This window comes from Impatiens glandulifera, chromosome 1 (genome assembly GCF_907164915.1).
Source record: "Impatiens glandulifera chromosome 1, dImpGla2.1, whole genome shotgun sequence".
Classification (NCBI taxonomy): domain Eukaryota; kingdom Viridiplantae; phylum Streptophyta; class Magnoliopsida; order Ericales; family Balsaminaceae; genus Impatiens; species Impatiens glandulifera.
The window spans coordinates 17334388-17406476 of record NC_061862.1 but is presented as its reverse complement, the minus strand read 5'-3'; the positions used below and the strand labels follow the sequence as shown (position 1 = coordinate 17406476).

The 72089-nt window shown below is 30.6% G+C and overlaps 4 protein-coding genes and 1 long non-coding RNA gene across 6 annotated transcripts; 3 read left to right on the top strand and 2 right to left on the bottom strand.

The window, feature by feature from the left end:
- Nucleotides 1-4275: 4275 nt before the first annotated feature.
- On the bottom strand, nucleotides 4276-5057 carry LOC124921128 (E3 ubiquitin-protein ligase RHA2B-like). The gene has a single exon (XM_047461744.1). The coding sequence runs from the start codon at nucleotides 4946-4948 to the stop codon at nucleotides 4457-4459; it is 492 nt and encodes a 163-aa protein (XP_047317700.1). The 5' UTR covers nucleotides 4949-5057; the 3' UTR covers nucleotides 4276-4456.
- Nucleotides 5058-6730: 1673 nt separating this feature from the next.
- On the bottom strand, nucleotides 6731-7205 carry LOC124914856. The gene is made up of 2 exons (XR_007096833.1): nucleotides 7119-7205; nucleotides 6731-7045 (listed from the first exon to the last, which is right to left on the bottom strand). It is a non-coding gene; the product is annotated as an uncharacterized LOC124914856 (long non-coding RNA).
- Nucleotides 7206-27029: 19824 nt separating this feature from the next.
- LOC124920958 (aspartic proteinase-like protein 1) lies at nucleotides 27030-29547 on the top strand. Its single transcript, XM_047461549.1, has 9 exons — nucleotides 27030-27417; nucleotides 27500-27641; nucleotides 27759-28000; nucleotides 28080-28307; nucleotides 28377-28515; nucleotides 28594-28664; nucleotides 28751-28850; nucleotides 28937-28997; nucleotides 29079-29547. The coding sequence occupies exons 1-9, from the start codon at nucleotides 27119-27121 to the stop codon at nucleotides 29411-29413; spliced, it is 1617 nt and encodes a 538-aa protein (XP_047317505.1). The 5' UTR covers nucleotides 27030-27118; the 3' UTR covers nucleotides 29414-29547.
- Nucleotides 29548-31610: 2063 nt separating this feature from the next.
- On the top strand, nucleotides 31611-32433 carry LOC124922754 (protein DOWNSTREAM OF FLC-like). The gene is made up of 2 exons (XM_047463462.1): nucleotides 31611-31795; nucleotides 31872-32433. The coding sequence occupies exons 1-2, from the start codon at nucleotides 31633-31635 to the stop codon at nucleotides 32186-32188; spliced, it is 480 nt and encodes a 159-aa protein (XP_047319418.1). The 5' UTR covers nucleotides 31611-31632; the 3' UTR covers nucleotides 32189-32433.
- Nucleotides 32434-53894: 21461 nt separating this feature from the next.
- Nucleotides 53895-55619, top strand: LOC124921758. 2 transcript variants are annotated; one of them, XM_047462457.1, is made up of 5 exons: nucleotides 53895-54063; nucleotides 54281-54798; nucleotides 54887-54940; nucleotides 55011-55204; nucleotides 55346-55619. In XM_047462457.1, the coding sequence occupies exons 2-5, from the start codon at nucleotides 54285-54287 to the stop codon at nucleotides 55436-55438; spliced, it is 855 nt and encodes a 284-aa protein (XP_047318413.1). In that variant the 5' UTR covers nucleotides 53895-54063; nucleotides 54281-54284; the 3' UTR covers nucleotides 55439-55619. The 2 variants fall into 2 exon arrangements, with proteins under 2 accessions (XP_047318413.1, XP_047318415.1); XM_047462459.1 differs by lacking the exon at nucleotides 53895-54063 and having other exon boundaries at nucleotides 54099-54798.
- Nucleotides 55620-72089: the final 16470 nt, after the last annotated feature.

The window sequence follows — 72089 nt, the reverse complement described above, 5'->3', positions numbered from 1 at the left end:
TATATAAATACAATACAATGATAATAAAACATATACAATATTATTTAATGAAATGAAGAAAAATATTCTCGTTTGCTCTAAAGCTTGTTAAATCACAGTTTCCTTAAAACAGTTTCATTGTCTCCCATTTGTGCTAGAGAGTTTCATTGGTGGCTGTTTCTCAGGGTACAACGGAACTTGTAATGATTTATCATAGAAAAACCACTACAACAACGAACTAGACAAAAATACATGAATCACAATCACCGAGTTTCGCACAGAAATGGTTGAATCAAGAAACTCGAAGAACGCTCACAAAGAAATAAAAGACTTTTAGAATTGTAGAGTCATAAATTGTAAGATGATGTGTAGAGAGGAATACAAATTGAAAGGATATTTATAGTTAAAAATTAAACTCTAAAACTATTAATCAATTTTTAATCCAACGACCACTAATCCTCCATTCATCCAAATTTTACTTGACATAACATTTTCCGGTATTACTTATCAACCCATGAGCAAAAACAAATTTTGTCGTCGTCCAAAATATTTGGTAGAACTTCCAACACTGCATGATTAGTTTGTTCGGCTTACTTTATTTCTCAACTAAATTTAAAAATCACTGTGAATAAATTTCAAACTATTGGATCTTTCTAATCTGATCAATAATTTTCTCACAATACAATCCATATAAAAAGATATATGGTCAGTTCAGAAAATGGTTTAATAAGCAGTTCAGAAAATGGTTTAATAAGTTTTTGTAAAAATAAAATATCTAGTTTTTATCAAAGAGATATAATACTATGACTATAAATTAGTGATAATTTTAATTATTATTACTAAAATGATATAATTTTATAAATAAATTAAAAAATTGTTAAGTAACCAATTACAAAAGTTAAAACAAAACAAACCCCATTAATGATATATAAGCCCTAGTCTTTTATATGTAGTATAGTAAAATATCAAAGATAAGAAAAAAATAAAAATGAATTAGAGATGAAACTCGTGAGTAAGAAAGAAGTGAAGTGAAGGGTGCTAAGAATTAGCCTTATCCATTATATCTAAAATCTATCTATCTATGATCTATCTATCTCCACCCATTGAGTGAGGTAGCTTATAATAGTCCATGTTATAAATAATAATTTGGATGATGATTCAAATTGCTATACTAGTATAGAAACATAGAAAAATGGCAGAAATCGCGATGCTGGTGGCGGAAGAGTACGAAAGGAGAGTAGTCATGTCCACGCGATGGCGAACTACTACTAGTAAGATTATGGGTTGTGAAGAAGAAGAAACAAGGGATCTTTCCTCATCACCACGTCCGGTGGACAATAATATTAGTGTCACGATTAAGCCAATGCAACACACCGCCACCACCCATCACAAGATAGCTGTCGAGGTCTTCAACTGCCTCTTTTCCGCCTAACCATTCCTCTCGACTTCTCTCATATCTACCATCTTTAGTTAACCCTACAAATGTCATCCAATTTTATTTTAATTACTTCACCTATCTTTGGCGGCACTACACTCTCATTTTATGCTTTAATTGATGGGAGATTTTTCCTTATATTATTGGAGTTTAATTATATATATCATGTTAATTAGTTTCTTTCATAAAATAAATCATGATTTAAAAAAATCACATAATGTCTATTCATTCATATATACATGTTTAACTCAACAAGCAAAGTCTAAACTGTCACAACTAATTAAAAGTACAATGATAGACTTGGATTTTGATAAAATCTTCATTAAGATTGTAATGCATCTCCATAACTACAATTCAAATCCTTACTAATTATTCTCTACATAAATATTTAACTATAAAATATATTCATCAAAACGATCCTCTATCAACTCATCCGAATTTTTTTGCAAGATGATGTCAATTTTGAAAACAAATAGGTTTTTTAAGAAATTTCAATTTTAAAAGTGGTCCAACATTTTCTTGTGTCTTCTTTTTCGATAATATTTATAATTTTGTCAAAATTAATCTTAATCCTATAAATTATTTCGCAAATATCTTCAAAACTTTATCTTCAATGTCAACATTATAAGGAGAAAACAAAACCTTAAAAGTATTTATCTTATAGCCTAGATAGATAAGTAGATTGATACAACTTCTATCCTAATAGTTTTATATTTTTAAATATGAATTTTAATATTATTTACTATAAGATTGTTTTTTATTATAACATTATCTAAATTGGAATTGGCTTTTCTTTATTTGACATATGTATATAGTTTTTTTAATCACAAGTAAGTTATTTTAATTTTGACAAATATAACACCTTATTTTTCTTCAAATCATAATTGAAAAACAAAATGTTACCAATTTTGTTAGATAATTTTTTTATTCTTTCTAAAATGAGACTTTTTATTTAAAACTTAACCATGAAAACTTAGTGATTTTCTAATATTGGTACGTTGTAATTTCGAGTCCATTTATTAGTTAATAATTGCTACCCGAATTGATATCTGGTAGGTTAAATTAAAATTAAATATGTAGGACATATTTATAATAAGTTAAATTAGACCGTGAGAAATTTATTTGTCTATTTAATATTATCCGATATTTCTCATCACTATTTAATTTTATAATTGAGTGGATGGAGCCAGTCCATGTGATCCAATTGCACAACATCCATAGATGCTTTTTTATACATATTTTAGTTTTATTTATGCATAAAAAAGGCCATTTTCAATATTTATTAGACTACCCTTTGGAAAATAAATCATATTTATTACTCATCAACATTTTTGCTCTTCCAGATTAATGTCATTTGCGAAAGATGACAATTTTAGTATGTTATCTTTAAAATTGATTACATTCAAATGACGATTATTAATGAAAAGTCTCTCCAAAACACACAAATATTAACTGGAAATATATCATTGACGAATGACAATCACATTTATATGCCCAAATATGTCATTCTAGTTTTAATTCAATTTATTGTGTCTCATCCTCGGTTTAGGTACACAAGAAGTGAACGTGTTGAAAAGATTCCTCCAAAACCAAAGATTAACGTGGTTAATTAAGCTTTATTTGCTCGTTTTCCCTAATGCATGAACCAAATGTAGTCGGTTTGGGATTTATACAAACTGAAATTATAAGATTATTAAAAACCTATGTATAAACATATAATATATTGGAGGAGGAGTTGCGAACTTTATTTAGTAACCGCCATAATGACATTGCGAACACTTCCTAACTACTATACTAGTAAGTGGAATTCAACAACCCTACACACAACAAAGTTCATTTTGATGTTGGCTTACCCACTAATCTAACCTAATAATGACTTTGTTTTCAAATGGTTCGATAAGTTGTGATAGGGATGTTAATGGCATGTACATGTTGATCTGTGTTTCCATTATGGCCTTTTGCTACTATACCCCATATTAGTCTTGGTAAAAAACTATTGATTTCGTTCAACCCAGATGGAGTACTAGATGTTAGATGCAAACCAAACAATTTGAAGGATTCAAGTTTAGTTTAAAACGCGTACGTAGTTAATTTGTATTAACCTCGTTTGAGCTTTTGTTGATGTTATCTCTTATTGATTTTTAAAACTTTTCTGAAAATGGTCCACATTTTTCTTAAAATGGTCCATGTGTTGATTTTTATAACTTATAATAACTATTGTTAGTACCACAAAAAATGGAAATTAATAAAATGGCTGCATCTTAGAATATTAAATGTGTTACACCCATTGAACTTAATGAAAAGAAAAACTCACTAATAAAATAATTGTAACCTCATCCAAAATGTTCTTAGAATGAAACACCCAAATCTCAACCCTTATTATATTAAAGGGGGCTAGCTATTTAAACAGTTTTTACAAGTTCAAATTACTATTTTATAATTTGGTAGTATCATGAGCCAATTAATTTGAGTGTTGATATATAGCTAATTTAGCTATATTAACAAATTTAGTCAGCTATTTAATATTTATTCCTAAAGTAAATGCATTAGGTAATCTTAAGGATGTTGAATTATGGTATTATTTGGCTCAAGAAAGTAAATTTGGAAATATATTTTTCTCCACCTACCATTATCAATGTATTTGTGTAACCTTACCTAATTTTGGTAGGTCACCTTAAATAATTATATCATATCATGGCCACTCTCTTTTTTTTTCTTTTTTTTTTAAAAATAGGATTGGGACCTCCTCCAACTCAATCTTATCAATACATTATTAAAAAAGGGTATACCAAATAAGACAGATAGATATTAACATATTGTTCACCCCAAAATATACATAAAAATTTTCCTAACCACGACAATTTCGCTAAAGTTTCCGTCGCATTTCATTTGAGTTTCGAATTACAAACGCGACAAAGTTAGTTTACCCATCAATAATTTTTCATTTTTGTACTATATATAATGTACACATCAAAAAAGTGGGGACCGAAGCAAATTGAAAATTAATCAAAGTTAAGTAATCAATTAATCAACAGTATTATACTACATAAGTCTATAGAGATTACTGCCGTGAAAAGCCGACAACAAAAAGATGAGTTCATCGTCACTTTCCTCGTACTCCGATCTTTCACTGTGTCGTCTCCGGTATCTAACGACGATCTCTTCCGGCACCACCATCGTCCGGCAGAGTGGACATGTGGCACAATCCCCTTGAAGCCACGTATCAAGACACAACCTATGAAACGTGTGTCCGCACTTATTCAACCGTCGCACCTCCTCCCCTTCCTCGAGTGCCGACAAGCAAACCGCGCATTCGGCCGGGTCATGAATTGAAGACTTCCTCTTATAACGGCTAGCTGGGTTCTTCTCTTCGATGAGTTCGAGGTAGCGGGTGGGGGTAATGGGTTTGTTGCAGGAGTGGAGGATTGTTCCTGCGACTGTTCGAATTAGGATGATCAATTGTAGGAGGAGGACCGTGAAGAAGACTATGGTCATGGTGTAGAGATGGGATAGGAATTCGTAGACAGCTCCCATTTTTTTTAATTTTTTGGTTATTTTTTGAAGAGAGATTTGAGAGAGGATGAGAAATTAAAAAGGTTAGAGTGATAGTTAGAATGAGATGTTATATAATAGGAAGATGTTGATGTAATGATATTATATTTTTATAATTGAGAGGAGAAGATTATTGATGGGTTCATGATAAAAATTCCATGTCATAAAACATTTAATAAGGGTAGACTAGTACATTTATCTTATGGGAGACATTGACAATTAGCCAAAAACCTTGTGTCCGACTACACATGACGTCAGATGGGAGAAATTTTTTTTTGCTTAACTATATATATAACAAATTTTCATATAAATTGTCATAGCCGTGTAAATCGAAATACTGTAAAACGATTTTCATCTTTATATAAAAACGTTCTGCATATTCATTTGAAGTGCTTTATTCTACTGTGAATGATTTGTTTTTAGGTCAAAAGTTATAATAATTTAAAATGCTTGTCTACACAACTTTTAAACTTTTAATGTTTAAAAATTAGAATTTATATAGCAAATTTTTATTTAATCAAAGGGTAATGTAAAACGACGAATAGTTTCACACTTACTCTTATTTGGCGTAGTATGCCACGTCAGATTCACTGTCTTTCATTACCTTGTTATATCACCTCTTATATATGGATTCTAAAAAAATGATTTAACTGGGATGTTAATGTTATGACATACTTGACAGCCTAATTTAAATAATAATAAAAATTAAAAGATGTGTGAAGAATATTTTATGATAATTTTAGTGTGTATATTCTAATTAATTATGTAAAATATTAGTAAAGTAAATTATTTCGTATTTATTGAGTTAGGTGGGTTAGTATTAAATATATGTTTTAATAAAGAGAATACACCAAGTCCAAATAGTCGGGAAATTTGATTAAATAACCTCAAAGATGAGGTTATTTGATCTGGTGGTGAATTAATAATTTAATTGCGCTCGTGGTCTTTTTATTTTTTTTTGACAAAATTACCCTTGTCGCGAAACGTTAAGTGACTTAGCGTTTCGCGAAGTGAAATTGTGTGAAATGTCCAAATTACCCTTACTATTTAATATAACTTCTCTCATTTTTTTTTTCATTTCTTTTCTTCTCATTCTCTCTCTTCCCGTTCTTCTCCTCCTTCTCTCTAAACTGGGCGGCGGCGATCGGCGGCGATCGGCGGCGATCGGCGGCGATCGGCGGCGACGGCGAAATCCACAACAATGAGTTTCACGACGAGCACGAGCACTGTTTATTGATGTTTGGTACGTTTATCTTATGATATTTCAAGTTTATTGATGTTTGGTTTATGCATCTTCGAATCACTGTTGTTTAGGGTTACTTCCCGTTTCGCTAAGGATTTCCCATTTCGCTATGGACTTCCCGTTTCGCTAAGGACTTATCGTTTCGCTAAATATTTTAATATGACTCGTCTTAGCTTAGCTGGTAGAGTGCGTGGCTTTTAACCATGTGGTTGTGGGTTCGATTCTCACAGATGGTGTTTTTATAGTTTTTTTTTTACTTTTGCATAAATCAAATGCTCATTTGTAGAGAAATGGTTATGTTTTAATTTGATGCATAAATGAAATGGTATAGAAAATGTTTGTTTTTTTTTTTACTTTTGCATAAATGAAATGTTCATTTGTAGAGAAATGGTTATGTTTTAATTTGATGCATAAATGAAATGGTATAGAAAGAAATGAAACAAAAGCAGCTTAAACATTCATTAACAAATACCAAAAGCAGCTTAAACATTCATTAACAAACACCAAAGAAAGTAGTTCACTTTTTACATATTATTATTTTCTTAATTAGAATTAATTTATTTATTTACTGAAGTAATCTTCAGTCCTGCCCTTGAATCCAATTTGTCCAAAAGTCAATGCCAAAAACAATCTCAAGTGCCAAGTAACCATCCCTAACCTGTTTGTTTACTTGTTTATGTATATTAATATTAGAAAGAAACGGAAATATATTTTAATTGCTCAGTCCCAATGCTGGAAAGAGTTCGTTGATCGCCGAAATACTGGAAGGTGCTAACCATCCGATCAACCCAAACCCAATCACGTTCAGATCTTTCCGTAGCCAATCCCTCTCGAAACTACAATCAATCAAACAAACAAATTTCAATTATACTCTTATTTTCTTACATTACATACATACATGATACATACCATGTAAGCTTTCCACCTAAGGCTTTTGCAACCATCAAAGGGTTCATGGCTCTAACTGGAGCCTTTAGGAATCCTGAGCTCAGTCTCACTAGTGATGAAGACAGACAAGATCCGTTTCGCTAAGTGCTTAACATTTTGCGAAAAGCTAAGCACTTAGCGAAACGCTAAGCACTTAGCGAAACGGTAAGTCCTTAGCGAATCTTCCCTGAAACGAAACTCATATGATCCAAGATTATATGCAAAATCCATTAATGAACCACACTTAACGAAATGCTCAAATATGAACCAAATAACAAATATGAACCCACAAATATGAACAAATATGAACAAATATGAACCAAATATGAACAAAATATGAAAAGGTTTTTGAAATGAAGAAAATGTAAACATGAACATAACTGTTTATCAGATCTGAAATGAACATCTACCTCGACGACCTTCAAATCCTTAGAATCGGAGACATGCATACCTTAAACCCTAGAATCGGAAACCTGCATGCAAAATAGATTTAGGGTTATAGATCTTGTAAATCTGTATAGATAAAAACATAAATGGATTAGGTTAGTTGTAAATCTGTATAGATCTGTATAGATAACCGCCGCCGTCCGTCGTCGTCCGTCGTCGCCGCCGGCCGCCGTGAAGGAGAGAACGGGAGAAGTGAGAGAAAGAAAACTAAGGAAATGAAAATATTTGAGTATTTATATTAACCCTAATCCACTTCACGAAACGCTAAGTCACTTAGCGTTTCGCGACAAGGGCAAAATCGTATAAAAAAATATAGAACCACGAGCGCAAAAAAATTATAATATTACCATCAGATCATATAACCTCATCTTTGAGGTTATTTGATCAAATTTCCCAAATAGCCTAGGGTCCAATATTATTAGCTATCAGCCTCTCCAATATTCAAACCAAACAATGCAATGTCTTTATCTTTGATAGGAGTCATGGGATAACTCATAATTAGGATGAAAGCTGTGGTATATCCGTATTTATATTCAACCCAAATGAAATTATGAATTGAGTATAGGTTGAATAACTCAAATTAATTTTTGGTTTTTTAGTAATTATTTGATTCGTTTTGTCCTAACCTGTTTAATCCGCTTAACACGTTTTTATCCTTATTTAACACGTTTTAGTTTTATAAGTATTTGACCCGTTTAACATATTTTTAGCTCATTTAACACGTTTTTGGTCCGTTTAACATATATTTTACATATTTAACAGGTTTTGGTCCATTAATTAATATGTTTTTGTTTCGTTTAACACGTTTTTGACATGTTTAATATCTATTTTTTATCCACTTAACATATTTTTATAATTTTAATATTTAATTAATAAATAAATGAAACAATGCAAAATGAATTTTTCAAATAATCTATATTAAACGAGACTTGAATATGATAAACTCTGTTTACTTTTAGAAGAATTTAACCTTTTCAATTTTGTCCCCACTTCACTATGTATGTAGTCCCCACCCAAATGAGAATATATTGGAGTTGGAATGGTGTGAATTCATATTAGTAGAGATTTGAGAATGTTGAGAAAGAATAGAAGAAAACTTTTTTTTTTTTTTTTTTTTGGGTAATTTAATAACTCTAATCCAACCTCAATTAAATTCAAATTCAAACTAAATTAATTATCAAAACTAATATTTTGAGTTTAGGTTATAGTTGAGGTATGGTTAAACCCAAAATATGTTCACCGTTAATAATAATTTCTATAATTTTATCAAGGAAATGTGTGAGATTTGAATCTAAAAGAATTTCATGGTAAAAAATCTTTGACACATATAGTAAGTATCTATTAAGATTCGGTTGAATAAAAAAATGTATGATATTGAGAATTTGGGATCAAGTTCATGTAGTTTATGTTTTTAAGCAGTTCTAGAGGGTTTTGTTAAAAAACAATTGATACAAATGATGGTGAGCCTTATCAGTATTGTAGAAATAATTAATTATTGGATCTTTTATTTATAAGTTATCAAATAAATTAGTTATTCCATAAATTAAAAAGATCACGAGATGTGAAAATTTTCAAAATTTTCAATAAAAATGTCTAGCATTTAAAAATAAAATATTACTTCTTTCACTTATAAGTAGTGAGCATTAATGACTCTTTTCGCCTATGTGTTCTCCCATGCATCTCTTCATATGAGAGCCGACATCTACAATGTTTATTAATGTGAGGCAAAAAATATATATGCAGCTGTCTTTCTTTTTTATTGCAAATAATACTTACAATTATAATTGAGACTGTTTAATCGCAAGACAACTACAATATGACAGGAAAAATAAAATAATAAATACTTTAAAAGAAATTACGTATCTGCATCTCTAAATCTTTCATGATATATTGCAAAATTTTAGTTTTTTATTTAAAAATTAAAGAAATTCTAATTTTCTTTTGTAACGTGGGTTGAGTGACTATTTTGAACTGTGAGTCATATAAATTATATATCATATACAAAATATAAATATTATTCAATAATATTAAATTGATTAATTGTTAAAATTTTCATTTAATGTTGGACTCTGACCGTATGCAAATTTGAAAAAAAAAAATAGTAGTTAGGATTGAAGATTTTTATGAATTTTTTTAAATGCATTAATAAAAGGTCGAACATATGTCAAATATATATATATATATATATATATATATATATATATATATATATATATATATATATATATATATATATATATATATATAATGATTTATCCCTTAAAATCATGACATTTGTTCTCTTAACAACTTTTACCACTTATTATATTTATTTTTATTGAAGAAGTGCCCGAAAATAATTGAAGAAGAAAGGAAAAAGAAGATCGAGAAATAGACAGAAACAGAGACAGAGACAGAAAAGAAACAGAAAGAAGATCAAAAAGGTTGGAAAAGGAAAAGTTTAAGAATAAAAGGCAGAAAGAGGTTGCTAAAGAATTAGTATTGAGTAAACAGAAGGATCAAGATAAGGAATGAAATTCAGAACAAGGTTTTGAAGAACAGGGGAAGGAAGATAGAGTGGTAAGAGATTTAGAATCAAAGGCTGAGAATGAAGAGGTAACAAAGAAACTTGAACTAAAAACAAGAATCAATACCGAAGAGTTTGTGGAAAGAGAAAGCGCGGGAGAAAGCAAGAAAGGGGAAGTGGGTAAAGGAAATGGGAAAGATAAAGAAGAGACAACTGAATCGGTTGAAAGTGTACAATCTCCAATTCAAAAGAAAGTTGACCAGGGAAACACAAAAATCCCAAAATAGCAAGGTAAGCAAATTAAGAAAAATACAATTCCTTATAGCCCTGCTATATGGGAAAAACAGAAAGGAAGAAAAAGTAAAGGAAGGGAAAGTAAAACTGGAACATCTTTTTTTCATTAATGAATTTAATGACATGGAATATTATAGGGTTAAATGACCCTATAAAAAGAAAAGAGGTTAGAAAAATAGCAGAAAGGAATGAAATCACAGTATTTGAAATTATTGAAACAAAAGTCAGACAAAGTCAAATAGAGAATGTTGCCCAGGGTTGTTTCAAAGAAGAATGAGAATTTATTCATAACTCTGATGGGGTTAAAAGTAGAATCTAGGTAGGATGGGATAAAAGAAGGGTTGAAATCAAGAAATTTTGTGAAACCAAGCAAGTTATTTTGATAGAGGTTATCAATCTGGTGACAAGGGTAAAAATATTCTTTGCGGTAGTCTATGCAAGCAACTATGGGACAGAGAGGAAGACACTTTGTAATGATTTGAGAAGAAACATTATGGACGATGAACCGTGGGTTATTATGGGAGATTTTAACGTTACAAGATTCAGAAATGAAAGAGAGCCTGAGACAGACATAACACAAGACATGCAGGTTTCAACGAATGCATTCGAGACATAAGCTGCATTGAACCGTCTTCCTCAGGTAATCTATTTTCATGGTCAACTACAAGAGGGGCGGACAACATGAGAAATAACAGAATTGATAGAGGCCTAGTGAATGAAAAATGGGTGGAGTTTTACCCAAGAAGCCAAATCCAGGTTTTGCAACTAGGTATCTCTGATCACTGCCCTTTGAAATTCTTTTGGGAGAAGGAGAAAAAACAGAAAAGACCCTTTAAGTTCTTCAACTTCTGGATGAAAGATGAAGAATTTAATGAAATCCTTAATGAAACTTGGAACATCAGAATTAATGGAACAAAGATGTTCAGAGTTTGTGAGAAACTAAGATTACTGGAAGGGAAGCTAAATAAGTTAGACCGGAAAAAATATAGTGGAATTTCTAAAAGAGTAGAGAAAGCCAGAACAAAACTGGAGGAAATACAAAGCAAGACACTAAGAGCCTCAAATCTACCTTATAACAGATAAGAGGAAAAAGAGGCTCTTACGCGATTCAGAGACTTCTGTTCTAAAGAGAAAAGTTTTGCTAAGCAAAAATCTAGAGAAAATTGGCTTTCATTATGAGACAAGAATACTTCTTTCTTTTATAAAAAATGTTCATCAAGAAATTTCAGAAATCAGGTCCTAAGGCTCACAAACTCAAATGGAGATGTTTTACAAGGACAAAAGGCAGTTCACGAGGAAGCAATAAGTTTCTACAAATAGCTGATTGGAACAGAAACGAGCACAATAATAGAGGACAGTCAAAGATTGCTTCAACAGATTGTGCAAAGAAAAATCAGTGAAGAAAGTGGTAACCAATTGATTACAAGAGTTAGTATGGAAGAAGTCAAAAAAGGTGTATTTTCGATGAAAGGGGATAAAAGTCCAGGGCCAGATGGTTTCAACGCAAACTTCTTCAAAGAAAACTGGGAAATAGTAGGTAAAGATGTAAGCGAATGGGTTTTAGAGTTCTTCCAAAACAGGAAAATGTTGAAGTAATGGAACGTCACAGTGTTGAATTTGATTCCTAAGAATTCAATTCCAGAAAAAATTCAGGACTTTTGTCCTATTTCATGCTGCAATGTTATTTACAAAATTATTTCAAAAATTGTTTCGCAACGTTTGAAAACAGTTATTGATAAGTTTGTAGGATTAGGGCAATCAACATTTATTTCTAAACGCTATATTTCCCATAACATCCTACTCATGCAGAGTTTATTGAATGGATATGGCAAGAAAAACATATCGTCACGTGTGACTTTCAAAATTGACATTAAAAAAGCTTTTGACTCGATCAGATGAGGATCAATCCACAAATTTCTCCTTGCAACAGGTTTTCCAATTATTTTCATTGATTGGATTATGCAATGTGTTTCCACTCCTCACTTTGTTGTGAGCGTGAATGGTATTCATGGAGGCTTTTTCAAGGGTGAAAGGGGAGTAAGGCAAGGAGACCCTATATCTCCTTACCTATTCGTCTTAATAATGGAAATTCTTGACTGCAATTTAAAAATGCTTTTGAGAAGTCATCATTTCAAATTTCACCCGTACTGCAAAGAAGAAGCAATAACCCATATATGTTTTGCAGATGATCTATTTTTTTGTAGCTTATGGGGATGTTGAATCTGTTAGTATAATCAAAGAAGCTCTAACAATCTTTTCGAGTATTACAGGTCTATACATCAATGAGGACAAAAGTCAGGCTTTCTATGGAGGGGTTAATGAAGAAAGGAAAGAAAACATATTCAATATTATGAGAATCAATAAAGGTGAACTACCAGTGAAATACCTTGGAGTACCCTTGTCATCAAAACAACTCCGATACAATCACTTCAGACAACTGATAGAAAAGATTAGAAATTCTATCTTGGGTTGGGCTACGAAAAAACTGTCCTATGCAGGTAGAATCGAGCTCATTAAAAGAGTCATTTTTGGAATTATTGGCTACTGGGCACAATAGATAGTCATCCCAAAGAAAGTAATGGTTGAACTTGATAGAATCATGAGAGACTACATCTGGGGAACACAAGGCAGAGGAGGAAAAAAAGTCAAATGGGAGGATGTTTGCACTCCCATAGAAGAAGGCGGACTAGGAATAAAAAGTTGTGTTGAATGGAACAAAGCCCTCACCATCAAGAGCTTATGGGAGTTGGAGCAAAACGCGGACTCCTTATGGGTCAAATGGGTGCATACAAGATTTATGAAAGAAGAGCAGAGTATCTGGACACGAATCATCAATGAAAAAATGGCATGGTCATTGAAGAAAATCCTAAAAACAAGAAAAGATGTCTTTCAAATGGTGAAAACCACAATTGGAAATGGAAGAGGGGTACTATTCTGGCATGATCCTTGGCTGGATAATATTCCCATTATATTCAAAGAAGAAATGCAAGGAAATAGAGTTAGAAGAGAATACATCAAGTACTCATTTAGAGACGTCTATGAAGGTAAATGTGATTCACTTTTGAGGCGTATTCCATAAGGTGATAGAATCCTAAACCTAATGAGACAGAGGCAACTCAATGAAAGTAATGATGAAATATGCTGGAAAATAGAAAGCGATGAGAAGTTTATTACAGGAAAGGCATGGGAAATAGTTAGAACAAGAGGACAGGAGGTAGATTGGCATAATGTGGTATGGTCTCCAAAGATTATTCCTCGTCACCAATTTATTCTCTGGCTGGTATACAGGAAAAGGTTGACAACAAAAGACAGAATTCGAAAATACATAAACATTCCTGATATCAACTGTGTTCTATGTTCGGGAGTTGAGGAAAGCATAAACCATTTATTTGGGGAATGCTCTTTTGTAATACAAATCTGGAAGATGTATGCTGCAAACATGAACATCATCAACTTTCCAGGAATATGGGAAGAAATCCAAGAGTGGATGAAAAATAAATCAAAAGGAAGATCTTTCTATGTAAGTATGTTGAAATGCTATTTTGGAGCAGTAATCTACAATATCTGGAAAGAAAGAAATTCAAGAACTCACAGTGGAAGAAGTAGAACTGCTGAAGATATTTGGAGATATATAACTTCAGATGGAAATGCACTCATTCAATCCTGGAGAGGAATCGAAAGGAATGAAGAGAATAGAAAGTTCTGCCAGATATGAAATATTTCGTTTGAGAATGTCACAAGTAGAATAAAAGTAAAAACGTTGTAGGCTCTAATTGATTATTGTTATTGTCTGTAATTCAATTATTGTTTCATTGTCAAATCTAGAAATTGTCTAGATCTGATCTTAAACTTTTGTATTTTTTTCCCTTTTTTAGGTTTTTAATGAAATGGCAATAAGCTGTTTTCCCAAAAAAAATATTTATTTTTATTTTTTTAAATATTTTATTTTTATTTTTTTAAATATTTTATTTTAAAATATTATTTTGCAGATTTTTACACTTTAAATTATTTTCTAATATTTAGTTTTGATAAAGTTAAGCTCCAATTGAGATTTTATACCTCTTTGTACAAACCTCACAATTTAGAGTTTTTCACTGTTAAAATTATAAAAACAATATTTTTTCCTCGATGGACTAAATGAATTTTTTACTATAAAATTTCAGAAATACTTTATCGGGATCTTCACATGTGTCATGATTTTTATGACAATCGGTGCAAATCAATGCCGGACCTGAAATTTCGAGGCCTGAGGCGAGCACAAAACTTGGTGCCCTCAAAGCTTAATATTCATACATATATTTTTTTATCGATTTAAATATAATAGTATTTGTAACATAAATTCTAGAAATAAAATATCATCAAAACAATATGTCATAAGTAAATACTGAAAAAAATAAAGAAGATCCAAACAAAATATAAAATTCATGTTCCAAAATATCATCAAAACAATATGGCATACTTACATCGTTCTCATTTTCAGACTGTTTTGGGTCTTCATTACGAAGTTCATTCAATTCACCATGTTCCCGATAATTCAACTTATCATCGATGTCATTCTGGTTCACTTGCACTACTATTTGATCGTTTGTGAAATACTTATTAAGGCTTCCTACTTGGCTTTGAATTAAAGCATCTTCCTTTTGTTTTTTCTTTCTTTTTTCTGCCCCAGACAATTGTTTTCTTATAGAAGGCATGCTTGATAAAACTCTAAATGTTAATCTGTATTAAAAATTTATAGATTAACCAGCATTCTATAAATCTATGATTAACCACAATGTTGCACTTCCGCTGTGCAATAATGCAAGATACAGATTGTGAATCCACCATTAATTCACCAGACAAGTCCTCAACAACCAAAAATAATCAAGTAAATCGAACCAAAATCTCACCGAAATCGGAGGAAGAACTCTAGTGGGCAGTGGCGCAGTGCCAAGAAACAAGGCTATAACGAGAGAAAAGGCCCAAGAGCTCATGGAAGGAGACGACCGAGTTTTCTGCTCCGATTCCGGCAATCTGAAGGATCGACGACGGGCTTGGGGTTTGGGGAAGTGTTTCCTTTTCTTTTTCCAGAATGCTTGTTCTTATTTTTTTTCCTTGATTTTGTTGATAAATGGGAATCGTGCGATTCTTTTCTCCAAGTAAGGTAGTATTTTTTTTTTTTTGGATAAAAATTAAGTTAGGGCTTATCATTGATAGGTTATCAATTATTATTTATAGATTTTTTAAAAATAAGTCCATGAACATATATTATAAATTTTTTTTTTTTGAAGATTTTGGTGCTCAAAAATATTTGGGTCTGAGGCAATTATCTCACTTATTACACAGCAGGTCCGGAATATGGGTGCAACTCAATAATTTTGTCCATTTATGTTAAAAAAACGTCAAAAAGTCAAAAACCACCTTCAAATCAACCTTAATTAATGGGACACAATAATTCAGAATTGGTGATTAGGAGTGGGAAATTATATTAAGAAGAGACAAACTATTATATTGTCTTTTATTTTCCATAATCGAAGTCGACAAAAATACTACACATGCACCATTATCATGGTGTCTTTCTGGACCTACAACTTATCCCTTCCTCATGCTTTATTTAATTAATTCTATCCTCAATGTGGCTGAGCCAATTATCATACTAAATCTTTAATGTTACAGTATTTATTACAGGCCGGCCTAGGGTCAATAATAGTAACAGTACTGATTACATATATAGATTTTTTTAAGCTAGCCAAATGTCCATATATATCATTACATATTCTTGATTACAAGTAAATTTGTAGTATCAAATTGATATATATATTTAGTAATAATGGATACGGAAAATTCGATACACATGGGTATTCTCCAGTTTAGATCAGGTACGGATAATTATAATTGGGGATGGGGAATGAAATCGTTCAGGTTAGAGTCGGGATGAGTAACTGTTGATACCTGTCACCAAAAAATAAATAAATAATATCTTAAATTTATTTTTCTCTCTCAAATCTCTTTTTCAAATTCCAAAATTTTAAAATTCAATTCTACTCTATAAATTCCATATGGATTATGTTTCACACTAATCACATTTCTTTGTTGATCATTGTCTTTTTGGGTAATAGACATCGTTTTTATTAAAATTTAAAAAAAATTATGTTAAGGTTTAAAATTTTTAATTAGTTACAATCGAGTTTCAGGTATCTAACCTGTCTCATTGGGTTCGGAATGAGATTGGAATCGAGACAGGTAGTCAGTGTATCGCCTCCTATATTTCGGAGGTGGAGGTCATATTTTTTAAATGAGTGTTTAATTTTATTTTAAAGAGAAAAATTAGTATATATCCTTACCGTTACAAATAAAAACATTTTTTAAAATTCAAATTTATTTGTATAAATCCAGTAACAGATATATAATAATAAAAAGTGATTATTAATTATTCCACTTGTAAAACAGGTGGCTGCTAACTTTATATAAAATATAAAAAACTAATGGCGAGTGAAGACCATTAACAGATGTATATTGTGGGTGAGACTGTCCTTCTTTTCTTTTTTCAATTTGGTCTATTAATTAATTAATTAATTATTCACGAGCTGACACGTAAGATAATTTATAATAACGTGTTGTTGGTCCGTTTACTTTTTACCCGACCCAACTCATATATACCCGAATCGAAACAAGTGATAACCCTAAATCATAGAAATTGTGTATATATATAGACATATAATATAGTTTGAAGATAATTAAACCAGTGGAGAGAGAAAGAAATATATAATTAATTATTCAAAAAGAAAGGATGTATTCAATTGGGGCGAGTTATGCTAGTATTCAATTACAGCAGAAGCGGCAAAAGGAGAAATTGATGAAGAAGAACAAGTTGCAGAAGATGGAAGAACCAATTAATGGTCGGAAGCAAACCAACGGTAACAAAGTTCATCCGACAACTATCCCGCCGCCGATTCATGAATGAAATGTCGGTCTATTATTAACTCATGAAAATCAACCGGTGTTTTCGATGATTTCGATCATTTAAGATTAATAGTCATGTTTTCCATTTGTTTTTACATCTTCTTAGTTTTTTAGCTATCCAAACAGGGGACTATTAGATATCATGTAATTTGTAAATTAATATAATTCTCTTGTTATATATATATTAAGTGTTTTATTTCATTCTTATAAAAAAAAAACACAACACAGTTTATTAAATAATTTATAGATTTATTATATATTTAGAATGAAATATGAAATTTAAATTAAAAAAAAAACAAAATATTATTTAATTTAATATTAAAATTAAAATTAATTATTTTAAATAATACATGAACGATATAGACATGTATATATGTAATATTGTGTTGCCGTTATCCATCTACATCTATATTGCCATGTTTGGTTCAGTCTAAGATATTTTAGCTAGGTCAAACTACAATTACTTTTTAATATTACTTTTTACATTTTTCAATATAGTTTTTTTTTCTTTTTAATATTATTAGTTTTATCGTCATATTTTAGTCAAACACTTGGAGGCTCGTTTGATGACGTTGTTTTTTTTTTCTTAAAATTTTATGTTTGATTAAATTTTAAAAAAAATAGTTTTTTATGGATAAAAAAATTTTAAAAACTATTTTTTAAGATAAATTAATTTTATATAATTAAATAAAGGATAATTTTAGTATTTAAATATATAAAAATAATATTTAGATTGTTGAAAACTTAAAATAATGGATGAAAGGATAATTATATTTTAAGATAAAATCCTGAAAAAACCTATAAAACTTACATCAAACTATTCCTAGTACTCATTTCTTTTCAAACGCATATAACAAAATTGATATTAAAAAGTTAATGATAGTTTTGATATGGAATAAAATCCTATTTAATATATTTATTTTTATAGAAATGAGTCATACTTTTTAATAAAAATAAAAATTTATTTTCTGAATTATTGACCCTAAACTTTGTTTTCAAGATTGAACGCGTTTTTAAGAAAAGTGACATGCATTATTATTATCCAACGAAAAAGGCCTTACTACTCTGATGGGCCATAATGGATCTGGCCCACGGGCACCAAATGATAAAAAAAGATATTTGAGTGCTTTTGTATTGTGTTGTTGGTTCCCATCATAATCACCATATCTTTCTTTGTAAGCTACAAAGACAACGGATCATTTCCATATTCGATAGCTTACTTTATCTACTTTTCTCTTTAATTTGGTGGGTCTCTCTTTTGGATAAGATCAACATATATTACTTTTCATTTCTTATATATATTTTTTAAAATTAATAAATGAAGATATCGAATCCCACCAAGGTAGCCTATAAGAGTCGGCTTAAAAGATCAAAAGGTCACGGTTCGATTCCATCTGGAATTGTTTTGAGGAGACCAAAAGGTCACGGGTTCAATTTCATCTAGAAGTGTTTTGAGTTTAAACGGAGTATCATACCTGTAAAGTGTCATTATAGCTCTCCTTTATTCCAAAATTTAAATGAAGATATTGAAATTGCTCAAAAAGTTATATTATAGATTTTGTAACTCCACCACCAACAGTTAAGGTATCGATTCCATCTTCTTAAGTCTAATGAAGACCTTTTGTTGTTAAATTTTAATAAATTTATTATTTATATTCATTCATGGGTCAGAATGAGCCCAGTCTTTCTATTAATAGCATGGGCCCAAGTTTATAGTGAGAAATGAGATGGATCAGGGTTTGTAGAGTCCATATATCACTAGTTTATTTTGGGAATTTCTTTTATAATTATATCATTCTTGTAATTGTTGGATTAAAAAAACAAATTAAAATCAGTTTAAACTATAAGAGCTTCTTAGATGAAAAAATAGTTTATTTTAAAAAGTGTTTTGGAATTCTATGGTTAGATGAAAAATAGTTTATTTGAGATTTAGTTGGTGAATTACTTTAATGAGCTTATTTGAAAACTAGTACTTATTGTGAAAATAATTTTATTTGATTTTTTAAGATGTGATTGAATTATATGAATTTTTCTAGGTAAAAGATGAATGAAAATAATAATATTTTGATAATTTTTTATAACAAATATTTTTTTTTTTATCGAACATGATTCATTTTTTATTTTTGACAAAATATTTTCTTAAATAGTTTTAATATTCTTGTATTTAAAAATTTAAATTTTATAAAAATAGAGGGAAGGTAGTTTAGTTAATGCATGAATTAATTATTAGAAGAGTAAACAAATAAAATATGAAATAGTGGATTTTTTTTATAAGAAACAAAAAACAAACACTAAAAGAGCTTTAAGGGTTAAAATTTTATACTAAAATTATTGAAGTATCCTGAATGAATTATTGGCTCATAAAACACTTGACTTTGATGTCAATTGATTCATTTTTTCAACTACATTACCTACACATGAGAATTTCATGTTATTTTAAGTTATCTATAAATGATAACTGATATAAACTTATATTTAAGAGTCAAGACTTCTTTTGACAACAATTGTTTTCATATAATAGTGGTCTTTGTTTTGTAGTGTTATTTTCTTACTAGTACATTTAATGAATACTTTTAAATTTTAATATTTTTTTTTATATTAATATTTATGTTTTACTTTTTTTTTAGTCCCAATTATGAATAAATATAGTCCTCATATTTAAGCTTGACACAATTTACTTAATAAAAATTTAGTCAAGTTTTAAGAAGGAGGACTATATTTGAATACACATAATAATTAAGTACCCATTTTGTCTATATTCTCAATCTAGGGTCTCTCTTTGTAATCATAAGCAAAAAGGATGAGGTGGAATGGGGTCCACGTGTCAGAATCTTTGGCTCGGCGACAAAACAAAGGCGCCTGAAAGTTATTCCACACTTACACGTTGCGCCAAACTTCCAAACTAAATAATTTAAAATAATCTTAAACAAATATTTTTAAAATCTAAAGTTGATTGTAGGGTAATAGATAGGAATATAGGATTATTCCTATATATTTAATTAAATTTGAAATATATTCTTATATATTTTCTTAAATAGGTTTTTCTAATTTATTTATTTTTATATTTTTCTAAATATTTAAAATAATTTAGAATGTTATAGAATCGTTATTTGTGTCGATAATATGCACAAATTTCTTTTATACATATTATAGAATCGTTAATTTGTGTATAAATATAATTATATCTATCTTCCTTAAAATCAAACAATTTTAATAATAAAATGTTATCGGTAACAAATTAATTAGACTAATTGATTTGTTAATCCGAGAATGGAAGGTTATCAGTATCAAATCAATTAAACTAATTAATTTGTTAATTGATTAAAGATCTGCTATTGATTGACAAATCAATTATAATTCATATGATTTTAATTGATTCATTGTTTAAATCATTTATTTTCTTGTAAATGTATTTTTTATTATTTAAACAAGACTTCTTATATATTGAAGAACACAAGCAATACACAAACAATACAATTCTCTCATATATTTTCTCTCTAAAAAATTCTAAATATTTATTTTTTTTTTTAAAAATTTAAATTATACTGCGGACAAAACTTTAACATTCGTCTTGAAATGACTTTTTCAACTTCATTTTTAAACGACGACGCATGTGCTTTGTTTAATTTACAGACAACGATATTACAAAATAAGACGACATCGAGATTTTTAATCATTCGTCTCCTCCACATTTATATATTGTGTGTTTGTGTTGTGCATTTCAAAATCATCTTTAAAACTAGGGTTGTGCAAAAACACCAGAAAACCGATAACCAAACTGAACTAATAACTTACCAGATTCATTTTACTGGTTTATTGGTTAACCGGTTCTAACGATTTTGGTTAAACAATTTTTTATCGGTTAAACTGTTCGGTTTTCAATTGAACTATTTTTCTAGTGGTTTAACCGGTAAACCGATAATAATTTAATTATATTTATATTTTATAATTTATATTAGTTATTTTTTAAATATTATATATATTATAATTAATATTTAATAATCTGTATATATATTAACTATTTTAAAATTTAAAATATAATTTTATAAAATTATTTTTAAATATATTTATAAAAAAAAATTGGTAATATTACGGTCAAAAAAGAATTTTGAAAAATAAAATTATTTAATAAATTTATTATTTAATAAAAAAAAATTGAATTATCGATTCACGGCCGACTAGAACCAGTAGAATTAGAACCAATAAAACTGATACCAATACTGGCCGGTTAACCGATTTGTAAAATAAGAGGTAAAATCGGACTTAATCAAAACCGTTTAACTAGTTAACAGATTAACCGACCAGTTAAACACCCCTATTTAAAACATAAAGAATACTGATATTGAAGGAGAGGAAGATGTCCGATATTCATATAATTAAAATGTAAATAATATGATATTGATTATGAAATATAAAATATAGGGCAAATTATCTGGGCGGCCCTCGAACTATCTCGATCGTTCACTTTTGGCCCTCAAATTAATTTTTGAAACAAATCGCCCTTTCAACTTTTATAAAGGTCACCAGTGGTCATTCCGTCAACTTTTTAGTTAAACCTAACTGTTTAAGTTTAAAATATTATTTTTTTATATATTATCTTTAATCTTATATTTTATATTTTTATATATAATTATTAAATCGCTTATATATAATATTATATATATATATATATATTATTTAATTTTATATAATTATTAAATCTTTTATATAATAAATAAATAATATATATATTATTTATTTTTATCTTTATATATATAATTTATATATATTATCTTTAACTAATTTATATATAATATTTATATAATATATATTTTAAAAAATAATTTAAGTGTTAAAAGTATTTGAGTAGTTAAAAGGTTATAATTACTTTTAATCTTTCAAATTATTTTATAAAATATATATTATATAAATTATATAAATTTATATATATATATATAATTAATGATTAGGAATATTCCATATAATTTATTTTTAAACTTTTTTTTATATATATTAAAAATAATTTATTAAAAGTAATGGTAACTTTCTAACTATTCAAATACTTTTAATACTTAAATTATTTTTTAAAATATATATTATATAAATATTATATATAAATTAGTTAAAGATAATATATACAAATTATATATATAGATAAAAGTAAATAATATATATTATTTATTTATTATATAAAAGATTTAATAATTATATAAAATTTAATAATAATAATAATAATATATATATATATAATATTATATATAAACAATTTAATAATTATATATATAAATATAAAATATAAGATTAAAGATAATATATAAAAAAAATAATATTTTAAACTTAAACGGTTAGGTTTAACCAAAAAGTTGACGGAACGGCCACTGGTGACCTTTATAAAAGTTGAAGGGGTGATTTGTTTCAAAAATTAATTTAAGAGCTAAAAGTGAGCGATTGAAATAGTTTAAGGGCCGCCCAGGTAATTTGCCCTAAAATATAATATTATAATACAAAACCCGCAATATATTTGAATCGGCCGGCTAGACAAGCCTTACACTAAAAGGACGATATCTCCAAAATAAGAATTAATGTAATTTGATTTTAATACAAATGAAATTATTATCAAAATATGCTCTAATCAAAATATGAGAAACATAACATAGTTGAAAACTTAGCTTTAAATTAGTATCAAGAGAGTTCGAATTTCAATTATAGAATAAGAATTATTTACACTTGGAGTTAATTATATTTTTCATTTGTACTATTGAAAGAGTTTAACTATTAAAATAAAAATAAAGGTACAATGAGCAATTTTAAACAATATGTTAAAGGGGAAATCGTTAAATTAAATTGAATTATGAAAAATGTTTTAATTGATTAAAATGAACACACATGGTTTTGATGAAGGAATAAAATTAAGTTCAGCAATGTGTTAATGCGCAGGTAAATCAAAGACATTTGCTTTAGGAAACTGATCGTAAGCAGCTCGCCATCAGCCGAGTTGCTCAAACAGCAGAGTTGCCATCAGCTAATTAAAGACTCTCTAACAGTAGAGTTTCCATCAGCTGAAGACTCACTAACATCAGAGTTTCCATTAGTAGACTCGCTATCAGCTGAGCTGCTCCATCAGCAAAGTTCGCCAGCAATAGAGTTGCCATCAGTTGAACATTCGCTATCAGCAACGTCACTTAAACAACAGAGTTGCTCAAACAGTAGAGTTCGCTGACAACAGAGTTTCTCAAATAGTAGAGTTCGCTAGCAGCAAAGCTCGCCATCAACAAAGTTTGCTAGCAGCTGAGCTAATCAATAATAGAGTAGCTCATCAGCAAAGTTGATCATCAACAGAGCTAGCTATCAGCTAAGTTCCACATCGGCTGAATATTTATCAGTTAAGTCAAGTAGCTGAGCACTCATAAATTGCAATATGACAAAATGTATAACTAGCTCTTTACTCTAACATAAAAAATGATAAACGAATATATTTCATTCCTCTACGCACTAAAACCCCATATGCTAGGCATACAACAAACGTATCATTTCCACGTATCGACAAAATGGATTTGACCGTTGCCATGCCTCGAGTATAAAAAGGCATAAAAAAACATCGGTAAAGGGGCTCTTTGCAAATCACTACGTTACGCATACACAAAATGATATACGTTGAGAGAAGTTAACATACACGACGGTCACACAAGATAGTTTACTCGATAATCTTTTGTATCATTCGATAATCATCTTATTTGTGTAAGTTGAACATATAGTCGTCTGTTCAACAAGATAGTGTGAGAGCTAGAAGTTCAGACATGCAAGTTTTAAGACCTGTGATCTGAGTGTGTTTGTGTAGCGTCTATACAAATCAAGTCTTCTAGTGGAATCCTTCTAGTGACGTAGGGATTTTTATTTCCGAAATCCATAAAATCTTGTGTTGTATTTTCATTGCTTTATTTAGTCTTATATCTGCCGCTTCAAATCCTGCAAGCATTTTTCTCACTTGAAACCGTTCAAGAGCTTGCTACGATTTGTCTATGAATAGAAATAAATTTCCAATCCTTAACAAGATTAAAATTGCATTTAAGTGAAAAATAGAACAACAATATTCACCCCCTTCTACTGTTGTCTTCGATTCTAACAAATGGTATTAGAGCAAATTTTTTATTCTTAAGCTACTGTAGATATCTGAAACATGTCTTACCTAAATAAGATTCCAATGTTATCAAAGGAAGACTATGATGACTGGAAGATCAGAATGCAAGCACATTTGGCGACACAAGATGATGACATGTGGTATGTTATCACATATGGTCCCATGAAGATATTAAAGGTCAACACAACCACAAATAAAAATGGAGGGTGCTCCTTAGATGACGGAGAAACCCAACTACGAGTGGACTGCTGAAGACAATAGGAAGGCCAACCTCGACAACATGGCCAAAGACATCCTCTACAAAACTTTATACAAGAACATGTTCAACAAGATCAAATCATATTCCTATGACAAAGAGATCTGGGACAAACTGACTCAACTTTGTGAAGGCAACAACCAAACAAAAGAAAACAAGCTGATGGTTGCCACACAAAAGTTCGACAACATCAAGATGCGCTCGGGTGAGACTATAACTGAGTTCGACAAAAGATTCAGCAACGTAATCATCAAACTCTCAACCCTGGGAAATATATATATCAACAGGGAAGTTGTTATCAAATATATGAGAGCTTTGCCCAGAGAATGGGATATCAAAACGATGGCTTTGAGGTAATCCAAGGACCTCAACAAGATCGAACTGCATGATTTCTTTATCGATCTGAAGGCCTATGAGTTTGAGATAAACTCAAGGAATAAGGAGGAGCCGTCCACCTCCATCACAACACAAACATTGGTGACTGCTGAAGAGCCACCTACTTCGATATTTGTCAAGTTTGTTGAACATATCAACAACTACGCGATGTCATTATTTGTCAAAAAGTTTGGCAAATTCATGAGGAAGAATCATTCTAACTTTAATCTTAACAGAAATAATTATAATAATGAGTCTAATACTAATTTAAAATGTTTTAATTGTGATAGACCAGGTCACTTCATTCCCGACTGTAAGAAACCAAAAGGGATGACAAGAAACCATTTGAGAGGAAGTACAAGGAGGATCACAGATCTTCCATGAACAAGAAGAAACAAAAGGCTCTACTTGATGAGGAAAGCAAGAGCAAATAGGCTGAAAGTGATTCCGATGAGAGCTCCTCAAATGAAAATGAGGAAGAAATTGGCAAATGCCTCATGACAGATGACAACGAGATATTTGATTTCACCTCTGATGAATTCACAAGAAATGATTTAATTACTGTACTCAATGACATGATCATTGAGTACAAGAAACTGTCAGATCCTCTGCATCTGATTCCGGTGTTTCCTTGTTCCGGATCAATTAGAATGCAATATTATTATTTTATTATTAAATAGCTTCATTCATGTAAAACCAAGTCAGAGAAGCGCAACACAAAGGATGACGTGAGCGTTTTACATTAGGAAGCGCTATTTAGTGAAGCGGAACAAAGGATGACGTGAGCGTTTACATCAGGAAGCGCTATTTAGTGAAGCTTGTTTTACTTCACTCCGCTTTATCACGGTAAATAATTAATATGTTTTATTTATAATTATATATTAAATATAATTATATATAAAAACATATTTATAATTTTATTTCTGTTGTATTTACATTAAGAGGAGTGATAGAGAGAGGGAATTTGGTGAGGGAATTTGATGAGTGAATGACTTGGCATCACCTTCATTGGTTGGAAAATGTAAAAGTGGGAAGAAAGAGAGAATATCGAAAAATTATTTGATTTTTTTAGCAAATAAGATTATGCCAAGTCATTCCCTCACCAAATTCCCTCACCTAATCATTTCTCTTAAATTAATTTGTATTAATTATGTTATATTTATATAATTATATATACAAATATAAAAATATTTCTTGTTCCGAATCAATTAGAATACATATCATGAAAATATGCACATCATGAAAAAAAAATGCAGTCCAAATTACTTTAAATACAATAGAAATAAAATTATTTATTGTGAATTCATAAGGGTGAAATCAAATACCTCATTGTTATCTGCCATGAGGCATTTGACAATTTCTTGACATTTGTCATGAAGCATTTGACAACGAGGTATTTGATTCACCTTGATGAATTCACAAACATTTTCTGCACTTGAAACCGTTCAAGAGAGCTTACTACAATTTGTCCAAGAATAGAAACAAATTTCCAATCTTTAACAAGATTAAAACCGTATTTAAGTGAAAAATAAACAACAATATTCAACCCCATTCTACTGTTGTCTTTAATCATAACACAATAAATAAATATATAATAAGTAATATTTCAAACAAAAATAAATGTGTAAGAATCAATTTCAAATAAAATCACTATAAAAGATATTTAAAATATAATTAAATATATAAGGAGTATTATATTTATTATCCTTTATTATATTAATTAATATTTTTCACATAATCAATAATTCATTTAATAAAAAACATTTTTGAAATGAGAAGAATTTATTTGTTATTTTTCTTAATCAAAAATATTTCTCCTAATATTCAAAAGTTTCTTTTAGAGAATCCATGTCACGCGCCGTTTCATGCTCGTGAGATACCCCACGCTGCAAATGAAGTTTCTTCGTCTTCAACCTTTCTCCATTTTCCATCATTGTCTTTTACTGTTACTGATCATTCTCCCTATCTCACACCATTCTACGTACTTCTTTATGTATTTCATTAAGCATAAATTGCGGGTTTTCGCTTGCTTTAGTTAACTCGTTATGGCCACTCCTTCCCTACTCTGTCTAGTGATAACAATTATTCTTGGCCAATGTGCCACCGCTGCCATTCTTTCCTCAAAGCTGATTCACAGATTCTCCCACGAAGTCAAAACGCTTAGGGTTTCAAAAGGTATGGAGGAATTACCCCATCATTGGCCGTCGACCAGGAATTTGGAGTATTATCGCTTGCTTCTAGACAGTGATGTCCATAGGCAGAAAATGAAGCTGGGTCCTCAGTATCAACTACTATTCCCGTCCGAAGGAAGCAAGACAATGTCTTTTGGCAACGATCTCGCTTGGTAATCTTTCACTATCTTCTTGTATGGTTATCTTGACGAAACCTTGTTGAATTTGTTTTGGTTCTACTTGTTTTTTAAACAGGTTGCATTACACTTGGGTCAATATAGGGACACCGAGTGTCTCTTTTCTTGTTGCACTGGATACTGGGACTGATCTGTTCTGGGTACCCTGTAATTGTGTTCAGTGTGCTCGTCTGTCAGCTGGTTATTATACTAGTCTTCTGGTATGTGTCCTAAACTGATACATTTTGATTCTTAAAAAACGGTTTTTGAACTTAAATGGAGGTTTCCAATTATTGATTGGCAGGTGCTCCCTGGTGTTTGGGGCATCTATTGTGCAGGATAAGGATCTAAACGAGTATAATCCAACCGGATCAAGTACCAGCAAAGTTCTCAATTGCAGTCATCAGTTGTGTGAAATTGATCGTTCAAATTGCAAAAGTCCAAAAACTTGTCCTTATACAGTTCAATACTTCTCTGAAGACACGATTAGCTCAGGAGTTTTAGTCGAAGATATACTGCATCTTGATTCTGATGAAGATGATTCAAGCAATGTCTCTGTCAAGGTTCCTGTTATCATAGGGTCTGATACTGGCTTGATTCTTACTATATTATCATTAACTAATACTATAATGTTCTAAAGCTATGTTACTGTTTGTCAGTTGTGGGAGAAAACAGAGCGGTGGATTCTTGGAAGGAGCTGCTCCTGATGGACTTCTCGGGCTTGGACTAGGAAATATTTCAGTCCCGAGTTTGCTATATGGATCGGGAATGGTTCGCAATTCTTTTTCTGTTTGTTTTAACGCTGATAATTCAGGAACTATCTTCTTTGGGGACCAGGGACCTTCTTCCCAGCAAATCACTAGTTTCCTGCCATGGGATGAAAAATAGTACGTTTTTTGATTTTATTTATATCATCTTTGTTGTAATTCAACTATATAATTTTGTTTTTTACATAGTTTAACCTACATTGTTGCGGTTGAGGATTGCTGTATTGGGGGTTCTTGTCTTGTCAAGACAGACTTCAAAGCAGTGGTTGACACTGGAACATCATTTACATTTCTTCCACAGGAAATGTATGAGAAAGTTGCCAAAGAGGTAGGTCTTGGTTCTTGTTGTGATTCGATTCACTGACTTTTACTAGCAAACATCTCACATTCTAGAAAAATGGTGCAGTTTGATGAACAAATAAATGCCACAGCAACAAGCTTTGGAGAATCTCCTTGGAAGTATTGCTACAAATCAAGGTAATTATCAGAGCAGATAGAGGGTACTACACTAAAACCATGTTTCTAGTGTGCCTATGATGTTTAGATTGTTTTTCTGTAAACAGTTATGAAGAAACACCCAAGATTCCTAAAGTGACATTCAAATTTGCATCCAATAGTAGCTTAGTAATTCGTAATCCAGCTTTTTTTATACACGATAATGAGGTCAGTAATGAATTTGTTCATAAAACTGATGAATATATATGTTGAGCCCAAAGTTTCAGCAGTTCATCGATTTCTTCTCTATGCAGGTACTAGTTGGTTTCTGTTTAGCTATACAGCCCGCAGAGCTGGATAAAGCGATTATTGGACGTAAATCAATAAACTTTGCTGTTTTTTCCTAATATCTAAATTAGTTTGTGTTTCGATTTACTTAAATTGACATCCATGCAGAGAACTTCTTGACTGGTTACCGGTTAGTGTTCGATAGGGAGAATCTGAAGCTGGGATGGTCTCTTTCTGATTGTAAATGTGTTGATTGTGACGATAAGAACATGCCCTTGAATCCAAAAGATGGAAACCCTACCCCATTGCCTACTAATAGTGAGCAACAGAGTGCTCCAGGAGGAGGGCGTGCAACTGCACCCGTTGAAGCTGGGAAGACGCCAACAAAGTCATCTTCCTCATCTGCATCAACCACGAATCCACGACGACAATACTCATGGTTTTCGATGATGGCGATGGTGATGGTACTACTTCTACCTTTATCTTTGCATCTCGAAAACTGAGAATTAGGCACTTTGTGTCAATTTTCTTTGGTGTTTTCTGTCCATTTTGTTATTTTACCACTAATAATAATTCATTTTTTTTCCATTTCGAACACCAATAGATAGACGCCATAAAGTAAAATCTCATTTAATCATACATGTATTACACCAAAGAAATTAAAGAGAGAATATGATTAAAGATGATGGGTGGGAGTGGGATTACTGATAGAAGTGGGAGCAAGTGTTGTAGAAGCATGTTGATTAGGGTTTGCTCCTCGTGTTGGTTGATGTTTGTGGTTGTGGTTGTGGTTGTGATCCCATCTTTCGATCTCTATCGAGAGCAAACCTCGGTTTTCATCTTCCTCCTTGCGCTTTCCTTTCATGCTTCCCTTTCTCCCAACTTTGTAGCCCAAATTAAAGCACATGTTATTGATTAGTGTTATTGTGTAATGGTCCTTTCTTTGCTACAAAGCTTTTTTCTTACTCTTTGATCTGCAAATATGGGTAAATTCTGTAAGTTGGAGATTACAATAATACTTGGTTCTCTAATGAAGATGGATGTGACGATTAATACTATGATTTCTTTTTGGCCCCAACTGGAGCCAGCAGTCCCTCTTAACTTTATTATTATTATTATTTTACTAGTAAATTAGTCACCATATATCTTTCATCAAGTTTTTTTTTTTTTATTTTGTGTGTGTGTGTATGTGCATGATTCAATAGGATGTCAGAGGGTCAGCTCTAATACTATTTGTAACACCCCTGACAAAAGAATTCTGAAACAATTTGTAAAATGAATCCATGCTGTGGCTGAGAGTTACTTAAATTCAAAATAATAATATTTGTAAAATGAGTACTCTCTCAATAATTAATAGCAAAACTTTTCTCCAAGTGATCACCCTTAATTAATATAATATTATATATATAAGTAGAGTAAATTTTGTTGATTATGATCTATTTTAATCTAGTTTTCTATCCCGTGTGAATTGCTACCATGTGAAATTGCTAGAGAAGGGACATCATTAATTAAAGTATTTAGACGATAAATGTCGATCTCAATATATATAATATTATAAAATGACATTAACATAAAACAACACTAAGTTAAATCAAAATTGCGTTTAAAGGGGTTAACAAATTTTGACCTGTTTATTTATGGATTTAAATGGGTTGAAGGAACCAAACCTACAATACATACCCTAAATTAAGATTAAGGCCTCGTTTGAGAAATGGGTTATTTGAAATTTCTCCCAAATAACCCTTTTGATTAAACTAGAAAAAAGAAACCAGTTTTTTAATTTTTATTAACATTAATAACTCTGCATATATACTCCTCTCTCTCTCTCATAATTTTATTTATAATTAATAATAATTTTTTAAAATAAAATTTTAAATATAATTAAATATATATTAAAAAACTATATATATGTTAATATTTATTTTTATTAATATTAAAATAAAAATTTTAATATTTTTTTTATAAATAAGTACTATTCAAATTTAAATGTTACATTAAATAATATAATATGTTATATTTTTATTTATATTGTGAATTTATTTTTATTTAATATAATTAATATAAAATTTTTAAATGAATAATTTCTAAATTTAATTTATATTAAAATAAATGTTATAATGTAATAAAATAAATATTATATATATTAATATTAATTTTTATTTATATAAATAAAATATTTGAATAAAATTTAATTTTAATATTTAATTAAAATGATTGATTAAATAAAAGATGTGAATTATAGATTTGGAGATAAAAATTAAGTTTTTCTCCATAACCAAAAGTCGGCCTAACTGTACCGTCATTTTGTTTATTGTCATTTGAGATGTGTATCTTAATTAATTACTAGCTAATTAATTCATCTATCCATCTGTAAATATAATAATAATAAGAAGAAGAAAAATGAAGAGAAAGAAGGAGATAGATTGAATTATATAATAGAGAGGAATGATGATCAGATTATTGCGTACGTAGAAGAGTCGCCGGCAAGCCCACGCCACCCAAATGAATGAATAATTATGAAAGAATTGGGATTGAGATTTATAATCAAGACCCCGTTTGATGCGCTTCTATTCCCAATCCCAAAGCCACCGCCACCATCATCATGCATGTGATCTCTCTCTCGATCGGCTATATATATATATATATCCATTAATGGCCTAGCATATATACACACAACACACACACACAGTTATCATCATCATCATCATCAATTAATTAAATAATGGGTCGGTTGTTAGTTTTGGTGTCGGCGGCCCTGCTGGTTCTATCGGTGGCGGTGGGTGTGAGCGGTTATCGTATGGGACATCCCTTCAAAGTGAGGGGCAAAGTTTACTGCGACACCTGCGGACGTGGCTTTGAAACCAACGTCACTACCTACATCCAAGGTATTTAATTATAGACAGACACATTATTTGATGATCAATATTTAAATTAATAACGTTGTATTTATGTAATTACTAGGTGCTACGGTTAAGATTGAGTGCACGGATAGGGAGGGTTTGAAAGTGAAGTACTCGGTGTTGGGGTTGAGTGGGTTGGGAGGAGAATACGAGATGACCATCCAAGGCGACCGTGGCGATGACATTTGCGACGCCGTCCTCGTCAGCAGCCCCTTGACTGACTGCGACGAAATTGATACCCGCCGATCAAGGGCCTCAATCATCCTCACCCGTTCTAATGGACTCAGCTCCGACGTCCGTCCTGTTAACTCCATGGGTTTTCTTCTCAAACAGCCTTTGCCAATATGCGCCACCATGTTCCTAGACACTGATCAATAAAATCATCATCATCATCTCAACACCAAACAAATTCTACTCACTCATCTCTCTTGTCTTCTTGTCTGTTTCTCATAGATTCATAGTTTATTGTATGTTTTCTTTACTTTCAATTATCTAAATATAACTTTTTGGAAGCTTACTCAGCAACCAAACAGTACTAGTACTACTACTACTTATTAATAAATTAATCCAAAATTTGAGAGGACCATCCAAATTTCAATAGTAATGTACTGGGCCTAAAACCCAATTTATTATACATGTTCAGGCCTCCATCACTTGGCAATTATTGTTACTGTGTTAGTGTGTGTTGTTAATGTTACCCAACCAAAACTATTTTTTTTTTTTTTTTTTATCAAAATCACATTTTAATACAGGATCAACTAAGCTATCTTAAAACATATATCCTTCCATATTCAACCTCGTTCATTTGAATTTTCACGAAGTCTATATCATTTTCCAATTTATTTATTACTTTTTTTACGAGTTTAATCTTAATCAAACATATCTAACGTTTGTTTTTATTAACTAATAATGGGAAGATTTACAGTGTTTCTTATTGTTGACAAAGATATGAAAAAAATAGTGGGTCATAACGGGAATAGATAACAATTTCTCTTTCTTAAATTTTTTTTATTATTTACTAAAATTATTTTATAATTTTTTCCTATTTATTTTTTTATTATAAAATTATTATAAATATTTACTCCTATAAAATTGAATCGTTATGAGATAAATTATTAATTACTAAGATGATTCAACTTAAACTAAAAAGTTAATAAATAAAACTCAAACTACTAATATTTAACTTAGATGAAAGGAAAATTCTATTGTAAATTCTAATATTATGTACTAATTGAATAAAATTTTCAATAAATTTTATAAGATGATGAAATAAGATAAAAGACTAGACTTTTAAAGAGAAATAAGATAGAGAATTTTTAAAGAGAAAAATAACACTTTAATAATATATATATATATAATTTTTATTATATATATATATATATATATTTTAAAAATATACATTTATATATTTTATTTATTTGATTTATTCATTCTCCTTATTATTACTTATTTTAAAAATATATAAATAAAATAATTAACTATTAAAGTAAAAATATTAATAGATGAAAAAATAATTAATTAGATTTAAAAAAAATTAATAATTTTTATATTACTTTCGGTTTTTTCCCGTAAATTTTTAAAAATGTGTGGATTATTTTGCTCGCAACCAAAACCTGTTCAGCCAAACCAATATATCAATGATAAAAGAAATGCCACATCACATTAATTAATAATTATCATTACAAAATTCGAAACCAAACGAATAATCCGAACAATCTGTTATAAATTCAAATTGATACAACTATTAATGAAAACATGTTTTGAATCGAAACAACCTTAGCTTGTGGGGGGAGGAGGTGGTTGTTGCCTCATATACAATTCGATTCTCTCCATTCTTGCGTTCATCTCTAACTTCTCCATCTCCATTCTTGTCACAATTTCTTCCTTTTCCGCTTCCATTTCTTCCATTCTGCGCCTTCTTTCTTCATCCCACTTCTCCAGTTCCTCCAGCTTGAGCTTCATTATTTGATTCTCTTCTAACAATCGCTCATTGTTTCGCTGTGAACTGTTTCCACTTCGACGATCCTCACGAAAGTGTGTCGGCCGGACGCCTGATCTCATTCCGAACACGACCCCGTGTTTTTGTTGTCCAAACACCCTCTCCGTCAATTCGAAATACGATATTCCCGGTTCGTTACTAACAACCTCCTCCATCTCAACCTGCACAATTCAAATAAAATATCATTTCTATAATAAAAAATGAGGCATATTCAATTCACTTACAATTTTCTCTTGCACGTGTTCGTCCGGGACGGGTGTTGGGTTTTCTTTTGTCGGTTTTGGGGTACGGGTCCTCTTGAATACTTTAATTACAGACGGTGCCCGTCCCATTTCAATCGCCTGTTGAAATAAATGATTTATATAATTAATAACAATCTTTAGATTAAGTTATTACAAATAATTTACTTACCAACTCGTCTTCAATCTGTACAAACGGTCTACTTCTCGTTCGATGCGGGAATTTCAGCTTCTTCCTGTTCTTCATATTTGTAGAACTGTTTCTCTGTATTTGAAATAAAAAATGAAGTTAGATTAATTAGTATCAAATTTTATTTTAATTATGAAACTGTACCTTAAATGTTTCTGTGAAGAAATGGTTGCGACACACAAACTCCCAATCATCTCGATCGTAGTCTGGTGGAGGATTAGCCAGTACCGCCGCCTCGTCTCCTTTGTGGACGCGAATATATGTCTTGTTCAAATCCGACCGCCATCTATCCCATATCTGATTGGCGTGTCCCAATCCGGTATTTCGAAAAGACTCAATATCACCATTAGTAGCTTCGAACGGATCCTGAAAAAAATAACATCCAAATGTTAAAAATAATTATTTAATGATGTAATGTATAATCAAGTAATAAGTATTACCTTGATAGCAGTCCACAGTGAATCCAATTGGTCTGCACTTAAAGTCTTCCACTTTAGAAGACGGTGTGAGACGGCTGCGGGGTCCTGGATAATCGACCCCACATGTTTAGACCACCGTGTTCTTCCCACGTCTGTACCACCTGGCCTACCATCCTTCTCTCTAAACGTGAGAGGAATCCTTGTCCCCGCTACCCTCTTAGACAGCGCAATATTCTTGTTCTTCCCCCGTCTCTTGCGGGCAGAAGATTCTTCAAAATTATCAAAATCATAATTAGATATGTCAATCAATTGAAACACTAACTAATTTGTAAACGAGTTACCTGTCGATGATGGGTCGGGAGTGGTCCCGGGCTCCTCCTCGCCATCCTGCTCCTCGATAGGCTCCTCGAGACCCTCGTCTTCAACCTCATCGCTATCCACCATATTAGCAAATGTGCTCTCTATAAACTCTTGGAGCTCACTAGCCTCAACATCCTCGTCTGTTGGGGGAGGCGCAGTAGCTATCGGGACCACAGCAATAGGTGGTTGGTCTGTAGAAGACGATCCTCGGAGCTTTAAGGACTCGGATTGGGCAAGTAGGTTTTGGTAACTTTTATCCAATTTCTTGGGTGTCTTCCTCATACTCTTCCAAGTTGTTTTAGGACCTTCAGACATTCTTAATTCACACAATTAATAAAATTGAGTGAATAATTGAAATAAAGTAGTAATAAGAATGAATATAAAGTTAAACACATAAATCTACCTAATTAATTAATCTGAACTATATGTTTGTAAACCGCGGTTTTATTTTTGTCACAATCTTCCAACCGGGTCGGGCTGACATATCAGGGGCATAGAATACTTGTTTCGCTTGACTCGCCAATATATACGGGTCTTGACTTTGGGTTTTCAAAATTCGGTTTACATTTACACTTATGAAGCCATATTTATCCACTTTCACTCCTAGTTCCCCCGAGTGTGTATCAAACCACTTACACTTGAATAAAACAACTCGTTTGTGAGAATAGTATTGTACTTCGATTATATCCGTTAAAACTCCGTAGTATGACATGGTTTCAGATCCGCTGTACCCCTCAACAACCACCCCACTATTTTGAGAGGTCAAACCTTCGTCGTGTTTTTCTGTACAGAATTTGAAACCGTTTACTTTATACCAAACATACATCGACGAGTACATACTTGGACCTTCTCCTAAGATCTTGAGGTCTCTTGATATGTCGTTAATTTCTGCTAAATGGGCGACCTATATATGTATCCGAAATGAACTTGTTAAAATGAATAAAAAGAGTTAGGATATATATGGTTTATAATTTACTCACTCGATGCTTGAAATATGCGGCAAACGTTTCTCCACTGGACTCATTGTTATAATCTCTGCAAATAGATCGAATATTAAATAGCATACTCTTTAATGCTAATTAGTAACAACAACATCGAATCTTACATGTAAAAAGGTTCTGCTTCGGGACAATTTTTCAAAATGTAAGAATGAGCTGTCACTCGATCGATATAATCCAAGTTGTATACTTTTCCGTTAGATAGGTCTTCCAACGATGCAAATATTGAAATGCTCGAGATTTCAGGTTGTGCATTTTCTTGCTCTTGTTCCTCCATATACCTGGCACATAAACTAATACTCTCATTAACAAGATAGCTCTCGCTTATAGAGGCTTCGGGGTGGTTATTATTCCGCAAATATCTTTTCATTGTACCCATGTAATGTTCAAACGGATACATCCATCGATACTGAACAGGTCCTCCAAGCAAAGCCTCAAATGACAAGTGAACCGGGAGATGCATCATGATGTCGAAGATTGACGGCGGAAAAATCATTTCAAATTTGCAAAGCGTCAATGTAATATCATTGTACAATTGTTCGAGGTCCTCTTGAATCAACTCTTTGAAGCACAACAACCGAAAGAAACGAGACAAATTTATTAACGCATCATACACATTATCTGGAAGTAATCCACGAGTTGCTAAAGGAATAAGATATTCCAATAAAATGTGACAATCAAGACTCTTTAATCCCGAAATCTTTTTCTCTTCCAAATTTACACAACCGCCGATATTTGAGCAAAAACCATCGGGCAACTTGAGATCTTTCAAGAAGTTACAAAGACGTTTTCTATTTTCGGATGTCAAAGTGAAAGGCGCTTCTGGATAATGAACAACTCCTTCATCATTTATAGGATGTAACCATGATTTTATGCCTAAGAGTTCCAAGTCTTTACGGGCTTTAGGACCATCCTTAGTCTTCTCTTTCATATTCATTATTGTTCCCAACACGCTATCACAGATATTTTTCTCAATATGCATCACATCCAAATTATGTCTCAATAATAGTGATTTCCAATAGGGCAGACGGAAGAAAATGCTAAGTTTGTTTCAATTGTCTCCCCGCGTTTCATGATATATCTTGGTTCTCTTACTCAGATCCGCACTAAGAATTATATCTTCTAGGTCTCGTGCTTGCTCGTAACTTTCTTGCCCCGTTAACAATCTAGGGGGATCTCTATAATCAGTTCGACCATCAAACGACTCTTTATCCCTTCTGTATTTGTGCTTCGGTGGAAGGAAACGTCTATGACCCAAGTAACATTGTTTGGAACCATGAACCAATCGAAGAGATATCGTGTCGTTGTTACAACAAGGACAATCGAATTTACCTTTCGTACTCCAGCCTGATAAATTCGCGTATGCGGGAAAGTCGTTAATGGTCCACAACAACACCGCTCGCATGTTAAAGTATTGCGAGGTGTGTGCATCAAACGTTTTCACACCTGTTTGCCACAGTTCATGCAACTCTTCGATCAATGGCTGGAGAAATATGTCAATTGCATCTCCCGGACTCTTTGGACCCGGAATTAACATAGATAAAATGAAATTGCTAGAATCCATGCAAGTCGTGGGTGACACATTATAAGGAACGAGAATAACCGGCCAAACACTGTATGATTTTTTCCCATTTGCAAATGGCTGAAACCTATCGCTTGATAAACCCAGTCTTACGTTTCGAGATTCTGAAGCAAAAATCTGTATAATTTTCATCAAACGTCTTCCAAGTTAAGGAATCAGCGGGATGTCTCAACGTATCACTATCAACTCTTCCTTCTTTATGCCATCTCATCATTGTAGCCATTTTTGAGGACATGTATAGTCTTTGCAGTCTTGGTATTAAAGGGAAATATCTCAACACCTTTTTTGGAATGAATTTCCCATTTTGCTTCTCCCGAACTGTCTCACTTGTTTGGTCGACTTTCCATCTTGAAAGACCGCAAACTCTGCAAGAATCTTCATTTACGTCGTCCTTCTAAAATAGCATACAGTTGTTCTTACATGCGTCTATCTTGTCATATTTAAGCCCGATATCAGTAATGAATTTTTTACTTTCGTAGTATGAGTTTGGCAATTGAGCGTCAATCGGTAATATATAGTCTTTAAGTAGACGCAACAACATATCGAACGAAGAATTCGTCCATTGACATACATTTTTTATGTGAAGTAGTTTCAGTAGTGCCGATGATTTCGTTATTCGAGCACCTTCATACAATGGCCGTTTGTAATCATCAAGCAATTTATAAAATCTATGCGCATCTTCGACTGGTTCATCGTTGCTCGGGACGTCATTAACGTTGGGGAACATATGGTTTATAAATTCGTGCATATAACGTATTCATTGACCTCTTCATTAACTATATTATTCATCTCTTGTCTCGCATCGTTGAATTCCGGCACGGCATCCTCCGACTGATCATCGTCATCATCATCATCATCATCATCATCATCTAAGTCATCGGCATCTTCATCGACATCGTCATTAACCACTTGAGTAGTACGTCTCTTTTCTCAATGAAAATACCAATACTCATAATGAACATTTATTCCATAAATGATGAGGTGAGTCTTCACTTCGTCTATTTCCATAAACGGCGTGTTCAAGCATTTCACGTAGGGACATTTCACAGTTTGTCGGGATGTATTCCTAAGAGCATACTCGAGGAATTTGTTAACGCCTTCCTCGTAATCAGGATGATCTCGACGTAAGGTCATCCAGCTTTTATCGGGTACTTCCATATTTCTAATAAAATGGAAAACAACCCGCATTATTATTTACTTAAATTTGTCTACATTAATTAGGCTTACATAATGCTAACATAATTTCTTTCTAATCTATCATTATCCAACCAAAATTCAACATACATATAATCTAAAATTATATCATTCATACACATTTCAAAGCAATCAATTATAATCCAACATAATTTTATTCATACATAAATCAATCCATATAACAATTCTAACCTACAATCAAATCTAATTCAAACCCAATCTAATCCAACATAATCTAACATACATAATACCTAATCTAACATAAATAAAATCAAACAAAAATCAAACTTAAATCTAATATGAAAAGCTAACATAATCTAACATAAATCAAACATGATACCTAATCTAACATAAATCAAACTTAAATCTAACATGAAAAGCTAACATAAATCTAACATTAAACTAAACCTAACCATATAATAAACCAACAAGAACTAACCTTGCACAAAATGAGCAACGAAGAAGAGCAGCGGATGTAGATTGACGGGCGGGCAGGGGGCGGCTGAAATTCGTAATCCAAACCTAAAAACAATAAATTACACTCAAATCAAACCAATAATCACAATCAAAACAAAATCAAACCAAAACATAAATTAAACAACATCTAACCTAAATCAAACTAATCACAATCAAAACAAAATCAAACCAAAACCTAAATTAAACAACATCTAACCTAAATCAAACCAATCACAATTAAAACAAAATCAAACCAAAACCTAAATTAAACAACATCTAACCTAAATCAAACCAATCACAATCAAAACAAAATCAAACCAAAACCTAAATTAAACAACATCTAACCTAAATCAAACCAATCACAATCAAAACAAAATCAAACCAAAACCTAAATTAAACAACATCTAACCTAAATCAAACCAATCACAATCAAAACAAAATCAAACCAAAACCTAAATTAAACAACATCTAACCTAAATCAAACATCAATTAAACCCAAATCAAACCAACCACAATCAAACCAAAATCAACCAAAACCTATATTAAACAAAATCTAACCTAAATCAAAATCTAAAATCAATTCAAAAATTTAATCCAATAACCTAATCTTAAACTTATAGACTAATTTAACAATAATATGTACATAATCTAACAATAATCTAACCTAATTGCAAAAATCTAACAATAATCTAACCTAATTTCAAAAATCTAACAAGAATCTCAAATTAATCTAACCTAATTTCAACAATCTAACAATAAACTAACCTAATTGCAAAAAAAATTATAAACTAACCTTGCAGGGCGGCGGCGGCGGCAGAGGAGATTCTTCAAGTTTCGGCGGCGGCTGGGCGAATCTTCAAAAGCTTTCGGTGGTCTTCGCTGGTCTTCGGCAAGGCGGCGACGCGGCGTCTTGGTCTTCGGTGGTCTTCGTCAGGGAGGCGGCGCGGCGTCTTGGTCGTCGGGGAGAGAGAAGCGGGTGGCAGGAGATGAGAGGAGAAGAGAGAAAGCAAATCGGGAAAGAAGAGAAAGAGGCGCTTTTTTATTTTTATTCTGTCATTTCCGAGAGTTTTATATACAACTCTCGGTTTTGACCTTTATTAAACCCCGAGAGTTTTATATAAAAATCTCGGTTTTGACCCTTATTAAAACCGAGAGTTGTATATATAACTCTCGGTCTTCGGAAGTATAAAACCCGAAAGTTTTATATAAAATTTTCGGTTTAGATGAATATTTCCGAAGGTTAAATATATAACTTTCGGGATTATCACTCCTAATTTGTTAAATTCTTTTGTTTCTCGCCTTCTAATGACCTTTAACAACATTAATTTAACACATTTGATATCCTTAAAATATTGCACAATCCATATGATCAAACATTACACACATTCATAAGATGATCAAACATAAACATTCAAATACACTTCTCTATAATAATCAAACACAATCATAAACATTTCAACATAAAACACAATATAAATTTTTAAAATATAACCCACACTTGATTATATTAGTTAGGAGTCTATATTGGAAAGAAAAAATACTTTAATTTAAAAAATTGAAAATGTAAAAACCGAAAGTTATATAATTAACTTTCGGAAATAATCATATAAACCGAGAGTTGTATATATAACTCTCGGTCTTCGGAAGTATAAAACCCGAAAGTTTTATATAAAACTTTCGGTTTAGATGAATATTTCCGAAGGTTAAATATATAACTTTCGGGATTATCACTTCTTAATTTGTTAAATTCTATTGTTTCTCACCTTCTAATGACCTTTAACAACATTAATTTAACACATTTGATATCCTTAAAATATTGCACAATCCATATGATCAAACATTACACACATTCATAAGATAATCAAACATAAACATTCAAATACACTTCTCTATAATAATCAAACACAATCATAAACATTTCAACATAAAACACAATATAAATTTTTAAAATATAACCCACACTTGATTATATTAGTTAGGAGTTAAGATTAGTGGGTTAAAAACAAAATAATTTAACAAATTAGGAATTGTTAAAACCGAAAGTTATAACATTAACTTTCGGTTTTTATGTGTATTTGCGAAGGTTTTAAATAAACCTCTCGGTCCTGACCTTAAACAGGATGTGTTTGGGAAGTGTTAAAACCGAAGGTTTTCAAATAAACCTTCGGTTTTTATCCTTCCCATACTTAGAAAATTTTCGGATTTTTTTAACCAAGGGTCAAAACCGAAGGTTTTCAAATAAACCTTCGGTTTTTACCCTTCCCCATACTTAAAAATTTTTTAGATTTTTTTAAGCAGGGGTCAAAACCGAAGGTTTATTTGAAAACCTTCGGTTTTTACCCTTCCCATTTTTTTAAGTAGGGGTCAAAACCGAAGGTTTTCAAATAAACCTTCGGTTTTTACCCTTCCCCTACTTAGAAATTTTTTATATTTTTTTAAGCAGGGGTCAAAACCGAAGGTTTATTTGAAAACCTTTCGGTTTTTACCCTTCCCATTTTTTTAAGTAGGGGTCAAAACCGAAGGTTTTCAAATAAACCTTCGGTTTTTACCTTTCCCCATACTTAGAAATTTTTTAAGATTTTTTTAAGCAGGGGTAAAAATCGAAGGTTTTCAAATAAACCTTCGGTTTTTACCCTTCCCCATACTTAGAAATTTTTTAGATTTTTTTAAGCAGGGGTAAAAACCGAAGGTTTATTTGAAAACCTTCGGTTTTTACCCTTCCCCATACTTAGAAATTTTTAAGATTTTTTTAAGCAGGGCTCAAAACCGAAGGTTTTCAAATAAACCTTCGGTTTTTACCCTTCCCCATACTTAGAATTTTTTTAGATTTTTTTAAGCAGGGGTCAAAACCGAAGGTTTTCAAATAAACCTTCGGTTTTTACCCTTCCCCATACTTAGAAATTTTTTAGATTTTTTTAAGCAGGGGTCAAAACCGAAGGTTTTCAAATAAACCTTTGGTTTTGGCCATGCTTTTTTTTTAAAAAAAGGTGAAAAGTAAACAAAAATAACATAATTAATTAACAACATATTAAACCAAACCAAACCAAACCAAACATAATAATAATAATTCATGAAAATTAAAACAAAACACATAAAAATATCATAATCGTTCGTACGGAAAAATAAATAAACACATAATTAATCTAGAAATTATTAGATGGGGTGGGAGGAGGGGGTGGTTGATTCAGTCGACTCCTCAACATTACAAGTTCCTGTTCGAGATTCTCTGGGCCATTTCGGCCTTGTCCGCTTTAATTTCACTGAGCAATCGGCCTCTTTCCGCATACCTCAATCGGATTTGCACCATTTCCAGCGTCATCCGTCTCACCTCTTCCTCATGTGCCGCAATTTCGGATTGTGCTATTAGATTCTGGTAACACGTATGCAGTTTCTCCGGTGTACGCCGAAGACTATTCCATGAATCACCCATATTCCTACATGCATTTCAGATATATCATGTATATATATATATATATTAATCAAACAAAATAACCGTAACCTAAATCTAATATATATAACTTCAATCAAATAAAAAACAAAACTAACATATATTTAACAAACTAACCTAAATCTAATCTAAACAAAAACGTATATAGACAAATCTAAATTAATGAAACAAACAAATAATTAAAACTAGCCTAAATCTAGATAATATATATATATATATAAACTTAATAAATCTTAATCTAATAATAAACAAAAAAAACAAATGAAACAAACCTAGACGAGAGAAGAGAAGAACCGGCGTGGAGGAGGCGGTTGCGGCGCGGGAGAGAGATAAATGAGAGGGTGGAATGAAAAAGAGAAGGGTTAGGGTTTGTATTTATAGAGGTAGATGTCGAAGGTTTTCATATAACCTTCGGTTTTGATATTAGTCAAAACCGAAGGTTTATTAAAAACCCTTCGGAAAAAACCATTATCAAACTTAGAATTATTTTTAATTGAGAAAAACCGAAGGTTCTTTGTAAAACTTTCGGAAAAGAGAATTTCAAAAAAGGTAAAACCGAAGGTTCTTTGAATAACCTTCGCAATTAAAAATCCCCGGGATTTCAAAACCGAAGGTTTTTGTAAGAACCTTCGCAAATAACCCACATCCAACACTTAGAATTTTTTTTTGTTTTTTGGGAAGGTAAAAACCGAAAGTTCTACAAAAACTTTCGGTAATAATTAATAAACCCGAAAGTTTTACACCCCCCTCAGAATCTATTTTTAATACCGAAGGATTTGTTCCTCTCGGGATTATTTAGGAGAGTTTTACAAAACCTTCGGGAAAAACCGTCGGTAAAGGTCCTTTTTTTTACTAGTGTTAAGTTGTGATTTAAATAGAACTAAGATGTGTAATTTGTCTTTACGCAGGTACAACTCATAAGACGTATGTCTTCAGATGTAGTCTGAAGTAAGCACAATCAGACGGAGTCTGAACTACTTAGACATGGTCTGAAGTAATGCGCGAGCAGACGTCGTCTAATTACAGCAGACGTCGTCTAATTACATCAGACGTGGTCTGAAATAATGCGCGAGCAAACGTCGTCCAATTACATCAAACGTGGTCTGAAGTAATGTGCGAGCAGACGTCGTCTAATTACATCAGACATGGTCTGAAGTAATGCGCGAGAAGACGTCGTACATTACACGTGGTCTAAAGTAATGCGTGTTCAGACGCCTTGCTTCAGCAGTCGTCTAAAGAAGCATCCACTCAGCTCATCAGCAGTGTTTGTTATTAGTTTGACAAGCCAGCTGATCTCAACAAATGAACGACTACCACATACGCTATTATTCAAATTACACGCATTTTACTATCCAATACAACACGATATTAGAGAATATTCCGCGCACTATCAATCTGGTACGCCCACGATCAAACGCATATCTCTGTCGTACGTTTTCGTACTATTGGCATCCTTCCAACTAATAAATAACATGTGTCCTAAAGGAAGATTCGACCGTTGGTGTGTTTTCAATATAAATAGCAATCAATGGACAACGACGAATCTCTCTATTCTACATCTCTCTTGCTCTCCGTGCTTTTATCTCTGGCTATAATTGTTACACAATAAACTCAAATAACGGTAAGTCATATTTTAAGTAATTAATTGAATGCCTTTTAAGTTTAGTCTTTAATGATATAGGTCTCAAACGTTTTAGTAACTAAAGGTCAGCCTTAAATCTTGTTGTTATAGTTTTTGTCTTTGATTGTTGTTTTCATTTCTTGTACGTTTTGTTTTCTGTTAAGAGTCTACAAATAGAGGTGTGTGTGCTGAATATGATGAGTGAGAAAAAAGAATAAAAAATATTTGTTTCAGTCTTCTTAAAGAAGAAATCCCCAATAGTTCACTTTATCTCCTTTTCCTCCAAAATTTTATTTTTCTCAAATTGGTATCAGAGTACCATGGCAAATAAAGCGTTGGGGGCAGATACCACTGTCGCGACTCACCAAAACCAACTTTGATAATTGAATTATTTAGATGCGATTACTCGGTGCACAAGACGTATGGGAAGTAGTCGAAGATGGTTATGAAGAACCGGCTGAAACGGGAAATCTTTCGGCGACTCAGTTGAGGGCGTTAAAAGAAACACGAAAGATAAGACCGCTCTTTACCTCCTATTTCAAGCGGTGGATGAGTCGGGTTTTGAGAAAATTGCAGGTGCAGAAAATTCGAAGGCAGCGTGGAACATTTTAGAGAGGGTTTTCAAGGGTGTCGATCGAGTTAAACAAGTGCGACTTCAAACTCTTTGAGGCGAATTGGAGGCCATGAAGATGAAGGAGTCAAAAGGAATTTCTACCTACATCACATGTGTGCAAAAAGTAGTGAATCAACTTAAATGCAATGGAGAAGCCCTCTCCGATGCAAGAGTTGTGGAGAAGTTTCTACGGTCATTGACCGAGAATTTCGAAAACGTCGTTTGTGCAATCGAAGAATCAAAGAGTTTGGAAGAGATGACCGTTGATGATCTTGCTGGTTCTCTTGAAGCGCATGAGCAGTGGAAGAATAAGAAAAAACAAGAGTTGCTCGAAGAAGCCTTACAAGCCAAGACAACCATCAATGAGGACAGGGTAATGTATGCGCAACACAATCGAGGAGGGGACACGGTCGTGGAGGTCGTGGTCATGGCCACAACGGAGGTCGAGGACGTGAAAACAATTATGAAGAAAAGGATCAGTCAAGCCAACAAAATTGGCGTGGTCGTGGGAGAGGCGGTCAGTCAAATCATCCAACTATTGAATGCTACAACTGCGGAAAGCATGGGCATTACGCAAAAGAGTGCAAATCAAACGTCGAATGTCACAACTGCAACAAATATGGGCACTGTGCAAAAAAGTGCTATTCTGAAAAAATGATAGAAGAGAACGCGAATCTGGTCACGGAAGAGGAGACAAGAGAAGTCGGTGTTCTCATGATCGCCTATAAAGACACCACTTCCGACAAGGAGATGTTGTGGTATCTCGATATTGGAGCCATCAATCATATGTGCGGGAACAAGAATTTTTGTGGAGATACAAGAGATAAAGAATGGGTACGTGTCATTTGAGGATGAATCGAAGGTTCAAGTAAAGGGTCGATATAGAATATGTTTCTCACAAGACGATGAGAAAGAATGGTCAATTGAAAATGTATACTTTGTCCTTGACTTGAAAAGTAACATTATTAGCTTGGGGCAATTATTGGAGAAGGGATACTCAGTACTCATGAAAGACCGAATGTTGCATTTAAAGAACGAAAAAGGAAGGTTACTTACACAAGTTGAGATGACCAATAATCGAACGTTCAAACTCAACTCGAGAAACGTTCGAGAACAATGTCTGCAAGTCAAAATGGTGGATAAAGCCTCGTTGTGGCACTTACGATTCGGACACCTGCACTACGGCGGCCTACATGAGTTAGCAAATAAAGATATGGTTCACGGGCTATCAGACATGGATTACACCAAGAAATTTTGCGAGGGATGTGTACTTGACAAACAAGCAAGGAACTCATTCTCGAAGAAGACGGAATATTTAATCATGCTCTCTCTATCTAAATCCCCATAATTGGATAATAAAGGAAACTAATAATTTCTTCCATTTTGAAAACCATTTCATCCAAACATCATGTCTAAGGATACAAGGTATGTATTTCGATCTTGTCTAATTTCATATGTTAGGTACAAGTATTACCGTTTATGATTTAGTTTTAAGTGAAATTTAATTATTCTATTCTTGATTTCTTCTCCTACTCTTGATTTCTTCAAATAACCATTGCCCCCCTCCATCTTCCACGATCACGTTTCTCAATCAACTATTTTGGTTAACCATAATTACAGGTACTGGGAGCATACTGATGGAATGTCTGATCAGACTGAATTCTTCTTTCATTTCTCCACAAAAAAAATGACGATAAGGAAGCGTTGACATCTCCGCTTTGATTCCCGCCTTCCTCTATTTTTCTCACCACAATAGTATCAAGTCGCCTTGTAAGTAATGGAAGACTTTCTTCTCGTCCAAAACCCTAATTTCATTCTAGAAACACATTCCACCTCCCTAGGGTTGTAAATGAATCAAATACTTTTGATTCGATTCGGTATTTGTATTCGAATTTTGATATTCGTATTCGTAATTTTGTTATTCGAATTCGAATAAAAATATTCGATTCGATTCGACTAATAAACGAATACGAATACAAAATCAAGATATTCGATTCGGTATTCGCTAATATTCGATTAAATATTCGATTATATATATATACCGTTTTATTAATTTTAATTTTATAAATATTATTTAGTCTAAAACCCTAGTACATATATACATTTCTTCGGTTGAAAACTTGAAACTCACATTTCTTCGGTGATTTATAAACCACTTTAATGAAATGTTTTTTTGATAACTATTGTTTATGTTATGTTACGCGGAAGTTTTAATTAATGGCCTGCATTGCATTGCATTGGGAGTTGAATATTGAAATCGTAATTTGAACATTATTATTTAATTTTTATTATGTAATTTTATTATATTATGTAAAAATATTAATTTTCAAATTTTCGAATAAATTGTATAAAATATGTTTTAAAAAAATCGAATCGAATACTCGAATCGGATCGAATAATACAAATATCAATTTCAAATCGAATACGAATCACATTAATTATTCGTAAAAATTTCGAATACGAATACGAATATTCGAATAGTTTCACGAATACGAATCGAATACAGTAATATTCGCTTCGATTCGATTCGTTTACAACCCTACACCTCCCTACCTATCAAACTTTCTCTGTATCTTCACTCAAGATCCTTCAATATGTCTTTTTATCTCTTCTTCGCTCCCACATGAAATACTCAATGTCAAGTACTTTTATATATTTGTACATTTTTTTAATGATGTTAATGAAAAGTATTAAATAAAAGTAATATTGTAACAAAAAAATTTAAACGGTAGAATATTAAATATGACAAAACTTTTCCATTAAATTAAAGTTCTAAATTTATCATATATATATATATATATTTGTATTAGGGAAGAAAATTAAGAATTTGAAAATCAAATGAAAACTAGGAATAAAATTGATGTATTGAATAATTATGGCACATAAAGTAAGGGTTGGAGGGAGAAAAAAAGTATTAGTTATATATAATAACTAATATTATAAAAAATAATTTTATATATTAATATTATAATATAATTTGTGGCCTTTGGAGATTGGGTGGTTCTGAATGGCCCTGGGCCTGCAAGAATATATATATATATATATAAAAAGATAACTAAATTTCAATAATTAAATAAAAATATATAAAAATGATAATGATTATATTTCTTTATAGACTTATAAGTTGGTACTTATTATTTTAGTGGTGCATCCGTTCTTTGTTAATAACTAATCAATTATTAACTCAAGTTAACTTTTCACTTTTATTACATTGTCTTCAATTTGGCCTAACTTTCCTTTTCTTTCAATATATTTAAGTTTGGTCAAGGTTTCCTTTTCTTTTAATATATTTAAACAACTCATATTAATATCAGTTCTAGGTTGTTAATTATTTTTTTTTTAAATAATTGTTGAAAAAAATAATCAAACAATAGTATCTTAATAAAAGGTTAAATTTTCATAAAAATAATCTTTATAATTCATAATTTATTTGTATATATTAAAACTATTTATCTAGTTTCTCTCTATTAAGATCCAAGAAATATGAGGTTAAGATACTAATTTATCTCATGTTATTTTGTTTTGTAGGTGCCCGTTAACCATCAAGCCCCACAGTCACACTAGTGCTGACTAGTGCTGTGTTGGTGTGTTTCCCTACTTGTAAAATTACAATAATAATAATAATTATTATTATTAATTATTATTATATGTGGCTTCAAATTTGTACTATATCTATATGTGAAATCTAAAAAAAATGGTTTTATATTTGACATTTATTTATAAATGATAGTTTAAAATAATTAAATTAAAATAAGAAATATTTAAATCATATTTTAAAACCAAACTTACTGGTGATGGTTGTCCTACTCATTACTCATGAAATATTATTAGGTTTGTTAGATTTCTTAAAATATATATTATATATATACACATGTATATATATAGATATTTATTTTTTACTATATTACTCAAATAAAATTAATTTAAAAATATAATAATGTGTTGATGAGCTCAAGGTTAACCCATTAATAATCCTTCAAATTTAGAGTGTATAATATTTAATGTCTATCTTATTTTAATGATTTAAGTTGGTATAATTCAATTTTAATTTTTAAATACACATTTTAAGTAAAAGATATAATTATTTAAATATAATTAGATTTACAAAATTAATTATATTTGTGATAAATATATTTTATTTTAGTAATTATAAAAATATAAATAAATAAAAAGTCAAATAATATAACTATGTGAGAAAAATATATAATATTTTGGGTATTTTAGAAAGTAAGAATGTTTTGAAAAAAAAAAGAAAAAAACACAAATAAATAAATAAATTCCTTAAAACATTTTAAGATATTTGATCTATAAACATCACTTTTAAATACTTCCTAAATTTATTCACAGTTTCATGTTTAAATATGAATTTAAAAAAAAAAAAAACTATTTAATGGGGGCAAGAAGAAAAAGATAGATACAAAGTTACAGTAATTGTATTAGAAGATATTAAAATTATAACAAGTATTTCTTTATATACTTATAACTAGAGTTGGGCTTTATTATTTAGTGATGCATCATGAATCCATTTTTAGTTAATAAATAAGTTAACTTTTCACTTTTATTTTCTTTGTGCCTAACCAGTAAAATTGACAAACAAAAATAGTTTAAAAAAAATACAAACATATTGTTATTTAATCTTTATAATTCATATGTTATTTGTATATATTAAAACTATTTATTTGATCTCTCTTTATTAAGATCAAATATAGACAAAGTTAAGATATTAGTAAGAGAAAATTAATAAAAATTACTATTTTCATAACTAAGGTCATATAAAACTTACATATTTAAAATTGTGAATAGCTTAAATTAAATGGTAAAAAAAATTGTTTAGGAAAAAAAGTGTTGAGTTTTATAACTATTCAAAACATTTGAACATGTAGTGTTAATCATTTATTCGTGTAGTTTGAAAGAGTGTTTTTGTGCTTGTGTTTATCCTTATATTTTTTTCATTATTTTGAGTGGTCAAATTAATTGAAAATACTATTAAATTAGGTTCTAAATTTTTACTTATAACAAGTTTATCAAAAATGAATTATAATTTTTTATTTTACCTGACCAAATATAATATATAAAAAAAATATTTGTTTTTATATTTAACATTTATTTATAAATGTTAATTTAAAAATAATTAAATTAATATAAATAATATTTAAAACTTATTTTTAAACCAAACTTATTAGTGATGTATTGGATGTGATTCATCTGCTCATCACTGAGAAAATTACTAGGCTGTGTAGTTTTTAAAAATAAAATTAAAAAAATCTTATTTATTAGTTGTCCACTATATTTATTCAAATAAAATTAATTAAAAAAATATGATAAACTCAAAGTTAATCCTTTACATTAAATTAAAGTTGTAGGTCCCAACATTATTCTTGCATTTAAGAAAAAATGTGAAAAAGCAAAATCTTGTATTAATATAAATATACACAACTGGAGAAGACGGTCATGATCAATTTACACTTAATGCTAAGTGCCTAGTGTCTTATATATAATAATAATGGTAATTTATTTATATGGTAAAAATAAAATATTTAAATATTTACTTAATTAGCATTACATTATTACATCTCTATCACTATGAAGAATAACGATATTCTTGTCTACAACTTAACAAATATTGAATTAGATTTTCACTTAAATTCATTTCAAACATTTTAAATTTAAATATGTCAATAAAAGTGAAATTTAATATAATGCATTTTCAACTATATTTGATTTGGGCATATTGTATTGTACGTACATTTATTTGTGTCGTGCCGATCTAGCTCACAATATTAAAGTTAATAGTTCCACTTGTGTTAGCGATTGTATATGTTTTATAGTGTTATATTATTTATTATTAGTATTGGTTTATCAAGTTAATTGAAGCGGACTTAAACTATAATAATTCCAATTAAATAATGTTATAAAATTTTGCTTATAGCAAAACTATATTATGTAAATTATCAAAAATTTGTTAATTTTATATAACTGAATATAATACAAAAAATAAATTCTACTTAATATATTTATTTATAATACGGTTTAAAAATAATTAGATTAATATTAAAAAAACAATTAAACTAATATAAGAGATATTTAAGCACTATTATAAACAATGCTTAATTATTACTAAATAAAAAATAAAGTTATATATTTAGTTGTGTACAAAATTTACTTAACACAGTTTGAATCATATATATGATAATGTAGTTGAAGTTGAATCATTCAAAAGCAAGTGGGAAATCATTTCCAATCGGATTCATTTCAATATGAATAAATTATTTTCTCTATATTTGAGGTCATTGCTTTCAGATTTTAATGATTCTGTCTCTCATGTTTTTGGTGTTTTAAAATGTATTTGACTTGTATTTATACACTCAATTTCATTGAGAAACTAGGCATCTCAAAATTATATTTGAGGCCAATGTTTTCACAAATAATTATTAACTCAATATTTTGTAATGTATTTTATTTTGTATGTACATTTTAATTTAATTTATTTTAATATTTATATAACATATTTTATTTTAATGTTGATATAATGTATAGTATTTAAAGTAATTTCCACATTGTTTTAATTATTTAATTTTCATTTTAAATACATATTTTAATTACAATTATAATTATATTTAGCTAGTTACAATTAAAATTGAAAGAAAATGTTAAATAATATAATTTAGTGGAGAAAAATATATATAATTTTTATACTTTGAAAAGTTACATGAAAAAAATATATATTGTTAAAACAAATGAGAAACATGGAAAAGAAGATTCCTTAAGACATTTTAAGATATTTGATATCTATAACCATGACTTTTAAATACAAATATAAATTTATTCACAGTTTCTCTCACAGACACACACATATATATATATATATATATATATATATATATATATATATATATATATATATATATATATATATATATATATATATTAAATAAAATTATTTAATTGGACAAAAATATAGAGATACAATGTAACCTCAGAAAATTTAAAAATAATAACTATTATATTTCTTTTATAGACTTATTAACTAGGGTGGAGTCTTATTATTTAGTGGTGCATCCATTCTTAGTTAATAACTAATCAACTTTTAACTCAGTTAACTTTTCACTTTTATTTTCCTTTATTACTTTTATGACTTAAACCTTCAGATTAGTTTGGGTTAGTTTTCCTTTTCTCCTAAAAATTGAAAAATGAAATAATTGAAAAAAGAAAAATACAAACGTTTCATTTGACAAAAGTTTAATTTTTATCCAAATAAAAGAATCTTTAGAATTCATATCTATTTGTATATATATTAAGACTATTTATCTAATTTCTTTTTTAAAATGATCCCAAAATATGAGGTTAAGATACTACTGATATAGAAAAAGAATAAAAAATTATTGTTTTAATTCTAAAGTTATATAAAAGCTTACATGTTTAAAATTATAGATTGATTTAAATAATATAAAATTTGCCTACAAAATAATTCACGCATTTGATATTATTGTGCCGTCAGTATCACACATTCATTTGGGTCATGTTGAAGTCTTTTACCATATATCACACTATTGTGCCGTGTTTCTATATTATTATTATTATTATTATTATTATTATTATTATTATTATTATTATTATTATTATTATTATTATTATTATTATTGTTATTATGGGTGATATATTGTCCCTATATTATTATTATTATTATTATTGGGGATGTATTGGATCGTGGTTCATGCTCATTCATCGGGAAATACTAAATTTGATAGTTTACTAAAATAAAATAAAAATTAAAAAATATTATATATTTAGTGATAGAATTTATTTCTCAAATAAACTTAATTTAAAAAATATAATAATGTACTAATCAGCTCAAGGTTAACCCATTAAAAATCCTTCACATTAATTAAAGCGGTAGGTCCAAATATTAATGTTGCATTATTATTTTTTTATATTTTATATTTTTTATTATTATTTTTTTTTTGTGAAAAAGCAAAATCCTTTATTGATAGAAATAATACTGAACTAAGAAGAAGATAACCATGATCAATTTACACTTAATACTAACTGCCGGACATGCATTATATATATAATAATAATGGTAACTTATTTATACGGTAAAAATAAAGGATTTTAATATTTACTTCTTATGTTAATAAAAAAAATAATATAAAATTGATTAGTATTACCTCTCTATTCAATTAATAATTTTTGTTTAAATATTAAAAGGATGAAACTATGTTTTCACTTAAAAAAAAATGTTTTAAGTTAAATTGATTTCATTTATAATAAAAATTTACACGTGTCTTATTTGACTTTGGTAAGTTGGGCTAGACATTCAATATTGTCGTTCTTGCAAGCTCACTCACATTATTAAGTGTCATATGTTCACACATGGCGTGTTTGTGTTTTATGGTGTTTATATTATTATTAAATGGTCAAATTAACTTAAATTCTATCAAATTATAATAATCACCATTAAATTATAGTTTCCAAATTTTATTCATAACAAACTTACATTTCACATTTAATTTTATTTGATTTCATATATCTGAATATAAATATATATATATATATATATATATATATATATATATTTGTTGTTATAACAGGTTGTTTAAAAATAATTAGATTAATATTTAAAAATAATTAGAATAATATAAGAGATATTAACCACTATTTTTAAACAAAACTTAATGATTTGCCAAAAAAAAAATACATATTTAGTTATTTACTAAATTTACTCAAATTAAAAATTTGATTTAAAAAAATATATATTTAATTTTCTTTCAATTAACTCTTTTAAACTTAAACTGAACTAAACAAGATTTAAACATAAGCTACCCGACGAACCAGGTTGTAAATCCTAAAAGCATAGCTCTACATGTTTTAGTCTTAATGCTGTAATTTAAAGCGGTCGGCCAACTGTCGATAAATTCATTAATTAAAAGGTTTGGGGCAGAGCGCAAATAAGGCACGAGTAATTTTTTGAAATATTAGATTGGCGGGTATAGTGTGATCCCCAAAATCAAATCTTCTCCCGCCTGTACTATTCTCTCTCAAGATTGAAGCTAAATTCCGATCAAAAGCAAGTGGGAAGTCCTCCCCAATCGAATCCATCTCAACCGGACGAAACCCTTTTCTCTATATTTGAGGTTAGTGCTTTCAGATTTTGATGCCTTAGATTAAAGTGATTCTGTCTCCTGTTTTGGGTGTTTTAAAATGGATCTGACTTGGTCAATTCCTTCTTAATCTGATCTTGTTATTGATTTGTAAGGACAAGATTATTTTTGAAAATTTCTGTAGGATTGGTGTGATTAGTGTGTCATTTCATTTCTGTTCATTAATTTCTTTCCATTACAACTGAACAAGGACTATGGGTGGTGATAAATCAACAAATGCACATCCTCTGACACGCCCTGTTCTGGGCGATGTAAGTAATCGCTTAGGGAAGAAAGGGTTGTTAATAATTCACAGCCAGCCAGGACGTAAATTCAGAGATGGAGTCGGTCACAACAATGTTGATGACAAGAACAATGATTTGCATTTTGTCAACAAATTGTGTCAAAATGTGGAGGATGTAGTTAAAGAGAGATGTGGATTCAAGCGCAATATAGATCACAATAACAAAGGTAAAAGGGCTTGTATTGCAACACCCATTTCCATTGAGAAACCAGAAATCTCAAAATTACCATTTGTGGCCAAAGAAGGTTTTACTGACAACTTGGTTTTGAGTCAAGAAGGATCAGTTGGATTCCCTATAATACCAACTTCACAAGATTCAAACACTCCTGCACTTGAAAGATGCACTCTGGTTAATGAGAAATGCTTGGTCCTGCAGCCAAATATTGACATGTTTAGAACTTGCTCTTGTTCATTTTGTGTTAAAGGTACTTGACAGTACATATGAGCTGTAGCCTGTAGGTTTCTTGAAATTTGTTTCAACAGTTGTTGATCTTTGCTATTGTATAAATGCAGCTGCTTATATTTGGTCGGACCTTATGTATATGGATGTTAAAGGTCGGATCTCAGGTATGTCTTTTGACAATTGTGTAAAATTTTCCTCTTACACTATGCTAATTTGTTACTTTCTTGCTTAAAGCCATACAAAAGAGTCAGAAAGAAGCAGCAAACATCTTGGCTAAGAGAAACCGCACTAATACTAAGGGAAGTGATATTCTACATGGTTCAAAAAGTTCTGTTAAATGTTCAAAGTTGGAATCTGATCTCACAGGCCAATGGAGGTCCCTTTTTCACTCCATGGAGAAATCACTAGCTTCTGAATCCAACCAACTTGTGAGTTAAACTAATTTTGCTATTTCCATTCACTTGTACTATAAAAACCATTGATTTATGTCTATTTTCCTTGAGATTTGCTTCATTTAGAATCAGATAATGAACCTAAATTAGTACCAATTATTTATGATTGAATGGCAGGAAAGTAGTCTGGTGGAATTTAAGGATTTGAGAGAAGATTGCAAGACAAATTTGAAGGAGATTATTAATGCAATACCTGTGAGAAAACAATAGGGTACTACTTGTAAGATGCTTTGTGGGTTATGGTAAAATTGATGTTTTACATTTAAAATGTCTTATTTTATTTCTTTATGGTAACATTTGTATGCTTTATGGTACTATTATGGGTTCAAGTTTGGTAATAGAGTTTTGGGTTTGAATCTGAATTGTGTAATATGTGGTGTGTTTGGTTTAATGTTGTTTTGATTGGTCTAAATCAAAAGAAAACAAAGGCATATTTATTGATACTTTAAAGTAGGGAGGACCCGAAGCTTGATACATACGCGATGGAATCGAACTTTGGCTGACATTTCCATTCTATGTTTTGTCGATTTAACTAAGCTCCTTCTCCATAGCCGGGACCAGCTTGAACTTAAGAATATATTCACTCAACATTAGAGACGAAAAAATCAATATCAATGATCAAAGCTCTCCACGTACAATAATTGAATTTAGATGTGACAGACATAGAGTTCTTTAAAAAAGAATGGCTTCAAAATTTAAATAAATTCCATATAGAATTATGGCCCCCCTCCCTATAGAATTTTCTACTTTTAGAGGGAATATGGAATCGGTGATGATGATATCATCAGAGACCTCAAAAACCCTAATTTCTGAAAAAATAAAAATAAGAATATAACTTAGCTACCACTCACATTTTCTATGGACTATAATTTCCGCTTATGTAATTTATGATTCATGTGTTATTATTATTATATTAATTAACTTTTATATGAGGACACCTATACTCATTTCCTCTTACAAAGAAATTGAAAGGTAGGAGAATTATATATATATCAACCATCTTATAAACATTCTATCTTATCTATCACATTATTTAATAAAATATTTTTTTTATATCATATCAAACAATCATTAATTTATATTATTTTATTTTTATTAATAAAAATAAATAAAAAGGTGTAAGAATTTATAAGTATATAAAAATAATTTAAAAATCTCTAGGAAAAGTATAAATAACTGGCAGTTTTGAGATTTCAAAACATTGATTTTTATTATATAATATACATGTTTTAATCATTAGACTAATTAATTATTATAATTTTTTATATGCATATATTGGCCAAAAGGTCACCTATATATCTATTATTTGTTGGATAAGAAATTAAAAACATACAGCCTCTTATTAAATATTATATATATATATTGTATAGGATAATTTAGAAAACAAAAGATAAAATATATCAAATTGATATGTAATTTGAACCTAGACATGAACTTTTAATGTCAAGAACTTTAGGTCTATTAGTCTCGTTTTATTTTTGTATAAGATTGTCGTAAAATGTTTATCCAACCGATTGAGAAAGTTATTAAAGACGGTCATATCTAGTAATCAGATGACGTTCATTAAAGATTGTCAAATACATGATGTTGTATTAATAGTCAATGAGTGCATTGATTCAGCTAATTCAATAGGTGAAAAATGTATTTTTTATCAAGTTAGACATTGAAAAAGTTTACAATCACGTCAATTGTGAGTTTTTGTTTGATGTAATGGGCAGAATGAGAATGAATGCTAAATGGATTGGTGGATTAGATTTTGTCTCTCGACGGTTAAGTTTTCTGTCATTGTTAATGGTAATTATTAGGATTTTTCGAGGGTTCTCGAGGGATTAGATAAGGTGATCCACTCTCTCCTTTTTTATTTGTTATTTATATGGAAGCTCTCTAAAAAATGATATCATTCGCAGAAAACTCGAAAGTTATCCGTGGAGTGAGTTGTGGGTCAAGAAGATATTATTTTTCTATATCATATTTGTTTTTCACTGATGACACGCTCTACATGGTTCTAACTACCTAAATGAATTTTAAACACCTTCGGGATATTTTATGGGTATATATTCGATAAATGTTCTGGTTTTCGAGTAAATCTTAATAAGTCACACATCTTTTTCTCAGATCTTGTTTTGAATAAAAGAAGGATGATGTTGACAAATGTGTTGAAGTTTAAAATTGGTGATCTTCCATCAACATACATTGGTATGCCATTGGGTGCTAAATTACGATCCAAGGTCTCTTGGGACCCGATTATCACTAAAATGAAATGTAAACTGCCTAGATGGAAAAGTAAAATAATTTCAAAAGGGGATCGATTTATCCTAATTAAAAGTGCGTTGTCATCTATGCTCACATATATGATGTCATTATTCATTCTTCCCAAGAGTGTGACAGTGAAAATAGAGAGAATAATGTGTAAATTTCTATAAGGATCCTCTAACTCATCGTTTTGTCATTTAGTTGTTCGAAATAAGGTTAAATATTTTAGAGATCAAAGAGGTTTGAATATTCGTGATCTTTTTTCCTTTAATAAGTCTCTTCTATCAAAATGGTGCTATATTATTTTTAATGGAACCAAATAGTCTTTGGACATCGATGATCAAATGTAAGTATAATTATGATTGGTCTAGTTGGTTCATAAAAATGTCTAGTTATCCAGCGGGATGTAGTATTTGAAGGGATATTTATTCTATGTGGAAAAAGTTTCGTGAGCAATCTAGATTTATTATGGGGGATGGTTATTCGATCAGCTTTTGGGACGATAGTTGATGTAGTGTCAAAAGTCTAGCTACGACGTATTTTGAGCTTACTTCCATTGCTATATATAGAAATACCACAGTTAAGGACATGTTTGATTCTCTATTTAGTGGTTTTGCTAGCCGAAATAGATATAAAAGAAGATTAAACATTATGGAGTGTTCATCTCATAATATAATTTTACTTTTGGTAGAACGCAAACAAGTGTTCCCGTCTGAACAAGACGCTATGCATTGACAAAACATTGATAGTTTTCATGTGGAGCATTGTTAGGATCTAGGTCGCCGCTGGTGGACCGGGGGTTGGACCGGTTAGCGGTTCTCACTCGTAGGGTAGTGGTTAATCCGGTTAGAGATTGACACCGGGGTTTCAATACTACACAACCTGTCACAAACCCTTGAACTAGGTTCAAGCGCGGAAGAGGTTTGCTTTCAGGTTGAAGCGGCACGCTTGTATGATAGGCACGGTCGGTTTCGGATGATGAAGATTTGGAAATGGTGGGTCGGTTTCGGTAATCTGGATATTCGGTATGGTTAGTATAGAGTCGGTTTGGAGCGGTGTGGTTAAGTTAATCGGTTAGATAATGAAGCCGACAGAAAGTAAATGACAAGACAGATTTTATGGATGTTCGGAGATAAAACTCCTACGTCACCCCTTCCTCTCGAAACCGCGAGAAGGATATTCACTAAGGAATACAAGTACAGGCCGATCGAGACTTATTTCCTGCTCGATAACACTCTTACAATTTACACCGAAATTGTAAAACACACTTTAACTTTCAACACTTAGGCTTCTAGAACAGCACACTCTATAACTTGTAGTAAATGCTCTTAATATCTCAATATCACAGTTGTCTCTTAATGTCCCGCTTAAGTCACTGCATTTACTCTTCTTCAGCTACCCCTTTTATAGGTGAAATATGCCAACGGTCATATTTCACTGCCTTGAATCTGATTGGCTGATCAGAGGTGCAGTGATTTAGTGTTTCAGAGGTTCAGACCTGCGGTCGTTTCCTCAGACCTGATGGTCAACCTCAGACCTGGTACTATGTCTCAGACCTGGCGATCTGTTCTTCCGGTGTGTAAGACAATCCTGCCGGGTTTGTCTTTTACTTGATATAGGCACTGTCTGTTTGGACAGTTGTCTGTACTTGGAAGATTTCCTTTCTGGCTTATCCCGAAGTAGAAGGATCCGGTAGTACTGTTTTTCTACAGCCTATAGTCTTTCCTCAGACTTGCATGGATATGGAAGTATTCAGTCTGTTCCTTTGGTATCATTCTCAACAGATACCCAAATTGTCTTCTTGTGCTGGTCGGTCATTTAACTTGGCCGAATGTCTTTTGGTAGTGATGTAACCGGACTTCTTCCGGTTATTCTTGTCTTGTGGATGATCGGCTGTTTGATGATTCCGGTTTTGAGCTTTGACCGATCCTTTCTTTGTGCGGTCACGTTCCGAATACTCTTGATCGGTTTGGTAGCTTGACCGGTTAGGTTTCTTTAGTCGGTTCTCTTGTTCATCCGGTCCGGTTCCTTGTTCCTGCATGGAAAGTTTATTTAAGTTAGGTTTATTTGAACCGGTCTTATTTTATCTAACAAGCATTATTACAAGGTATTCGCTAAGATGACTTCATATAACTTTTGTTGAGAGAAATTTTGGGAGTCAAATATTCCATCCAAGGTCTCGTTCTTTGGATGGAGCGTTATTCATGGTGAAATTATTACGGATAATATGTGTATGAAAAAAAGTTGTACTTTGGTTAGTCGTTGTCGTATGTGTCACGAGGAGGTTGAATCACGGCAACTCACTTACTTATGTATTGTCGAGCGGTGACTAGTATCCGGAGTCTTTTGTGGAGTATCACTGTAAGTTATTGAGTGATGCCTGAGTCTTTGGATAGTTGTTGGGATAATTAGATTGATGCGGTTAATATGACATGCCTATATAATTGGTTATCATCCCAATTATTTTTTGGTGGACAATTTGGTTTGAGAGAAATCGTCAATTTTTAGTTAATCGTTCTTCTTGAGGACTTACGAGCTCGATAACCTATCGAGTAACGTTTTTTGTTTTATTTTTTTTTAATTAAAGGAGAACTAGCATGACACCTGCTTAAACTCAAAGCGCTTTCAGATGGAATCGAACCGTGACATTTGGTCTCTTAAGCCGACTTTTACCACTAGGCTACCTTGATAAAATAATTTTTTTCATGTCATGTGATTTTGTCATTGCGCTCAAACAATTTTCATCATTTCTAATATACATATACTTTTTAAAAAAAATTAGATGTAAATTGTAAATATCACAAAATAAATATATATATATATAACTATTAATTTAGTTATATATATATATATATATATATATATATATATATATATATATATATATATATATATATATATATATATATATATATATATATCATTAACTTATTAGGGATAGATTAAATGGTAAAAATCATATTTAAGAGATTAAAAATTGAGGGTTCAATTTTATGTTAAGTTGAAATGATAATATAATTGTTACATCAGGCTAGTTTTCTAGATAAAGAAAAAGAATAGTGAATATCATAATTAAAAAGAGTAATAAAAATTAAAAAAAAATGGATAACTTCAACTTATGTCAACTTGATCTATTTAATATATATACTCCACCAAACCCTTGGAATTATGGTTCTTGAAACTTCTACAAATTATCAATAGATAGATGATTGAGTGACATATCCCCAACTATAATAAATAGAGATGAAATTCTTTGTTATTATTTATTTATGAAAAGGCAAATGACATTGATCTCTCTTTAGTGTGCTTCTATTCCATTTCCCCTTGGTAGAGAAAGAAGGCTGTGTTCATTCATACACAAAGTCACCCTTTTGGGCCAACCAACCAAAGGAAATTAAAGTATGGCATCTAGGTCACAATATACCCATGTGAAAGGTTGGTTTGCTGATCAATTTCCATCGCTGAAACCACCCAAAAAAGGCTGTTTTAAAAGAGGGTTTTATGCCATATGCATGTTATTAACAAAAGAAGCTAAATATACTTTCATGTGACCTGGTCTTGATGTCTGCAATGGTGGATGCCAAAATAAAATATACATGGTTGGTATTTAGAACCCCCATAAGTTGAAAGAAATTGTGAAAGGCTATAATGTGCTTTAATATGAATAGTATATGCTCTGCTACATCTAGATGTTCAAATGTTTTGATTCTCGTAATTAATTTGTAGAGACACCAAGAATATTGATGGACATCTATCGGATCCTTCTCCAACACTTTCACATTTTAAGAAAATATGTGAATAATTCTCAAATAACAAATATTGATGTATAAATTGATGATGTTAGATCCATGAGGCTTAATTTGATATTTGACTACAATATTATGGGTTATTTAGATTAATTAGCTATAGCCACTTAAAATAATTTAATAAAATATGTTGCCCTTTATGAACCATATTGTATTCTCTTAATAAAATCTTTTATCACTTTAAATATATAATAAAACAAATAAATGGCATACAATAATTTAATAAACAAGAAGTTAATAATTAATTAGGTTAGGCAGAATGAAATCTTATCAAGAAGCTTATGCTTTGGATTTTTTTTTCTAAACCTGAGTTTAATCTCGAAAGAAAGATAGAGGATCTCACATCCAATAGTTTGAATATGTTCAAATAATTAAAATTTCAAATATTATTTCTACAAAAATAACCTATTTAAAAAACTTAATTTGAAAAAAGAAAAGAAAAGGGGTAATTGAATTTTCTCAAAAAGGCACATGGCTATCTATTGTAGGCAGAATCGGTTCTCTAGATAATTCCACTTTGTTTGGTAATCATAATCACATTACAATCATTGTCCTTTTTTCTACTATACATCTTTTTTTTTTCTTTTTATTATGAATGATAAGGAGAAAAATAATTTGGGTATGAAGAAAAAGTCATAAATTTATAGTTTTATCAATAAGTTGCATGTGTAGGTGGGGATTCAATATTTTTTGAATCCATATGTTAGCTAGGAATATAAAAATATTTTTTCAAGATATCAATTAAGAGAGATTGATTAACTAATATGAATAGAAAACAAAACTTTGATATACATAAAAATCTTAATTTTAATCGGCTCAACGAGATACAACTATTTTTCACCGATTTGACCAGAATAGTTCATCGGGTATTGAACAAAAACCCATTTCCGTAACCCTACAAACCACCCAATTTTCATCCCTAAGACTATCCTCCCGAATTTGATTAGAATGAAATTCGGAGTGTGTACACAATCATTTGGTGATTTTGTTAGTTGTAGTTTGAGTCATTAATTCATGTTTCTAGGTAAGAACTGATCATATAATATCCAATAACACTCTATGGAGAGGTGATTTAACTTTTATGGGAAAATTCATGGATCCCAAACAAGGCCTAAAAGATGATATTTTGGTTAGTACTTTTAAGCCTGGCAGCAGTGTAGCTGCCTGGAAATCCACGAAGATGACGTGGACCCACGTAGGACGGGTCCGACCACTCCCAATCGACCGACCCCCCATGGTATCGGACATAAAGGATTTTGGACAACATGACAACAAATGACCATATTAATTTAATTTTATTAATTAGTAGTTAACCTTTCATTCCAAATTAAACCTAAATAAAATTAATGAACTAAAATCACACAACATATATAGTTATATATCCAAACAACATTTTGGAAATAAAATTTATGAAGCTATATATATTTGCAAATTTATTTATGGGGGTTGTAATTAAGTGGCCCATGATCATCAGAGTCAGCATTGAAGAGATAAGTAGTAAAAAATAGATGATGATTGTGTAATGATGTATATGTGCATGCATATTCATTCCATGCCATGCCGAACTGGAAAGAGATTTTGGAATTGGATAAGGACTCATGATCATCATCATTATCATGAAATTAATGATATAGGCTAGCTGTTCATGATGATCAAACGGCCCTTAAAAGTTTCCACAAAAAGATATATATATAAAGAAGACAAACAACAAGATTGGGTTATTAGATCATCACAAAAATTAGCTAGAAATGTACTCATGATCTAGTCATCCTCGAAACAGTTGTTGAAGAAACAAAGTTAACATGTGTTGTAATACATACATATAATTAATTATAAGATGATATTTATATGTCGGCCAGTGTGTGGATCGATCGATTCCTATTGTAATTAATGAAGAGTCACAAACGTAACCCCCACTCAGACAGACGACAGTCATTAAATGTATGTGTCCCTTTCATATATTGATATATATATGCACAATTAATATATAAATAGTTGGTAGCTAGGAATCCTATATATATATATGATCAAATTGTAATTAAAATGACAGATTTTAACTATATACATGACAATTAAAGTGACATGCCTAGCTTCATGCATTATATCTTTGATCGACATCGATCGTTCTCTTTACAGATCATTCATTTCACACACACATATATATATATATATATATATTATTAATTACAATATATGCATAGAATGGAATCTTTGGTGGGAGTGGGGTGGGGGGAATGAAGCTATCTAGAGGCTTTTTTTTACTTTTGGAAATGAATATTCTCATCTTCTTCTTATAATTAATCACACATTCACACTTGCTTACAAAGAAGATAGAAAACAACCATTCATTCAATAATTTCTTATTAATCCGGATTTGAGTGCCCTAAACGAAAAACAATTTATTTTCTAAAATTTTTTATAAAATATATATATATATATATATATATATATATATATATATTCTTAAAATAAATCAACACCAATAATTTTTTTTTTAAATAATTTGAAAATTATTTGACCAACCCTATATTCAATGATGGAGTTAAAAGTAGACCATTTGCAATTGGCCCCCCTGCCCCGCAGGCCGCAGCAGTATGAAACAGTAAACCTAAGAAGTTGTAATTAATTATAAAACCTAGCTGATATTATTTACCTTTCCTGGCAGTTGGTTTTTACTTTTTACCTGTATGGTCTGTTTTTGAAAGGTCAATATCATATAAGGGACCCTTTGAACACACAGCCCTTGTCTTGTCTGATAAAAAAAAAAAAGTAAACAAATGAAGACAGATGACAAGAGGGCTGCTGCTATCGACCTGAAGATAAAGCTATAATTTAAAGTAGGAAAGGGACAAAACACCAAAATTTAGTCAGACAGATTCAACCCCCAACCGTCTGCCAAGTGTCTCAATATTCACCACGTGGCAAACTCACAAAACCCCCCCTCCCCATCAAACCAAACTATAATTTTCAATTTCATTCGTATCAAACTTTAAAAAAAAAAAACTCAATAAACGGAAAATTAACTAAAATAAAAGTTAAAGATGATTATCAATTTGTTTTCCCTAACATAATTCCATCTCCTATTAGCCATAAGCCCATTGAAATTTGGAAAAAAGGAAAAAAATAATAAACAAACAAGTATGATTAATATTGGTTTTAGCTCTTATATAACATGTGTTCAATTTGTTTATGTATTGTTTTGAACTTTATGTTTTGTTTTTCTTCATTTTATAAAGTTGTATTCATTGATATTGTAATAAATTATGTCACAATTTGAATTGTATTGTGAATATTTTATGTTATGAAGTTGATTAATGAGAATGTCTCTAAATTTTTTATTTTATTTTAGAAAGAGCATAGCAACTCCCAAAATTTTATGATTAACTAGATTAAGGATGTGGACTACCTTATTCCCCGTGCTTATAAAGTAATCACATTTTTTCAATAAAAAATGATTAATTAATAACTGATTAAACTAAATAATGTTGATGTCTTAGACTATATGTTCTATTTATTATTTTTTTCTAAAATCTTTGACTATGTTGTGCACACAAATAATTGGGTGACATACTCTGAATCGGACACTACAGCACGCCTACATAGTGACAGTCTTTTTTATTATTTTAATTTCAATTCACTGCCCTCTTCTTTTACTTTCCTTTTTTTTTTCTTTCTAAAAACAAATTATATAGACAAAATTGTTAGGCATATTTAATCAATTGTGATTATTTATACGACCAGAAATTAGTGTCAAGTGAGTTTGACCTTAAAAATTAATATACCTACTTTATTATATATTTTAAAAATATTTGAATAAATATATAAAAGTTTAGTAAGTAATAGTTTTAATTTATTTTAGGCTGGTTTAAGTTTAGTAGAACTTCTACGTAGATTCGTCGCTAATAAAAACTACACAAACTACACAAATGAAAATTTGTAACAGACTATATTTTATCATTGTGTTGATCTGAAATGCTTGAGTATAGGAGCTCCTAAAATATGTTTTTGCATTGCGATTATATTTTAATTGGGTTGATCGAGAATGATTCGGACAAGGATGAAGAGTTTGATTTCATTGCCCAAAATGATTCTTAGAATCTAGACCGTCGAAATAGACAGTTGAGGTTTTGAATTGCGGAGATGGATTGTGACTAAAAAACTCGTTATTCATGAAGATTTTGTTAAGTCATACAATTTAGAAGAGGAAGAAGGTTAAAATAAATAAATTCATAGCAACGTTAAATACGCCTAAAAATGAGTGCTACGACACACTATAAATTAGTAAAACAAAATACAAATTAGTAAAACAAAATATAATCTCAATTTCTTAGTTCTCTTAATTCTCCCTACTGTCCGAAATTTTTAGGTTTGAGCATGATCAATTGATTGTGATATTTCATTTATTTTTATTGGTGAGTAGGTTTCATTTGTTTGTTTTATGAGATTTTTTATTTATTTACAATAATTAATCATGTCATTGTGATTATTAATTTTGTTCGGTTTTACCCATTTGATGGTGAGTTTACACATTTAAATAATAAATGAAAATGGTTTTATCTTAAAAAAAAAATTATGTTAGAAAATAAATTCTTTAAAAATGAAATGTTTTGTCCTAGTCTACATGTCTGGAAAACCCACAAATATTTTGGTGAGTTATGAAGCATACATTTATAATAAATTATACAAAACTATAAAAGTTAATTAGAGTTGATTAAGTTTGAGTTTAGGTCTGACAAAAAATTATTTAAGTTTTATTACCTTATAAACATGTTATTGTTAAAAGTTTACATAAAAGGGAAAATAATTCCATAGATATAAACAGTGTGAGACAAAATTATGTATTCATTCTTTTTCATAGTAAAATCTGGTGGCGGTTGAAGTTGACGTAACTCTTTTTGAGTGAATCATTATAAATATGTATTTTCTTATTTTCTTGCGATTTTATAGATCATTTTAGCATGTCAGATTTCGGGGATCAAAATCCTAACAACTTGTATCATAGCGATGTTATGCTAGATCGGAGCATTTGAAATGATGGCAAGCGAGAATAGTTAAAGACACGGCAATGAAAGATTTGATGGAACATATTATGCGTTCCGGAGGATATGGATTGAAAATTACTTTTACGGATAGAAGTTTCATGTTCCTTTGAGTGAGAAACCAAAAAATATTTATGAAGTTGAATGAAAACTCATTGATATACAAGTTTTAAGAGTTGTTAGATTGACGCTAGTCAAAACTGTTGCTCACAACGTAGCAAATGAGAAACCACTATGGGTCTGATGAAAGCTCTCTTTGATATGTATGAGAAACTATTTGTTAACAAAAATGTACATTTAATGAAAAGACTCTTTAATTTAAGAATGATTGATTACTTCTGTCACTACTAATTTGAACAAATTTAATACAATTATGAATCAATTGCTATTTGTTGAGATTAATTTTTGGGACGAAGTTAGTGCCCTAATTTTGTTAGAATCTCTACAAAATAGTTGAAAACCTATGAGGGCATCAATTAATAACTCTGTTGAAAATTCTAAACTGAAATTTATTAAAGTTAAATATTGAATTATTGCTGAAGAGGTTCGTAAAATTGATTTTGATTAAACGTTCAAATATTCTGCTCTAAATATTGAGAACAGGGGCAAATATAATGACAGAAATTTCAATCGATGTAAGAGTATATCTATGTCGAGAAACATGAGGAGTCGGTCCAAGTCTGGGCGGATATTTGATTGTTGGAATTGTGGTAATAAGGTCACTTAAAGATGAACTATAAAGCACCGAAGAAAAATGGTGATGATAAAAATGATGCAACCAACACAGTTATAGAAACTATCACTAATGTGTTGCTTCTATCAGTTGATAGCCCAATAGACTCATGGATTTTGGACTCAGGAGCGTCTTTCCACGCCACTGTCCAAAATGAATTAGTGGAGAATTATATGGATGAAAACTATGAGAAAGTTTATCTTCTAGAACGTGAGCCACTGAATATTGTTGGCATGGAAGACTTCAAATTGAAGATGGTAAATGATTCTGTTTGGGAGATTATTAAGGTGAGACACATTCTGGGTTTAATACGCAATTTGATTTATGTTACACAACTTGATGACGGAGGTCATAGTTTCAGTTGTAGAAACGGTTCATAAAAGATGAATAAATGAGCAATAATTATTGCTCGAGGTCATAAAACTGAAACGTTATATACAACTTCAACATGTAGAGAAATAATTGTTGTTGTAGTTGATGACTCGAAGAATAATTAATTATGACATTACAGGTTATGCCATATTAGTGAAAAAAGGATGAAGTTTTTTTGAAGAATGGTCAGATTCTAAAACTGAAGTTTGTTGAACATTAGTTATGCGAAAACTGCATTAATGGTAAACAGAAACGTACGAGTTTTCTTGAAGAATGGGAATGAGCTCAAGAAAGAAATGTTAAAGTTGTTACACACTAGTGTGTGGCCGGGGATTTACATCTGTTTCTTCTATTGGCAGATTACAGTACTACGTGACGTTTATAGATGATTTAACAAGAAAAGTATGAGTTTATTTTATGAAGAACGAATCTCATGTATTTGTTATTTTCAAGAAGTGGAAGGATTTGGTTGAAAATAAAACAAATCAGAAGGTTAAGTGTTTGAGATTCGATAACGGAGGCGAGTACATGAATTCAAATTTTAAAGAGTTTTGTGTTGTTAATGGGATCAGTGCAATGAAGACTGTTACCCGAATGACTCAAAAGAGTGGAGTAGCTAAACAGATGAATCAAACATTGAACGAGCGTGCTAGAAATATGAGATTGCATGATGGGATGCTTAAAACCTTCAGGACAAAAGTCATTAACAATGTTGCCTACTTGATAAAAAAGGACTTATGTACCTTTAGAATTCAAAATTCTAGAAGAAGTTAGGAGCAATATAAATGTAAATATTTCTTATTTGAAAGTGTTTAGTTGTTTTTTCATATATGTATATTAATGAATGTGATGGGAGAAAACTTGATTCAAAGTCATATAAATATTTTTTCATTGGTTATGGTGATATCAAGTTTGATTGTCGTTTAAAGGATAATTAAAATTAGAAGATCATTCATAGTAGAACGTTATTTTCAATGAACAAGTTCTTTATAAAAATTGTGATGGAAAGACATTAAATGGTAAATCCAATTTGGAATAGACTAGTACGATCAATTTAAAATATTTTTAGCTATCCCCTCTTCTAGCCTAGCGGCAATAAGAGGTGGATACTAACCCTAAGTTCCTGAGTTCAAGTCTGTCAGACGACAAGTTTCTAAGTCTAGTTAAATGGGTGTGTTTGCGGGCTACATACTTAATCCGTTGTTTCATTTTTTCTTCCCAAAAAAATAAATATGTTTAGATGAACATATATCGATTATCAAAGAAGATCAAGGTATTGTTGAAGAAAAATCATTATGAACGTGGCCCAAGAGACAAATCAGCAAACACCGGTTATATAGTTGAGTTAATCTGTTGTTCCATTTTTTCTTTCCAAAAAAATAAATATGTTTAGATGAACATATATCGATTATCAAAGAAGATCAAGGTATTGTTGAAGAAAAATCATTATGAACGTGGCCCAAGAGACAAAATCAGCAAACACCGGTTATATAGTTGAGAAGATCGTTAAGAAATCGAAAATCAATCGAGAGGAGGTGATCCCCATCTCTAAACTATATCTTGTTGACAGATAAAGGCGAACCTGAATGTTACGAGGAAACAATATAATTTGATGAATCGGTTAAGTAGGAGTCCGTGATGAAAGATGAGATGGACTCTTTGACGTCGAATTAGACTTGGAGCTCACCGAGCTACTAAAGAAAAAGAAAGCATTCACAGTAAATGGATTTTCAGGATTAAAAAAAACATGATAAAACCATGTACAACAAATGGATGTCAAAACTGATTTTCTTCACAGTGATTTGGAAGAAGAGATTTTAATACGACAAGCACAAAGTTTTGAAATCAAAGGAAAAGATGAGCTTGTTTGTCAATTTCAGAAGAGTCTGTATGATTTGAAATAGGCTCCAAGACAATGGTACAAGAAATTTGATAGCTTCATGAAATATATCAATTTTATGATGTGTGAAACTGATCATTGTTGTTATATCAAGAGATTTGGTAAATCTTACATTATTTTATTCATTTACATTGATGACATGTTGATTGTTGGAGCGAGCTTGTATGAGATTAACAAGCTAAAAAGGAGTCATCTAAGAAATTTGTAATAAATGATTTGAGTGTTGTGAAACAAATCCTTGGGATGAGGATCTTAATAGATAATGATGTTCTCAAACTTTCACAATAAAATATGTGAAGAAAGTTCTCAATAGGTTCAACTTGTACGATATAAAACCAATTTCATCGCCTTAGCTAGTCACTTTAGACTATCTAAAGGTCAGTCATCTTCAATAGAGGATTAAAAAATTTACATGAACACAGTTTCATATGACTCTATCATTGGTAGTATTATGTATGCAATGGTTTGCACCCGACCAAATATATTAATTCAGTGAGAGTTGTTAGCAGATTAATGAGTAACTCGAATAGACAATATTGGGAAGTAGTATGGGTATCGCTTTGTGTGTTCGAAAGTCTAATATGGGTTTGGAAAGATATGTTGATGCTGATAATGGTGGTGATATTGATAGTAGTAAGAGCACAAGATGGTACATCTATACTTTATGAGATACTACAATTAGTTAGGTTTCAAAATTACAAAAGATTGTTGCTCTTTCTAGTTACGAGGCAGAGTATGTTACTATGACAGAGGTTGCTAAAAAGATGATATGATTGCAAAATTTTTTGCGAGAATTGAGTCGAGACTATGAGGGAAGTGTTTTACGATGCGACAATTAGAGTGTCATTCATTTAACAAAGAATCCAGTTTATCATGGTAGAACGAAGCATATAATGTTCGTTATCATTTCATCGGATCATCTTTAGAATATGTAGTGTTAGATCTTAAAAATGATTTCCGGGAGTGAAAATTCAACTGATATGCTAACGAAAGTTGTGACAAACGAGAAACTGAAATTGTGCGCAACTTCAGTTGACCTTCTTTGTTAAGACACCGAATAGAAAATCACTACCAATTTCGAGATGATTAAGTTAGTCTTCAAAGTATGTCAAATTTTGAGGATCCAAATCCTAACCCATTTTGGAATGGAAGTGAATTGGAAGAGTTTAAATTGGGGGCAGATCTGGTGTGATCATTTAGTGCCTCATATGTGCCCTATATCAAAATTAGAAAAATACTTCACATTTAATGTGAAAGTGGGAGCCACTCTAAGTGTAAAATAACTCTTTTTTGAAGAATGGTACATATGGGTACTGTACTGTTACAATATAAACATATTCTTCTACCAAATAAATGTAATTGATAGTAATAAGTTATTTGTAGAGAACTTTCATTTGTACACCAATGTAAAATAATAAATTCAAAATTACATTATTGGCAAATAAAAAAAAATCAAAAGTATATTCTCATTATTCTTATACTCGACGGACCCATGATTTTTGGTAGCTCATTTGAGTTAACAAAGCTGGCGAAATTTTAGGGATGTTAGAAGACCGGTTTAATTCATACACAACGCAATTTTTTGGGTTTTTCACAATACAAGACCTTTTGACTAATTGATTGGTGTAAGAATTGATTGTTATATATGTTTCAATGTTGTTGTATTAAACAAATATATTTTCGATTTTTATATTTTTAATTTATAACTTTTTTTTGACATACATTATCAATTCACAATATTTAACCGATCAAAAACTTTTTCAATGTGTTTTTTATTTATAAATGTAAGTATTAAAGATTATTCTAATTCAAAAGTTAGGTCTGAACATCAAATTAAAGAATCACAATTTAAGAGATTCTAACGAATTTTAATTAATAATAATAATAATTGTTTTTCTCCCTTTTTCTCGTCTAGCGTTAATAAAAGGTGGATATTAACCTTAAGTTCTTGGGTTCGAACCCGTCATGCGGTAAATTCTGCGCCTAATTAAATGGTTAGGTGTATTTGCGGGTTACATACTTAATCCGTTTTGTTTATTATTAATACAAGATCCTTTAATTTCACACAAAAATAATATAAATAATATTATTATTAAACTCAAAAGTTTGACGTGAGCATTTAAATGTTTGATTAGTACACTAACATTAGAATTCAATTCTCAATATTTTTTTTTTTTTTTTTTTTTTTTTTTTTTTTTTTTTGTTTATCATCTTATTAAATTGAAATACTTTTTATAATATATATTAAAGAATACTGTTTCACCATTTATAATTTTTGTGAAGTTTTAAAAAAAAAAAGAAGATTAGTGAAAAAATCTTCAACATTTAAATTCAATATTATATGATAAAAATTGTTATAAGTTATTCGCGAACTTATATGATCAAGAATAAAAAGAAAATTCAGTAACTGAAAATAACTTCAAACTCAAAATATTACACACTTTTTATATATACAAAATATTACACACTTTTTATATATACAACGTGTTCTCATGAAGTGTTTTCATGAATTTGTTAGAAATGATAGTTTTTACAAGTGGGTTAATTAATTTTAATAAAATGTTAGAATTGACGAACAAAAAGTGAGTTGTTGTGTATGTAAATAATTCATATTGGACCACGAGTCACATTCCAAATTATGTTCTTATGGACCGATACCTAACTCTTCTAGGTCCTTCAAAGACGATTATTTAATATCGCATCAAATGCTTTATTTTTCAGAAAAAGATTGGCTTGTAATGAAAAATGGGTAGTAGAA

What these genes read in the sequence shown, in the direction of transcription:
- LOC124921128 (XM_047461744.1), bottom strand. Translation starts at nt 4,948, where the DNA reads ATGGGAGCTGTCTACGAATTCCTATCCCATCTCTACACCATGACCATA.
- LOC124920958 (XM_047461549.1), top strand. Translation starts at nt 27,119, where the DNA reads ATGGCCACTCCTTCCCTACTCTGTCTAGTGATAACAATTATTCTTGGC. An exon ending in GTTATTATACTAGTCTTCTG is followed by an intron (nt 27,642 to 27,758) that starts GTATGTGTCCTA and finishes TCTATTGTGCAG; the next exon opens with GATAAGGATCTAAACGAGTA. An exon ending in TTTTTATACACGATAATGAG is followed by an intron (nt 28,851 to 28,936) that starts GTCAGTAATGAA and finishes TTCTCTATGCAG; the next exon opens with GTACTAGTTGGTTTCTGTTT.
- LOC124922754 (XM_047463462.1), top strand. Translation starts at nt 31,633, where the DNA reads ATGGGTCGGTTGTTAGTTTTGGTGTCGGCGGCCCTGCTGGTTCTATCG. An exon ending in CGTCACTACCTACATCCAAG is followed by an intron (nt 31,796 to 31,871) that starts GTATTTAATTAT and finishes TGTAATTACTAG; the next exon opens with GTGCTACGGTTAAGATTGAG.
- LOC124921758 (XM_047462457.1), top strand. Translation starts at nt 54,285, where the DNA reads ATGGGTGGTGATAAATCAACAAATGCACATCCTCTGACACGCCCTGTT. An exon ending in TTGTTCATTTTGTGTTAAAG is followed by an intron (nt 54,799 to 54,886) that starts GTACTTGACAGT and finishes GTATAAATGCAG; the next exon opens with CTGCTTATATTTGGTCGGAC. An exon ending in TGTTAAAGGTCGGATCTCAG is followed by an intron (nt 54,941 to 55,010) that starts GTATGTCTTTTG and finishes TCTTGCTTAAAG; the next exon opens with CCATACAAAAGAGTCAGAAA.